At 31.2% G+C, this 72089-nt stretch overlaps 4 protein-coding genes across 4 annotated transcripts; 2 read left to right on the top strand and 2 right to left on the bottom strand.

Annotated features, from left to right (window-relative positions):
• Positions 1-41255: 41255 nt before the first annotated feature.
• On the top strand, positions 41256-42748 carry LOC137923199 (mitochondrial transcription rescue factor 1). Its single transcript, XM_068766380.1, has 4 exons — positions 41256-41525; positions 42017-42162; positions 42369-42441; positions 42524-42748. The coding sequence occupies exons 1-4, from the start codon at positions 41346-41348 to the stop codon at positions 42716-42718; spliced, it is 594 nt and encodes a 197-aa protein (XP_068622481.1). The 5' UTR covers positions 41256-41345; the 3' UTR covers positions 42719-42748.
• Positions 42749-42909: 161 nt separating this feature from the next.
• On the bottom strand, positions 42910-57959 carry Prp18 (pre-mRNA processing factor 18). The gene is given in 18 exon segments (XM_068766394.1): positions 42910-45054; positions 45444-45589; positions 45868-45997; positions 46117-46241; positions 46541-46687; positions 47220-47329; positions 48307-48463; positions 49984-50203; positions 50647-50753; positions 52000-52229; positions 52580-52882; positions 53573-53861; positions 54909-55121; positions 55994-56128; positions 56689-56769; positions 56920-57092; positions 57423-57549; positions 57790-57959. Coding segments are annotated over 18 exon segments (3867 nt in total). The 5' UTR covers positions 57853-57959; the 3' UTR covers positions 42910-43943.
• Positions 57960-59566: 1607 nt separating this feature from the next.
• Positions 59567-62912, top strand: LOC137924335 (chymotrypsin-1-like). Its single transcript, XM_068767732.1, has 5 exons — positions 59567-59702; positions 59773-59923; positions 60496-60739; positions 61521-61667; positions 62587-62912. The coding sequence occupies exons 1-5, from the start codon at positions 59588-59590 to the stop codon at positions 62785-62787; spliced, it is 858 nt and encodes a 285-aa protein (XP_068623833.1). The 5' UTR covers positions 59567-59587; the 3' UTR covers positions 62788-62912.
• LOC137926860 (DNA mismatch repair protein Mlh3-like) lies at positions 62837-70599 on the bottom strand. Its single transcript, XM_068770589.1, has 12 exons — positions 70510-70599; positions 70101-70448; positions 69374-69790; positions 68636-68969; positions 66328-67980; positions 66139-66215; positions 65168-65317; positions 64703-64832; positions 64431-64627; positions 64152-64271; positions 63266-63427; positions 62837-62884 (listed from the first exon to the last, which is right to left on the bottom strand). Exons 1-12 carry the CDS (start codon positions 70597-70599, stop codon positions 62837-62839), a joined length of 3726 nt encoding a protein of 1241 aa, XP_068626690.1.
• Positions 70600-72089: the final 1490 nt, after the last annotated feature.

Below are 72089 nucleotides of genomic sequence, written 5' to 3'. Positions count from 1 at the left end.
AATTGCCTCCCGTGAACAATACAATATCTCTTTTCGATTTTATAGTGCAAAATGTAAAACATGAGAAAAAAGGTTTCAAATTTTAATAAATTTAGTTTAAATGATATTGATATAATTGCACAAACTGATGCAAGATGATGAAAGGAAAAAAAGATTTTTTTGAAGAAACAGGAATTCAACTCGCATTTTTGTAACCGGAAAAATAATTTAATATAAAATACTCAAAATTGGTGCAAATATTTAAAACAGAAAATATTAAATTAATTAAAAATATTATAATTTAGAAATTAAATTTTTATCGAGCTTTTAAATTAAATTTAACCCGTAACATGAACATGGTAAATGTTTTAAATTATTTTTCTTACGTACTTAAATATTTATGTAAGTACCAGTAATGGTCTCAGTAACGACTTGGATCGCTAGTAACGTTATCGCTTGAACTGCTGATGCGTAAGGATCTTTCAAGACATTGTTACGCTAATAGTCTAATACAATAAGATTTTAAAAAACTGCACCGTATTGAAAGAGCGTATAATCACTATGATTATATTAGTGGTGTCGTCAAATCTGAAATGGCACACCTTTTAAACATAATGCTAAAGCTATTACTGTAATTATATAATCGTTTACTTAATTTTTGATTATATATTTAATTAAAGTGGAGTTATAGATGTTTTAGAAAGGTAAACGATCAGAAGATATCAGAATAATAAGAAATGAATCTTATTTAACAAATAGTTTTTTAAAGTTCTTATAAATTAGTTTAAACGTTGTTAATTTTTTTATTACTCAACTTAGTCAACAGCCAGCAATATAAATCATACAAATTGTATAGTTGAATGAAAAGTAAATGAGAATACATTAATATTCACAAAACAATTTTAACTTGAGCAACATCAGCAATTCATCAAAGTTTATAAATGTTGCCACCGTATATATATTCTCATAATATTTTAAACTTTTGAAGTATTTCACGATTCATTGCGAGCTGAAAAAAGTAAAAGATGCCCTATCATGTAATTTTCTCGAGGCTAACTTATAAACCGTGGTTCCCCCGCCCGGGGCTCGTGTAGAAGTTTAAATTGCTCGCTTCTTTTTTCACTATCTTCCTACTGCACTCACTTCGTCCCATTTAAAAGTTTTCCGTTTTATTTTTCAAAACCGTTATAACGGAGACCCGTAGGTAAGACTTTCTTGCACTAGTGAGATAAAAATGTTACTTAAACTGAATAAAATTATGTACGATTTTAATTCATTTTAGAAACGGTGATCATTTTTAGATTTTTAATTTCGAACCACAAAAATGTATGTAAAAAACAAAATAAATATATTAGCAATTTACAGTCACTAACAATAAAATCAGATGTAGATTTCAATAACTTATTATGCTTAACCAATTTTTTACAAAAAAATAGTAATTTTTTTTTTATTTTCATTTCTACAGCGGCTCGTTAAATGCTATAAATATGTTACCAACATACGGAAAGTCAGATTGTCAGATTTTTAAAAAACACACGTTAAATTGCTTAATATTTATTTCGTACATTTGTGTGTATTTTTCGTAATCTTATATGTAATTAACGAAATATAGTTGTCAAAAAGCTTATTCGGTTCTTGCGGACAAACTGCAGTTTTGTGGAGCAAGAAAATATATTGAACATATTTATTAATAAATAAATATTAATATTACAAACATAATGAAAATCCTCCTAGCTCAAATATAAATAGTGTTAAACTAACCATCGCAAAACATTTATATTCAAAATTTTACCGAAAACAAAGATAAGTTGCCGCAATTTGTTCGATGCGTTCGCTAAACGGACGCAAAGGGCCTTGGGCGAACACGGGGCATATTTTGAGGGAGAATATAAAATTTGAAATAAGAGCTATAAGTTAACCCTACACGCCCCATCGGAGTGACGTATTGCATGCGTCCGAGAGAGTTAAATATTACCCGCTCGTATACGACCTTTGTTATTTGTCAGTATTTTTAAATATTCACTGAATTTTTACTTATTGATAGTCCAAAACGTGCATTTAAAAATTCATTATTTTCGCTACAAATATAAATATTATTCATAAATTAATTAGATGTACTATTATAATTGGTAATTTTTTGCTTTTTTATCTATTTAGGAACGCATCAATCTGAGCATAAACCTAGAGTTTGTGCTTTTAATGGATGCAGTAAAATTGTTGATTCGAAAGTATACTTTCAACTGATCACTGTGATTTTTAATTGGTTACGATTTCATAAACTATTATAGTTAGACTGCAGACAATAACGACTCATTGAATTCTTAATTCAAATAATTTGTTTAATAAAATAGCAATAGAAAAAACATAACGAAGGAAAATGTTCATAATGTATTCAGTTATTTTAAATATTTCCATTTAATTCTTTTGTTTTTTTTTTAATTCTTTCTTTATGCTATGTTTAAATTAATTTCTAATAGATTCAGGCGTTATTTTGCGGAAGTCCTTACTAAGTAAGAAAAGGACCAATGTATAGCTACTCCCCGTCGTTTTCTCACTTAAATTAATTTCGGTTACTTTAGTTATTTTCATAAAACCATTCATCGATGGGAACACGAGATATAATGACAACAATCAAAATACATTTTACAATTTATACTGGGACACGATCTTTATTTTAGAAGACAGACAAGCTGATCAGATGTACATCTTTATTCATAAACATAGGATTCTCTCTTTTCTACCGCGGCTGTTACTTCCTTAAACTTTTATATTAGATTTACTTTATCTTTATTTATAGTATTATAGCCGCGCTCATTCATTAAATATTAAAATATTCAGACACTTTTATACAACGATATTTTATCCGAATTTGTTAAAAACTTTTCGTAATATTACGGCAGTACCGGACTTTAACCATGCTCTGAATTTTTGGCAAAGTTTTCGGGGTATTGTATCGAACAGGACCGCAATTTGCGCGCCCACCTTCGGCATCAAAATTCGTTTCCATAGCAACACCCTTTGTGGTATGGACCCGACACGGGAGTGTTTTGAAATTTCCCTAAAGCCTGGCCGTTTTTAATCCCTATTAAACAATAAAATAACTCAATACGGTTCATATTTCTGGGTAACCTACGCTACTTGCCAGAGATAAAATATATTTCATGTTTTCGAGCCTTGGGTGTGTAGGATAATTTAGTGTTTTTTTTTTGTTACCAATTAACCTGGATACCTATTTTTTCCATCTGACTGCATTTACATTTTAAATTGAAATGTGAATGTTCTCATTTCTGAAACCTTTTCGGTAAATTAAAAGGTGAATAAAGTTGTTATCTTAAGGAGAATGATTACCAAGACTTTTTTTTTCTATTTTGGAATTTTCATTTCCATCAAATCAGAGGTACAATAAAACTTACTGCTAAATTAAACACTAGACACAACCTTCTTGTAGAACGAATCACGCTAAAATAGCTTTTTGGTCAGATGTGCAGTGTTAAACAGTAGTAACAAAAGATTAAAATAGTAAAAGTCCACCAGTAGTGACATTGTAGTTACTTGATGCTTTAGATAAAATTTTTAATGTACAGGTGAGACCAATGTATCAGTACCCTTATGGTAGTATTTTTAGTTTCCCTACAGTAAGAGCTGTTCATTTTAAAATGTAATAAATTAGTTTTATTAATAGCTCTTAATAAAGAAGGCCTGTTATTTACGCTGGGAACACAGACATAGCAATTATAGCATATAAACATCTCTGTGACATTTTTGAAGTGCCATATGAATGACCAGCCTTTTATTACAAAGAACCAGAAATTCTTTACAATATGATATGCTTTTGATAATTATAAAAATCTAATATATAGAAAAAGAAAATTATAAATTATAAGACCTAGAATAAATTATATAAGTATCATAAGTCAATATAAGTACGTAAAATTATGTATGTAAATTACAATTTAGTCAGAGGTAAACTAAAAAGAGGTAAAAGATCTCTGCCACTTCGGTAGAGGTTTGAAAGGAGTAATAAAAAAATGGTACATAGACGCGGATTATATTTGCATCATAATTTAATTATCAATCAATTTCGAAGATAAATAAATTATAAACTGTAAATGCCAATTAATTTACAGACAAACCGCAAAGCTTTTAACCCCAAAACACGAGTTCCAGGCGACGGTATCACCAGGAGACCAGAAGCATTAAAGTGGTGGCGTACGGAACAAGGGTCGGTAATTGCTCGTTAAAGTTCATGGAGCGTGGAGCCGCGGTAACGGTGGAGAGCGGAAGGGAGGGACGATGTACTCGAAGTGTACGAGACCCCTATCGCGAAATTACGATAATATCCGCTTAATGCGTTACCATTAACAAATTAGGGCGACGGTCAGCGACATCATATAATTAGTAAAATAATGCATGGCATTTGAACATTTGAGTAGATTAACATTTCGTAACGCCTTCGACACAGTTGATCACAACAGCATTATACCCATATTTATCTTACCCAGAGTCTTTGAGTGGTAAAAATCGTAACTTTGCCGTCAATTTAAGTATTTCTTCACATTGTTAAACATCGGTGTTCTGCAAGGCGGCATACTTTGTCCCTTAACTTTTTTACTTTTTGTTAATTTCATTCTAATTCATCGTTCAACTGCTTTTTAATTTATATTCCGATAATTCATAGCGTTATTTTTACCTTTGCGATGAAATTACAAATAAGGTAACTATTGTTTTAAACCTCATATAACAATTCAACGCGTGAGTGGTTTAAGTAGTTTGACAATAACAATACATTGATTTAAAAGTACGTATCAATGCTTACTTAAATAAAGATATTTTGAATTTAAATTTTAAAAAATGTCTAACGTAGACTTGAAAATCACATCCAAAAAAATATATGGTGATACCTATACAGTCTTAAAAATATTCGTCCCTATCTAAATCATACATACTATCAACAAATAACCCTTCCGCAACATTGTAAAAAATGTTGTATGAACATTAAAACTTTTATATACACATATCAACAATCTTAAATCCCTTTGATAGTTTGTTGAGGAGTCAAAAAGTGTAACCTACACCAGGTAATACACTCTGGTCATTCCATTTCTGTGCTGGTTTTTGAAAATAAGATAAAAAAATTACTCAGTTGTTTACACCGGTCAAATAATGGCAATAGCTTCGATGCGCTTTGAAGATTTTTTCAACCACAAAATAACATATAACGTAGCAGAATTGGAGAGAAGTTATTTATTAGCGATAAATACAAAATTATGAAATACTGTACCAAGGATATGGCCAGAAGATACATCGAACCATCTTGTCTCGTGGGTATCATAAACGTCGGCGAAGAGGACAAGGGGTAACCGTACCCTTTTGTATTAACTTATACCCGCCCATTCGGCCAAATATTGCATCAACCGTTGGTTAATTTATATGGATACCTTTTGTAACCTCTGACTATTTTGATTTATATAAAAATAATAAGTTTTTAATTCAGTGTAATCAATAAATTAAATATGTTGGATATATTTCAATCAAGACTTCAATTAAAATAATTATTATTCATTAATTAACTTTCTTTGGAACGTTATTCGACATTTTTAGGTACGTGAAAATTGCAGTAATTAAAATTTAAATATTGAAAAACAAGACACACGTGCACATTACTTAAAATGTTTAATTTCACAAAACATTCGTAATAAATACACAGGGTGATTAGTTACAGGTGTAAAAGCTTTCAAAAAATTAATAAATCGGACAATTAATGTTTGGGACACCTTATCCAAAAATTAATATATCGGTCAATTAATGTTTGGGACACCTTATTCAAAAATCAAAGTGTTGGAAATAATAAATATTATAGTAAGAAAAATTATAATCAAAATTCGCATTACTTCATAATAAAATTAATTACTGTTCACGATCTGTTCCTGCAGCCTTTATACTGACAAAAGGTACTGGTCTGTCACATTTCAACAAAAAAAATAATGTAACATTTTTCAAAGCTACCATTTCATACGGGTTGATTGGAAATTGATGTAAAATCTTAAAAGCTTCTGATTACAAATGAGCTTAATATTACCTTTAAACCTTTACACCTATAACCAATCACCTTGTATAAAAAGTTTTCAATGTATTTTATAAATTACATATTAATGTCAATATTTCACAATACGGTTAAATAAAGTTTTTATTGATGCGGGTAACTGTCCGTATTAACAGAAATGCATATTAAATTGTAAATAATCTAAACGTTATTATTAAATATTTATAAACCATTATCGTTTGAATACAATTTACATAACTAAATTAAGTTTTATTAACATTTTTGAGGGGACATAAAATAAAACCAACTTTATTGGTATTAATAAAGGAAATTTATTTCCAGTAACATCAATCGACGGACTCTATTTAGTAAAAATGCAAACAGAAGATGCTAGTTAGGTTTATACAAGAAACCTTACTTTATCTTATTTGACGAACAAAGTTAGTACCAGAAAATACTCGGTTAGTATTTTAGTTTGTCGACCACTTTATTTCCGCGGATTCATTCCGACGAAGTTATAACAGCTCGCAAAGCTAACAGCGTCAACTTAAACAGAAAGAGAGAGACAAAACTAGTTACTACTAATGAACTACTAGTGCGTTTACATGGTAGCAAAATGTCAATTTAAATTTGCCATTTACATGATGTACCGTGTTTACGGGCTCTTATATATACTCGTATTTTCCTTTATTATACTACAACTATGTTAACTTGTTTCGAACTGATGTCTATGTAAGTTGTTATTAAAACATCTTTTAGAAATCAAACTTAAAAGTTACGACATTAACCCGCATGGATACAGTTTTTTATAAAGTAATTACCTATCGAGAATTAAATAAATAAAAAACTGTTGCTGATTCTCTTTTTAAAAAATTACCTTGGGTGTATCTTGCATCTTTAAATATTTACATTTGAAAGAGTTCTATATTAAATCAATATAAAATAGTGTAGAAATCGAATTAGCGGGAACTTAATAGCAATAACTAAAAAAAGTATTCATACCACAATATTAAAAAGTACTCCTAAAACCAATCAACGCGCGTACTAAACAGAAATGAAGCCGGGGATGAGCGGGAAATAATTTCGCTAGGGGGCTTATTCGTAATCGGCCATAGTCCTCTTGTTCTGCTCCACACAAGGGTAATACGTCATCTGAATTGGTATTGATACGTCAGCTCCATTACTACTCTCGACACGAGTGGATGAAATCCGGGGACGGAATTGATTTGATAGGATCTATTGTGTTAAGCTAGCATTTTGCGTAAAGGGTCTTTAATCTTTCTGCGTATTGAAATATCAAAATGTTGTTGGAACAATGAAAAACTGAAAGACGGTTTTAATTTATGGATGTGGTTACTTTTTTTGTTTACGTAACATTTATCAACAACTCTTAATTTCTTCCATGAGTCACTAATAGATCAAATAAAACGTTACTTACACCAAACATTCTGTCCATTACAGTACCAATGCTTGTGTGATGCTATTTTTTGTAATACAGTAAATGTTAGGCAAGTGTTTACACCTACCAAATAATGGCATAAACATTGCTTGCACCATACATATTACATGGTTTTTTTTAAAATCGGATAACTAGAAAAAGTTAATTAGTGATAAACACAAAAAGATCCCTTTGTCTAATCTAAATAAAAATTTCCACTTTTAGTTCACAATTAAAATAAAGAATCATAAAATGGATTTTTGTGAAATGAAAGTATTATTGATTTCAAGGACGATTTAACTGTGTCATTGTAGAACCAAAAATATGTTCGGCTAAATTAAAAATTATAAAAAGTTTTTAAACAAATATTTATTCAACGTAAGTATTAATGCTAACATTTTGGTTTGGTAGAAACAAAAAATTAAAGTCGTGTTTTAGTTAATTTTTATTTAATGAAGGTTTTATTGCTAATATATCACTAAATAATAAACTGTCTGATCGTATGAACAAAGTTTATTTTGTCAGAATCAAAAATTGAAATACTATAATTTAAATAGTTTTTTTTTATTGATTAATAAATTTGTGAAGAAAGTAAACACTTTTTTATTAACCAAAATACAACCTACATTTTGATAATTGAGCACTTAGATACCTTGCTGAGATTTGTAGGTGTTTTTTTAATGTGTGTTATATTGGCGATACCATGAAATATTGAATAAAAATAATTTAGTCCCACGTGTTATATGGTAAAACATAATAAAAAGTACAAACAGTAGACAACGCATTCAACTGTATTCTATAGTATTGAAATAAGAAGTGTTAACGCATTTGCAAATGACACAAATATTATCTTTTAGCTTGCACTCGTACTGTTTTCATTAAGACCTACTCACATCTCAACACGTGGTAAACACGCACATTAAATTGAAATAACATTTAATTAATGCCGGCACTTAGCATTGAGCTCTCGTTATTCATGTTCTATTAAATTGAACGTTATACTCGTGCTCAAATAGTTACTTTATGTATCATTAAGCAATTAATTTCTTATAACAAACAACTATTTAGTTTATTAAAAAATGTTTTATAATAACATGAAATATAAACCCGAGTGCTTAGTTTTTGGTCACGGTCAAATACCTGATGTCGATACTATATTATAAAATCATTGCAAGAGTGTCTTTCGCCACTTCTCCCAGCGTTAATGCTAATGTTAGCGAGGCAATAATAACTGACAAATCCTAGGTGCCTACAAGGACCCTTGCCTCATGTTACTTTGAGAAGCGTCAGCCCAAGCGATCTAAAAACTCGTGGACCTCTCAACAGTAGAGTACAGTAGCGGCACAAGCCGCGGCTTCGCTTCTTATAAAACGGTTCACACTAAGTGCCATCTTGGCCCTGCCTTCTCGAACTCACGAAAATTGCATTTGCCACTTGGGCACTAATCTAGTAATATATATATCACTAATCTAGTAATATATATGTATCTTCAGCGTACACCATCATGATGCCATCGTCCTTAGTAGACGTGGTTTATAATCATCACGGACCGCGGAGAGCGCCCAAAGTCCTTCCTTACTCTCCAAGCGGAAAACGCATTGTGCCGAATTGATGGTAAATGGTGAATGCCAAGGTGACGAGTTTGAGCAACAATCACCGGGGGCTCGACAGCAGCCCATAGTAGACGCTAGTGAGCGCCTTTTCTGGCTATAAAAACCAGCAATGAATTCGTGCCTCCCGGTCAGTAGAGAGAGTCGAAAGACCTAAGCCCGAGCTCATTAGAAAAGGGTTAGCCCACCGTTGTCGTATGCCCAACCCGAAGGCAACGGTTAGACTTGAGGGACACTCGTGCCCCCCCATTTGGGCTATCCGAGCATTTCAGCTCGGACCTGGCACGGGTCACGCTTCGCCGTGAGGCTAGGCGCTCGCGCATGCCGGACGAATCCAGCAGACCCGCTCACAAGCCTGACTAGCGCCGAAGGTAATAGACAAACAGCACTAGTGGAAAATGGGCTTTTGGTCCTCGCACTTAAGGAGATGCCAGCGAGGTGTAGTCCTGCAAACAGCCACCACCAGGACTACTAATTTAGGCCCTCCCCCCCTTCCGGATTAGTCGAAAGCAGCGGCGCCACGTGCAGGCCCCGGATAGGAGTTGAGAGACGAAACGTCCGCCTACCGGAGAAAAACGAACGCTCGAAACCCCTTGCTAGCCCCGATACGGGTCGCTATACTAGCGATCGAAGGCCGGCCGTCGAGCGTCGATCGCTACCGTCCCATGTATCGTGAGCTAGGAGCAAAAATGTCGTCTCCGCCCGTTAGGGCCCCGGCGGTGAAGGCGGCGGCCTTCGGTCACCGGTTAAGAGAGTCATAGTTACTCCCGCCTACACCAGACTCGAGACGGCGGAGCACTAAATGGGCTTAACCTAAACCACTTTACAGTAACATCTTGAGAAACCCCTCAGAAACCTCAGCACAGAGCATTGCTCAGAACTTTACATTAATTATTCCATCAGATTAGCAGTCTACAAAAGAGCAAAGACAAGAGCACTTCACTGGATTTTTTTTACATTACATAGTTTAATACATCTACATTATACATATGTATCAACAATATTGTTTACAACTTATAATTAATGACAAAACAATTACATTTAACACAAATATGTATTTTATTTATAATAAAAAGCAAGTTTGAAATTATAAAATATGTTAAAGTAATGTAAAAATCTAATATCATTTATAAAGATTATCGGTAAAATAACATAACAAAATGCAAAATCTCTACATTTATTAATATAAATTATTTTAAATGTTCGTTTAAATGCGAGTTAATATATGATAACAACCGCTATCGCAACTGCTGGAGGCAATAATAAATAGGTACAATTAATTACATTCTTTCCAGCACTTTATTACGGCCTTTCTCGCTCCCGCGTTTGTTAGTATTACCAAGTTTTTTTAAATTAATTTTTATTATTTTGGATCCAGCTACTTAAATAGTTTTTACACACTAAAAATGTAGTTTCTCTGCAGCCGATATTTTGTCCTATCTATTCCTGTACTTAATATATAATTAAGATATAAATAAATTAAAATTTTGATATTTACACCATTTATAATTCAAGAACATCTTGACCAAATAAAATTATTTTTTTGTGTCTACGTCTGTGTAAGCATTAGAAAATGATAGACAGGAGGCTAGCTATTCATTTAAATTTGTATTGTTGTATTGAATCCATAAAATCTTGTTTTATTTTCGCGGCCGCGCTTCACCGATCGGAAAAATGTACTTTATTTGTTTATGCGCATGGTAACAACTAATAAATGTCGTATGTCACAAGCTGTTTCACTAAAGAGTGCAACCCATGCACCAAAAATATAAGACCGATGGGACAAATTTCTTTCTGTGAAGTCATGAAATATTAGAATCTTAAAGTTTATATTTCATTTTAGTATTTACTATCCTAATAAAAACATTTAAAGCAATAATATTTTTTCATTGACTTTTATGTCACACGAATACGAATACGCTGAGTCTACCAGATCAAAACATTGCTATGAATTTACAGAAAACATTATTTTGAGAATAAAAATTTAAATTATTATTATTTTAGATTTCTGCATTAATAAAATTTTTAATTATGGTGTGTTTGACGCTTGTGCCTTTATTTTTTTAAAATAAAATGCACAATTATTAATAAATTAAATTTAATAACAGAACTTCGCACGTAGAGTGGTAATTAAAGGGACTATGGGCCTATTACGCGGGCCAAACTGAAAGGTTTTAGAACTGGCTACTTAAAAGCATTATATTAAAAAAATAAGTTTAAATTTTGAAAATAGAACTCTTTACCAATAATATTGAGTATACATTTCATTCATTTGTCATTTGTTTTACGATTTGGCGGCAAATTGAAAATTGTCTGTGCACGTCAGAATGAATTTAAGCCGAGAAAATTTTCGTGCAATGATTTTTTATGACTTTCGATGTCATATAAGTCAACAAGAAAGTTATGATAGACTTCGATTGGCTTTTCACGATGAAGCCCCATCTCGTGCCACAGTTTACAACTGGTTTAATGAATTCAAACGTGGTCGAACTAATCTCATCGATGATTTGCGTGAGGGATGGCCTTCTACAGCGACGACTGAAGACAATATCAGTGTTGTGCGGCGTATGATAGAGACTGACAAAAGAGTGACCTATCAGCAGATTCGGACAAGTCTAGGCATAGGTATGAGTCAAGTGCACAAAATCCTCCATGAACATTTAGCGGTCAGGAAGCTTTGTGCCCGCTGGATACCGCATAATTTGACCGAGGCTCAAAAACTCCGCCGTGTTGATTGGTGCCGAGAAATGATCCAAAAATTTAACGGAGGTGACTCAAATGCTGTGTTCGACATACTAACGGGTGACGAAAGCTGGATTTACTGTTATGATCCGGAAACCAAAAGACAGTCTGCTCAGTGGGTGTTTCCTTCCGAAGAGTTGCCAACTAAAGTGAAGAGAGGTCGAAGTGTTGGAAAAAAGATGGTGGCCTCGTTCTTCGGAAAGACAGGTCATTACCCGACAGTTGTCTTAGAGGATCAGAAAACGGTTAATGCAGAGTGGTACACTAACAACTGTTTGCCACTTGTCTTGGAAAAAGTTCGAGAGAAACGACCTCGCAGCAGGATCCTCCTTCATCACGACAATGCCTCGTCGCACACCGCCAGGCAAACGATCGACTATTTGGCGACCTCAGACGTGGAATTACTGGGTCACCCGCCGTATAGCCCCGACCTCGCACCCTGCGATTTTTATTTATTCCCGAAAATAAAAGAAAAACTTCGAGGAAAACATTTTATGGACGCCGAAGAAGCAGTGGCTGCGTTTCAAAACGCCGTCGAAGAGACCCCTAAGGCCGAGTGGGCAAGGTGCTTTTCTCAATGGTTCCATCGAATGCAGCGATGTATTGATGTAAATGGACGCTATTTTGAAAAGTTATAATAAAACTAATAACTTGCTAGAATGCTTAGTTTTTGATTTTCTAAGAACTTTCAGTTTGACCCTCGTAATAAGAATTCACACTTATGTAATTTAAAAATACTGTGTGCGCTTCCATATCAAAAATCTCCATTAACCTTATTTATTTATAAATATTTTCTTCGAAGTTTAAAACCAAAAATTTATTCAATCATCTAGAGATCTCTATCTTTATATGAGATTCGATAACACAAGTGAAAAACTAGCGTTCTAAAACGTATTATAACTTCGTACCAACGCTTGCTGATAAGAACTGTGGATTTATAAATCTATTAACATTAATCTCAAGTGTAAATTTAACTGCATGCGGACTCTAAAAAGATTTTCGTGTATTTTTCTGTGTTTAATCTTTATTTATCATCGTTATACTAGAAAATTATCATCTACACGATACGGGGTTATCTGAAAATATTTTTATTTACTGTTATTTAAATTTATGCATACAGAAAATACCAGTTTCAAACTCATATCGGACATTAGAGATATAACCCATTAAGCTATGACAGATATCGATTCAAATTTAAAACATTTATTCCAGTAAAATTTTACGTTACCAAATATGTGGTGACATTTATTTTGCGCCATAATCGTAGAAAACTACATGCGTGTGACATTGACACAGCGTGCAACGGTTTTGTCAAAAACTATAACAAACACGCGCGACAATATTGCAAACTCCTGATGACCTCACAATTGGCGACCCCAACGTGATCGCGAAATGATACTTAACGCCGGAAAGTTTTTACAAGGTCTAGCAGACATGTGAAGCTAAATAGGTTTTGTATAGGTTATTAATTAGGTTAAGTTTTTATTTTTCTTCCACTAAGTACGTTTTGCCTCTTCGTAGTGGGGAGGTGTGGTAGCATTACTTTGACATAGAACATAGAAAAGGAAGTAAATCTGACATTAAGAGAACTTCCGAAGAAATTGTCAAGCACTGAACACCTCTGACGATAATATTCCGATCTTCTCCAGGTAACCAGAAACGCTTTACTGAAATATTTGTTTATAAAACTTACCAATATACTTACTAACATACAATACCAATAATAATTACAAGCTGTGATACCAACTTGGAAATAACACGTTTAAGTAAGTAAAGGTGAGTTTTTTATTTTATCATGTTATCTGTTATTTATTCCACCCACCTTTTTTATTTATGCACCTCCCGAAAAGGTTAATAGTTACAGGACTTTTAAAAAAGCAAAATCTTATATTTTTTTAATTGAGGGAAAATTTTTTATATAAATAGTTCTTAACCACTAGACTACTCATAATCGTTTTATAGATATATGACATTTTTAGTCTGCTCACAACCTATCACCTTTTTAATATACATAATATGCGGAATATTACGGATATCAATTTTTATTTATTTTTTGGGAAAAAGTGCTGTTTTACTATATATTGCGCAATCTTTTCATTTATTGCCTGAAAAACCTCCCCCATGCCTTAATCTAAAGGAATAAAAAAAAATTCAGGTGACCGAAATATGTGGGTCTTATTGTATTGATTTATTTTTCATTTACATGGTTTGTATTATTTTGTACATTACTAAAATTGTTAAAATTCATCAAAAAAGAGCAAACGTCGAATTTTTGGACAGTTCTTTTCAGTAAATCAGCATTTCGATCCGGTGGTTGCTTACTACTTATAATGTTAAAATAATCGATGATTCAAAAGTGCATTATATTTACATTCTACTTGAATTAGGACATTCTAAATTTTAATGAAAATATGAAAGAAAATATTAGTCGAATCGGTCAATCCGTTCTCGAGTTTTGTGCTCAGCAATACAATTGACGATTTAATTTTATTTATATATTCATGAACAACGATGTCGTAAAATATTATAGTCTTTACAATATATAACAGAACAATATGAGGCTTCTCCAATTATTATCCATTCACATAAACACCACGCACACTAAACCTGCATAAAGCTGTCTATGGAGATCATATTGTGGGACGGATCGTTAAATCTGACTTGCTTCATAGAGCCTAAGTCTAGGTAACACACGACGCTATCTGAATTGTACTCATGCGACATATGGCTTAAGATTTGATGTACTTTACGCTGAAACCTTTGCTTATTTACTATTATTACAAAATATGTTCTGTAAAAATAATCTTTAGTCGAAAGATCTATTTATTCTTCGAATAGGAACAATATGAAAAACTTGAAGAGAAGGTAGCCGGCATATGATTTGCACATCGGCAATATCTTTCTTTGTTGGAAAAGGAGCTTTTTAATATACACACAAACAGTTTTAACAATTCGATTTCAACATATCATCAAAAAAAGGTATTATACTATGTAACAAACCAACCTAATGCCGAATAAATGAGCATATTACACAAATGTGGACAAGTTAACACAGGCAATGTCTGACTGTGGCAAGACCTGTAGATTTAATTATAAGAGATAACACAAGTAAAAGAACTCATATTTTTCAGTAATAAAATCTTAATTATTATAAGCATTAGGAAATCTTGCGTGGCACTCTTTAATATTATTCACATCGACGCGTAATATGCAACGTCTTTTTCGCTAAGAAATTTACCTCAATTTTACATGAATAATGTGAGCTCACATTTTACTTTTTACTTCCATATATAAAACTGATATCGGTAAATATGTCCTTCAAAGGTGCGGTTTATAGCAAAAAATTGATTAAATAATATATTTTTTTTGAACATCCAAATTATTGCTTTAGCATTTTCTTACGAAGGAATAGTTAAAGTTATAAACAAATCCTCTTGCTTGTCTTTGCTAAATATTTTCAATCTTTCCACGGATACAATAAATGAATCTTATCTTATAACATAAACCTAATACAATATTTTGTCGTCGTTTCAGCCCATAGACGCTGATTGCAAGGCACAGGCCAGAGATACCAGTCGCGATTGGCAGTCAGGTTGGTGATCGCAGTATATGGTACGCACTACACTACTACTTACAACTAATGCACAAAGTGTGAATTATATAAGATAGTATACCGGAAAACGTACGCGCGATTTACGGTCGCAAAAAGCACTCCCCTACCGCGGAACTACCACTACTCACCCAATAATATTTATTAAAAACTGTCTGCATTTCATTTCTAAGGTAAATTTAAAATATTTTTGAAACTTACTAGACTGTACGAAATATGTTGTGAGAGTCGCAAAGTCATAAGTGGCCTGCAAACCAGCATCTGTTGACCCCTGACTTAGCGTATACCTACCTAGTCGTTCTTTCTCTTTTAAAAGAGGCGATCAATACGTTGCAACGGAAATAGTGTTTTACGATTTAAAGAACAAAAAATATTAACAGAGGCGTCAAAGGCGCGGGTTTAGAAAGGCTTTTACAAAAGGCATTTTCACACAATCTCTACTCGAAAACAATTTTATTTGTCATAGCACTAAATGCTGAGAAACTTGAAGTTTGCGTAAGCATCGCGGCTTCAATAACGCCGGTGCTTGACGGACTCGAGAGCGTCGAGAGTCCTTGCCGAGCAGCTGCTACAGACGCGACAGAATGCAGGATTGGTGTTGCCAACTAATTTTTGTTTCCCATAATTATATCTCTCTGTACATAATTTCTATCTTCTACTTATTCACCTTAACGTCCAACTTAATTAACTTTGATGTAATTTACTTTAAGAGTCTGTAATCAGGTACATATTTTTAACTTTTGATCTCGATACTAGTTGAACATCAAATGTATGTTTTGGAATCCTTGTACATCCCATCGATTCATCCTAAAGAGAGAATGAAATAAGCACTTATATATATATTCAAATTAATATAGTAATTAGTACACGGTAATTAATAAAGAGAGTTACTACAGAAAATTATCCAATCCAGATGTGACCAAAACGAGAACCAAAATCTGACAGTCTTTTCAGAGCTGATTATACAATGCAATAGTTGCGTTCAGAAAAGTCCTCAAATTTATTAATAAATGAAATTACTTGAAATACAAATAGTGATAAACTATCATGTTAATTATAGTAAAAATAATGATATTTATAAAAAAATGTCCCCTACTATTCTACAGAAAAATCCACTTAAGAAAAGAAAAACATTATGTAGCAATTATTTTACTTAGATTATTATCATCATTTTAATCCTTTACGAAAGACTAAAGATATTTTTCTAACATATAATAACCGGACTAGGTTCCTTGTAGACGTCCCTCTGAATATATGTCATCTCCACAAACGTGAACCTTTCAATAGCGAGACAGCATCTTTCTCTTAACAATATTGTGTAAGCTAGTGTTTGACGGTATAACGATGACCATTGCAATGATTAAATAAAGGAAATTGTCTCAAAAGATATACCTTACCGTATTTTTTTAATTCCTTATAAAGATACATGTTCACTAAAATTATGTTATGTCACTAAATTTACTTTATCTAATAAATTTAATCTAGTTACATATTTCCCCAAAATTATGGAACTGCATTACGTTTGATGGGTTACAACACTGACTTTGACAGCCAGCTGCTCTCCGTCACAGATTAAAAGAGAAGAAATATACAAAATATACACGATCATTGTGCAAACAAATGTTACGACGGGCGATGTTTGAACGGACCCAAACAGAAAGAAGACTATAGTTTGTTTTGTTCTTATATAAACATTTTGTTAGGCGGTTTGTTAAATTACATCTCGTGGTTAGGAATACTTTTATATCTCTGTGACACCGCTAATTGTTAAATTTTCTTTGTTGCTAGATTTTATCGCTAACACAAACTTTCTATGACAAAAATTTACGCATGACGATTTTTTTTAATTTCTATCCGTAATCAGATATCGTTTTTGAACCTATAAAAATTTAAACTGTTAGTGTTCATTTTTTTTTAAATCAGAAGAAAATGTTTTTTGCATTATAATTTACAATTCAGATTAGACTAATCTAAGTTTCAACGTCTTATTCACCTCGTTAATGATAAAATATATCAGTAGTAATACCATTTTTAATATTGTAGATAACTTTAAAAAATAAATAATTACACTTTATTTTTTACTGTTATATTGATTAGAATGTGCAACCATTGTAACACACATGTAAAACAAATGAATTCAAATGTAAAATGTGTCGAATTATGTATTCTGAATAATTTACAAAACGATGTGAAGGTGGTAAGTCCATTCTCTGTCCGTTAGACGGAAAGATGGTTCGGTGCACGATGCCACTGTAATTTTCAGTACAACTATGCCATAAAAATACCAAAGCGCGTTCGCAGACAAACACAAGCGCTTAACACAAAACGAGTAGGATATAAATATGTATACAAGTGAGTTGATAAAACAAAAACAAATACTAATTACATGACTGGAGGTAAATAAATGTCACGAGCGACTGAATGCTAATGTCAACCGAACTGCATATTGTTCTATGAGTATAACGTGCCCGCATGGGCGCACTGTTTGTTTTAAGTGCTTGCTTATAATACGTTAGGAATGGTGAAACTTTGTTTGCACTGCTGACGGTTAACACCTGTCGACTGTAGGTCTACGTAGTAATAATAATCGATTCTTTAAATATCTTGCTGGCAATACCAGGATTAACGACGGCTATTATTAACATATATTAACACAGCGCTCAAAATAATCTATTGATTTGATTATAAATATCTTTAATCTTTCTTTTATTTACGATCTTACAGAATTTAGACTTAACATACTTGATTAATGATATTACTGTAAGTTTGCATAGGAAAATATATTCGAGATCTTTTGTCGTCATCGTGATCACTTATGTCGTAGGAGTTCCATTACTAGCTTTCGACGCTTTAGACTATAGACGCCCACCACAAAAGGCCACAGGCCTTCCCCCGGTATCTATGGGAAAATATACCATATTAATCAAGCTTGCAGGCGGGTTGGCGATCGCAGTGTAGTATTATGGTACGCAGAGGACACTGCTGCCCATCCTCTGAAAATTGTTTATAAACAGTGGGAATCTATGTAATTAATGCTGATAGGGTTGGTTAAATAAGTTTTGTATCCCAAGAATCAAATCCGCGACTTACGATCTCAAGTCTCCGTTCATTTTCGCTGGGCTACCACCGCTTGAATATTTTGTGATAGTTACTAGACTAAAATATAATATAATGTGATACACATGCAAAACACTAGTAAAACACAATGTATAATTTTTTTATAAATTTATAACATATATTTTGTTAACATGTTAAATGTTTTCTTGCATAGTAATCTTTACCAATGCATTAGCTTATTATTAAATATGGTGATGGATACTGAATACAGCAATGACAGATAATATTAATAAACAAATATATAATCTGCGACATTATGTGTACTAAAAAAGATATATATAAACTAGAATCTATGCTAGCAGAATGCACAAACGCAATGTAATATATCAATTATAAATAAACTGTGTATTAGTCAACTAAAATGCTACAATTAATATAGATAACGTATTCCCACAGATGTGCCAGGATTATTTCTAAGTGCAAATGATATTTTTAACTTCCCTGATTCAACTGCAATCTAAAAGCGTCAATGAATATGTTGGGATTAAGTCGAAAGTTACAACGTAGTTCTGCGGTAGGTCGCGCAACGTTCCCTGAAGTGCTAATCCGAAACATGTGCGACAAAAAATCTTAAGATAAGGGTCAGTTTCAAGAACACGCCTTGCAGCGCATAAATTTAGAGACGCCAAAAGAATTCACCCGTAATACTGATTTTAGTTAAGTTTAAAAAAATGTAATGTTATTTTCGATGATGTTGGTTACATAAAATATTTCTTTATATCTTTTGATTCATTATGTAATGGCAGACTGGATACGTTATGACCAACTAGAGGAATGCAGAGATGACAAGTAGGCATATATGTAAATATTATCGATAACATTACTGTACAAATAACCGTTACGTAAAATAAACACGTACTGCGTAAAATAATATAAACTAGATCACGGCCATATCGGATACCTACATCGATTCATGTGAACTAGATTCTGATATAATCACTAATTCTGTATATCGTTTTCATTGTAATGTTCCGAATTGTCTACCAGACTTAATTTAGTTCTAATCAATAACATCCCAATGGAATAATTTCCGTAACATGCTTCTGCTACGCATTTTAAAAGTGTAACATTAACCTTATTTTTATTTGTTTGTGTGCAACTCATATATGCATTTACACAAGTGTGTAAGCTTTACAAACTATTTTAATTAAAAAAATAAACAGCCATTTATAAAATATAAACATTTAAAAACCAATCGCCAACTGGTTGAAATTCTGTTATAGATATTTGTGGGACCAAATTAAATTGCGATATTCAATTATTTCTTGTAGATTAACATATACTTATCATAAACGCCGCCAAAGCTGCTGCGACTTCTCTGGAATTCGGAATATTCTTGGAAGGCTATAATTATCTGTGGTTAGTAGCCATTGATCAGAACCTCGGCCGAACTCACTCATTTAAAACCTGTAAAACATGTAGACATAACATTTGGTACGGTGACTCTTGTTAAGCACTTTGGTATAGAAACAGGTACGGGTACGGGGGAAACGATAACGTTGCACATCACTACGCACGTCGGACTATAAAAAGAACGGATCAACGCACAGATTGACAATGACAAGCGTTTAAAAGCGGAGTTTATTTATTTATACATGTATTTCCTTTTAGCGATGCGACGGTGTGAGACAAAACAACGAACTTTTAGATAAGTGCTGCATGTATGAGACAAGAAGTGCTATATTATGGTAATAACTACAATTCTTACCAGATAAAGTATGTACCCTTCTTTTATAAAATATTACATATTCATTTCAGACCCTCCAGAACGTTATCAACGTGATACATGTTGTAATTGTAATTCTTGCCTCACTGTTATCTATAATAAAATAGAATGAAAAAAGAAATATCATCCTTTTGTTGTTTACAAAGCTTTTTTTCAGTGTTTATGTAGTTTCACTTGATTTGTGAAGCACTGAAGGCGTCTTTTCCGCGGCGATAGACGTTTGAGCTTACAATGATTGTGATGTTGAAATTTGCGAACATAGCTTGAAGTGGAAAACACACGGACTAGCTTATACTGTTCTGATATATCGGACACTAAGGTCTTATTCGTTAGGAAATATAATTCATAACTACTACAAAATTTAAAACTTATAGTACGAGTATACATTAAATAGATTCGCATGTTATTTTTGCTTAGCTCTTTTTATACAGTTTGCATTTTTTCTTTTAATAATTATTAAAAGCACTCGTTATAAGTTCAACATTTTGGAAATTATTGATTTTAAACCATAAACGTCATGTAAGTATTATAAATATACTAGCTGATCCCGCAAACGTTGTTTCCCAAAAAAAATTAAAGTTTTTAATTAACAAATAAAAAAATAAGGGTTGATCGTAGAGGGGTAAATATTTGAGGTTATATGTATTTTTGTATGCTGTATCATAAAAAAAATTAAAACCAAAAAATTCTGTTAAAAAATAAAAAAATTAAGGGTGGACCACCCTTAACATTTAGGGGATGAAAAATAGAGGTCCGATTCTCTACCCTGACCGATATGCACGCTAAGATTCACGAAAATCAGTCGAGCCGTTTCGGAGTTCAATCACGCACCAGTGTGCGTGAATAATATTAAATTCCCGTGTCACAGTTTACACGGAAATTTTATATATTAGAAGTATAATCAGTATCATAAAATCCAAAATTCAATAAAAAATAACTGAAACACAAATCAACACGAAAAATTAGTGTTTATCTGTAGATTCTCACTGCTGGACATTGGCAATTCCTTCAGATTTTCAATAGGACTAGTAGGAAGCAGCCGGTTTCCAGCATGGTTGCTATTATCATAATATAGAATATAATACATTTTCTGGTACTATAGACGACAGTTCAACGCCCTCTTAACGTCTAATAGTTTTCGAATCGACACGGAGCAACACAAAAACTATCGAATGTGTAATTGAGTCGTCGTGAGTCACCCGCGCGCACATCTGCTGCGTAACGCACATGAACGAGCCATGGTATGTAGCATGAATGTATTTTATAATTATTATAAAATGTTTTTAATGACTTGCTCTCTGAAAGACTTACTGTAAAAAGTAGTTGACCGAAAAATAAATAAATAAAGCTTATTTCAGAGTGATCACTTCATTTATTATGTCATATGTACAAAAAATAACTTTTGTCTTTTGTATACTGCCAAACTTTAGTAGTAATAAGATTAAATTTTCTCTGAACGCTTTATACACAATATCTCTTGCTTTACATTCTAATGCCGCCCCTGTTTTGGTTGCGGTTTATGTCAAATGTTTGACAGATAGAGATGGGTAAATACCTAAATTAAAATTAATTTTATGTATAATTATTTCCATGTTTTCTCCTCAGAAGAGTTGGTTTGCTGTAATTGGTTTAACCGTACTGGAAGTTTCTGCCATATTATGAACAATTTATTGCATTTTTCGTAAGTGGTTTTGTCTGCCACGTTGTTATTGATTTGTTTTATTGATTGTTTTATTGAAAGAGTAGTCATTTGGAATAAAATCTGACTAAATTTTTTTGTGTGTGGCCGAGAGTGAATATACAATATTTCTTTGTAAAATACTATGGCAGAGCAATGTATGTCGGAGCTGACACACTATAAAAGTTTTTTTTAAAGGCATGTTTATAAGCTAATGTTAGATTTTAGTTTACCATTACATTATCAAAAATAGTCTTGTACAGTATTCTATTAAGATTAATAATTTTTTCCAACAATAATATTAAGAATGATGTTTAAACCTATAATGTTAGTACTATCTGTAACGTGTAAGTGTCCGTTACATATTTAAATAGATAAAAAGACGTAGTAAATACACAAGCAAATGCAACATATACAACAGCTACATACCTCAACGCACACACACCTAGTCCCCGAGGCACACTACCACGCGCTCAGTTCCGGTACTCGCAGGGTTTTTATTCAGCCCCTCCGTTACATTATTGGTGTATTATTTAGCGAAAACCAAAGGGACTTATTTAATGGGTCTCAAAAACCAAAAAACAGGGGGGACGAAAGTATTTGATTTCTTATCGAACAAAAAGGCTCCTTACTGTTTAAAGGATTTCAGTTGATAATAGAATTTCGTAATTCTAGTGTTATAAATGCTCGCCTTATTTATATACCTTTTATTCTATGGTTTATTAGGTTCTATATGACTAATAATGTAATAGTCCCACCGGACAGCCTTACTTCCTGTTACGTAGATTTTATTTAATACAGATTTCCAATAAAAAACTTTACATATATGTCATTACGTAATAATAACAAACAACTTTTTGATATTACATAATAAATATACTTGCTTTTAGAGGTTTACAAGGATGAATGTATGGCTCACTAGCCAGCAAAAACCTTTGAACGTTTTACACTTATTTCCAATCACTCTGTATAAACCGATCACTCTGAATATTGTTATTTTTTTTTTCTACGTGACAGGCGAATAACTTTGGTCAGTAGATAGTATACTATAATTAATTTTAATATGTAGCAATTCAAATTTAGAAAACAGTTTTTATATGTGTAATCATTACAATATTTATCATTTGATACCATAGATTTTCGGATTGGATGTTCCAAAAATTAATTTATAACAAATGAGCTATAAATTGATCCCTTTTAAATCTTTTACACATATAACCAATTACTAATCATATTTATTTTTAAGTAAAGTGAATGCATACGTCGATAAATAAACAACCGTCGACCACTTTCGATTTTGTGCAAAAGCACATAATTTTTATTTTACTTTTTTAATTAAAAATAGCGAATGTAAAAAAAAACCTTTGGTTGCACCCTCATCAGTAAACAATAAATCGTAAAATTCACCGCGGATCGCACCAACGGGCGTTTCATAATTCTTGCCATTGAATACACGTTTTCGTGTATGCGGGCAAGCGCAGACACCATAATTATATTAATTATTCTCCCACCTCACTATTGTTCTTTCAGTGTAGTCGCTATTAACTCGGCACGTGATGAACTAATCGTATCGCATATATTCATGACATGCTAATTATCTTTGCTTTTAATTTATGTTCACAATTACTTTATTTACCATTTTTGACATATTCAGTCCAATAAACTTCACTTACTGTAATTAAATGTAGTTAAGATTAAATCTTTTAGGAATCGTTGACCATTTTTTTTCTTTTAATCTTTCAGATGGGGGCTTGTTAAAATTAAAGGTCATTACGAATACGATTTGACTTTATGCTTTCTTTTTTAACCGAATTAAAACGTAAACTGGTTTATATTTTAATATGTTAATTGGTTGATTTATCTGACGATTTATTCGTTTTGTATTATTCAATGACAATTAATTTTTTCAAAAAAAAACTATTATTTTTTGAATATTTATTTATCAACGCCTCGATATTTCAAAACAGACTATTCTGGAATACGTATCTATTGTATTTGAAAAAAAAAACACGGCTTACGTTTTATTCCAGCTTTTGTGTGGAAATGTGTAGGTTTCTATAGAGAAAAAAAATGAACTGTGCATTTTTAAACAAAAATAATAATGTTTAAAAAAGGCTGATCTAATATTACTATATTACTTTTATTAAAAGAATAAACACTGAAAATTATTTGAGGCTCTGTTTTTCTTAAAAAGAGTAAAGTAAATTTCAAAATAATACAGATAACAAATAACCATTACATATGAACATAAATCGTTATTTATCGATGGCATATGAGGTGAAAACAGAAAAAAAAAGCCCAAAAGTTCGAACAGACGTGGATGTCAACGGAATAAATTATTGTAGATGATAATCTACAGTAAACCCGCAGATCTCATGTCCCCTAAATATGGTCACAAAACGGATGACTGGCTTATCAATAGCGAAAATTAAATAACCACGTGTCATAGGCAACCAAAAAAATCTTACAGTAATTTAAAGATCTCTCTTTCTCTCTTTTGATTCTATTGGAGCGAACTTAGTGTAAGTTACTTTAATATTCATTAACGAATAACGGTTGCGGTTAAAATTAAAGCAAAATAAATTAACACTTACAAAATTTTACTTTCTCTTTTGTTATTTTATCAAGCAAATATTATAACAACGTGTTGATGGAAGTAAATTGGTTTCTGTTCTTCTTGTTCTTCTGAAGATGGCCAACGAGCCATGTAGCAATCAATCGTATCGTGTCTGAGCAGGAAGCCAATAGCCAGGAGTGGTCTTACTGCTGAAAAGGTGATGATTTCTGGTACTTTTAGCACGATAAATTAATACCATAAATATAGTATATACAAATTAGTAATTACAATTTTTAATTTTGTTAAGAATAATAAATAACAATGCGATAGGCAAATTAAAACTAAATATTCTCTATTTAACTTTAAATAAAGAATATTTAGTGTTTCTAATCAACAATATATACACAACCTTTTGCCATCAAGTATACAAATTTTCAATGCCAGAGCGATAAAATCAATCGATTTTTCTGTAAAATATGTATGTCGACAGAATCGGCACCGCTTTACGGTCCTCTTAATAGTTTTTCTATGACTTTTAGTGTTGGAAGTTTTTTCAACCTTTTTTCTCCTCACATACTGCGATCTGTTGCCTCTAAGGGATATTGGTTGTAAGTATGACTTTCAGATATTTTAGGAAGACTACTGTATTGTTCCAATTATATTCTTATGTAATTTCATAACCATAGCATATGTTGAGCAATTTTTTGTATTAGTAGGCGTCCCTACCCCGGATTTTCGGCCAGTTCCTGCGCAGTCATGCTGGTATGATCCATCCAAAATTCTACCAACGTTTGATTTTTCCAATATTATACAACCGATTTTAATGAAAATTACTCCAGCGGATTTTTTCGCGATTTTAAGCCGATAAATACAAAAAACAATAATACATATCAGCTGCCATATTAATAACTTCTTTCTGAAATTCCATTTTATTTCTAAACCTAAGAGAGACGTTTAAATTAATTTAAACGTTTGACATAATATTCCTTCGTATTTAAACATCTGTACAAATGTTTATTACATATATTTTTAAATATAAAATGAAGTGAATTATCTAGTTCTCGTTTTTGTAATATCTATTATTTGCGACTCGTTTATAATCAAAAACCTTATCATAAAACGAATAAATTTTATTATAATTATTATTACATTGATGCTGAATACGTAGGTTTCTAGTCGTAAAAGTAATCACAATTTATAAAGTTCACGCATAATACTCAGAAGGTTCTACAATCGTATGTATTCCCATAACCGTCACTTAATAAAACTGAGGCGTTAAGACAGTTTGTCGGAATGGCCTATAAAGGCGCGAGTTTGAGAAGTCCAACAATGACGTCGGACGTCCCAGGACATTCGGGCCGAGTTTATTTTAGTGCCGCCACTAAAATGTGCAGTAAAAACCCGCCCACACCATACCGTCCTCATGATATTCTGTCCGACCTTTGCCCCCGAATAATGGAGCATGTACACTTACGAAGACACCTATGTTTCCAGCTTTAGCGGCAATAATTTTGCCTTTTGTACACTATACGAAATGTATAGTTAACAGAACTATGAGGGGATATTTCTTTTCAATTATTCATTCGATCTTTACCATAATAATTATCTAAAATAAAAAAGCATCTCTGATAAAAAAACATCTAATAACCGATTTATTGTATCAAAAATTTTATTTATCACATAGCATATACTTAATTTTTAATTTTGATCATAGACTAATGTCATAGGTGACAGAGTACTAAAGGCGCATAGACTATACATCATTTAATTTTAAAAAAATCATCAAGGAATTCTTAATTTAAAAACTCGTTATTAAATATTATGCTTCTTTGTTAATCTTATTGTAAAAGTTTTACAGAAATGGCTATAAAATATAACAAAATGTATTTTTAAATCTCAAATCTTTTTTAACTATAAACGCAACGTTGTTTATTATGATAAATTAAATATCGAACAATACCGCATACTACGCAATGCAGCTTATATGTTGGCCCTTCTCCAGCTTTAAGATTGTCTAGAAAATTATGCTGTCGGTTCCATGAAACTTTAGTCTTAGCGAGATAACATGGCCGTTGTCGCAAGAAACACATGCGCATGGTCGCTGTTTTATCTGTCCCGCCAGTAATACGATACGCAATTCAAAATTAGAACAGCGATAAAAATTTTACGATTTTCATATTAAATATACAATGAAAATATAAAACTGGCCGTATAGTCTGTGCGCATTGCCATCAGATACGAGTAAAACATGTCACGAGTCAATGCGACGACGTAAAATGCTATCATGCAGCAATAACGAATAGCTTACACGCGCTTGTCAATTACTTAAAATTACGGATATGTCTCGCGGATGGACATTACTCATTGGCGTAATGTGCCCACTATGTCCCATGACAATAAGAAGTAGGAAACTCGGGTAACATGCCCGGTCTCCATGGGGCGGGAGATTTATTACTCTTATGTCATTTAACTTGTTTAGCTTTATTGGGCCTTAGCCGTTTATCGTATTAAGACAGTGCCTGTTCATTATATTATCGCTCTTCGGTGTTATGATAATAATTTTAAGCGGGTAAAATTTTAGCTGTCTCTCTGCTGCAAATTTGCTCTCGTTTATTTAATTACATTTTTATTATACATGTTAAAATACTTAATTAACTATGCTAGCGATTTACAAAATATTCCCATTAGAACAAATATTTTCCTTCTTATATTTACTACTTTAGAAAAAAAATATAATGCTATTAATAATAACTATTAATAAACGTAAACTTAATCTATATTTTGGCAATATCAACAGATTCATTAGGTGTTAGACAACTACTTAGTTCGTACAGGAAATTGCAGTTTCCATTTTGTATTCAAAGTGCCAAATTTTTTTAAAAATAATATTGGAATTCAGATTCCTTACAATATATTTTAAGTTGTATGTATTATATGTATATTCTAATATTAAAGACGGCTCAGATGTTTCAAGTTGTTTTTAAAATAAGATAATATTTACTTTAAAAAGAAACACTGCGAACCGATCATAGCAGTTTTTTAAAAAAAAAAAACAAGAATAATAATTTATTCATAAGCTGCTTTGTCTTTGTTCCAAGGACACCGGTGTCATGCTGCTCAGGCGTTCGCGGCTAATTGATAATGGACGGACGGCTGCGCCAAATGCATGTGACACAAAATCAATAAACCAGTGATGGATGGCGCTGAATTTTAATTAAGCTCACATCACCCTGTTAGCCAACGAAATGAGCTTATAATGGCGAACATCGCATGCGCGGTATAAGAACGGGCACACTGCAGACGATTTATTACGCGAGCTATAAACATTGCACAAGAACCTCGCTTTCACAACAAACAATATGAATATATTAGTAAACACTAGCACGTCTTTTTTATTAGAAATATGCGGACAATATACGGTCTCATACCTACCTGAAAAACTTGATTGTATAGTACTTTTGAATTATGAATTAAATAATGAAATAAGTAAATTACACACAATAATTAAAGGAATATAAATTATGAAAGTAGACAACAATAAAAAAGGTAATACTAATAATAGTCTCACACATACTTATTCTAGCCATAAATATTATTATGATCAAAATTAAAAAATATATATTACTTTCGAATTTGGAATCTGTCACTTTTATAAGAAACGTTCATTGTATTTTATTATTTTCGCGCCAATATTATGAATAAATTAATGATATTAAAATGCCTCTTTTAAATACCTCTCTCTAAGTTCAATAAAATAAATGAATGAAGAATACATACATAGGAGAGCCCAATTTTATTCTAATTTCTTTTAAATGGAACTTTTATGATATTCTTCTCATAAGTGCTAGTAATTACCACAAGTGATTCAAAGTGAATAAATAACGCGGAAAAATTAATAAATACATTTGTGTGTCCGTATATGTTTTAATTTACTAATTCCTGAACATTCTATAATAACAAATTCATTTTTTTCCTTTTCATACTATATAAGCAATACGTGCCTTATATAACGTCATTCGTATATACCCAATAACCATTAATGGAAGAAAAAATTACGCCTAATTAACGCACTTCCCGTCAATAGCACGGACAACAAATCCCCCTCGAATATGCTTCTTTCGCTACAGCGCTAATAATCATGAAATGACATTGTTGTATAAAAAAATCCTTATTACAAGGTTACTAAGAATCATGATCGTAACAAGATGGCGTAGGACGAAAGCCCCTTAGCACCCTCAAAGCGCCCCCTGCCGCGACGAAATGAATAACCATGAAATTAGTCGTAAAAGTTGCATTAGTGAGGCAGTTAATAAAGCACCATGGTCCATGTGGTCCACTCATAAACCCGCCAACCCGTAACAACTCGCATGAAAAAATATTAAAACGGCCATATCCAGTCTCTAAGCTGTTAAATTATTCTAAATTTGTATCAATTATAACCGTATTAGTTTCTTATAGGCAAATAAATTAAAGTCGTATTCACGTTTGTCCATAGACATTTTGGCAGGAACATATTTAATTAGATTGGCAAATTATTTCGATATCTTAACAGTCAAATTTTTGACAACTTTAGTAGTGTTAACATGATTATAGTTCATGTATGCATGTATTATGTCATTAGATTAATTGGTTATAGGTGTAAAAATTGGATAAATGTATCATTTGTTTAGAAAAAAGCTTTAAAGCTTTTATACCTATTTCCAATCACCCTGTATAAATTAATTGCTCTGTTATATGTCACATTATTTTATTTCTTTCAGAATGTAAGATAGCTTCCGACAGTACAGAGTGTGCAGAGACAGATAGTAAACAATAACCATGTCTTAAAAAGTAGTAATATCAATTTTTATAACGCTTTTCTTACGTACGAGAGGGATATACCGTAATCACCACGTTTGACAGGCAGCTTAGCGATCGCATTGCGGTATCCCATTCTCTGCAAAATTGTTATTGATCAGCGGCAATCCTATATATTTAATGCACAAAGAGTGAATTTTGTAAGATTGCACCCTGGGAATCGAACTCGTCACCAACGATCGCAAGTTTCAGTCCACTACCACTGAGCTACAACATGATATATTATCATTATGTTAATTATTATTTCTAAAACCATTGATTCTCGGATACAATGTACCCTATATTAATTTACAGCAAATGATCTATATATACACACTTTCAAAGCTTAAACACCTATAATCGTGATTATTATCCTGTATACGTATTAACAATAAAGAAATAAGTATGTAATGTTTACTCATTTTTATAACACGCATTTTGAAGTAAGAAATTTACATAGTAACTGGTAATAATTGACAAAGTTAACATTATCTTATAGTTTACTTTTTAATAATTCATGCATGACAGGTACACGGACGGTAATAAAAAAATTGTAATAAGACAATATTAATTATTCGACTGCTTGATATTACTCGGCTTTGAACCTTTGAATATTCGATTTTTATATAGACAAGTAATCACCGGATGTTGTAAAATTTTATAATTTAATTCAAAATCGAAAACAGAATGACACATAATTTATTTTTTTCATCGATTACTTGTATTTTAAACAGACACATAAATTATCTATATGAATTAATATTATAATATTAATTGGGTTCACTGGTAGAGAATGTCTAAAGTATTAGGTACGCCATTACACAAATTATATAAAGAAATATAAATAAATAGGTTAATAAATAATTGAATTTAGAATTAATACATCTTTCTGTAACTTTATATAATTATCGATTCAAAATGGCGGCTCTCGTCGCATTTAACAATAATCATAATCACAAATTTATTCATATAATAACATGACAATAAAAGGCAGAAAAGTTTAAAAAGGTGTGTAAAGTAATTTCTTTCATACGAAGTACCAATGACTAAAGTGTTTTTTCTTGATTGTAATTCTATATAACTACGTACCAACAACAATCGTTCATCTGATCTTTGTAGAAAGAAAAAAATTTCTCTGACGGAAAAATAAAATTCGCATTTATACAAATCTAGAGGATCTTATTCAAAAGAAACTTTTAACAAGTATTAATTAGTAGTCTGTAAATTCTTAATGTAAAAAATTGAGACAACTATTTGAATTATGAAAAAAAAACAATTTTATTTATTTAATTGCAAAAATTACTTTACAGATCCAGGCTTATAAAGCTGCAGATGATAGGTGTAAAAGGTTTAAAGGGTAAAGCCTATTTATTTGTTACCAAAAATCTTTATAACTTTTACACCTATTTCCAATCATCCTTTATAAAGTGATCACTCTGGAATATGTTACAACATTTCTATGGGACATTTTTCTGTTGGAATGCGTCAACCCAATAATTTCTGGCAGTACAGTCTGAAAACAGATAATAAACAATAATTAATTGATACATGTATTAAGCTGAATTTTGGAAATGCTTTGTCTTATTTTGTTTTATTTTATCATTACGTTATTTATTATAGCTTAAATTGTTGATTTTTGGATATATCAATCGACAGCAAATGAGCTAACTATACCCATTTAAACCCTTTGCGTCTATAAATCATCCTGTTTATTTATTTAAACAACATTTACAATCACCTTTAGGAAGTGATCACTCTAGAAAATAATACATGAATTTATTTTTTTCTATTGGAATGCGACTGAGTAAAGACTTCTGGCTGTACGAATTCTGAAAACGTCTAAATGTCGCTCTTTTGACAGGGCTTTTACTTTTATTATAACGTCATTTATTGTTTCGTAAATCATTGATTTTCGGAAAGGGCGTACAATACATTAATTGGCAGCAAATGAGCTACAAATTAATTTATTTAAAGCTTCACTTTCACTATTCATACTATATTTCAAATGTTGTTACCAAATCTAACAGATGATAATTATACGTAACTAGGTACCATCTATAAAAATATTTGACTATTGCACAATAATTTAAACATTTGTTATTTCCACCACTAAAACATATTTTGATTAAAAACTTTGTTATTACCTTTTTTTACCAAAACGACACACTTTAATTATCTCTACATATCGCAAGATGGATTATAAAAACGATGCGATTAAAAGTTTACACTTCAGTGAATGTGCGAGGTGACACAACGCATTAAAATTTTAATAAGATTCAATAATGATTAATATTTTTAAATTACCTTACCTTCGTACGTTTATTTTTTACATTGCTAAAAGATCAGATATAAAAACAAAATTCGCACTTAAACAAGCTGTTCCAAATGATTACATCGCGATAAAGGTGCAGAGGACAACGCCCTGATATTTAATCACTCGAAAGTATTTAAAAAAAACCCCGTGGAAAATTGAGACATTTTCATTTAATCATTTTCACTGGACAAAGCGGTTTTTAAATAGTCTCAAAACTTTTGAAATTTAAATCTTCCTATTTTTCGAATAGCTTGACTGATGACTAACCCTTCGAGTAAGACGCACATAATTGGACCGCCATTTTTCAATAGTCCAATAACACGTTTCGGCTTCTCGTTGGCTGTCAGCCGTTTCACAGTCCAATAGCTCCACAAAGGAACCTGGACACCGTGACATGATGAAGTGTCACCTCCGGATGATAAACGACACGCTATCTCGGGCGTCAAATGAGAAATCTAATTTCCCGCTACCGTTAGCTACTGGAAAGATAAGTTGGTGGACTAACTTTTAACATTACTATTCATTTTACAGACACTCATGTTTCCAAAGTACTAAGTTTGAAATATATATATATATATATGACCTTGCTTTGACGACTTACTTATTTTATCGTGATTATTTCAATGAATAAAACTAATCAAAAAACACAAATTTAAATCATTGTTTATCGACACAGTTATTTAAGCTATGTCGCTACTTTTGACTTACCTTTGTGGTTTTATTCTTGCCCTCTTTTACGATCATCAAACAAAAACTATTACTAGGGTAAATCAAAATTTTACGACGGTATCGGTATTATATCGGTATAAATTTATATTGAAAGAAACATAAAATAATGCTAAATAAAAATTAAAAAAATAAATGTTTATAATAAATTAAATCAATCATATCGTTTACGCAATATGAACATTATTTATATATTTTACTTATGAGGTGCTTAGATTGTTAGAGAAAATTTTGTCTATTCTTTTATGTTACGTATTTAAGTCTATAAAGTCCGTAAGAGTTGGTATTTTATTTACATAATTTATTAATGATGCAATCGAAATTTTTATTGTTAATAATACACAACTTAGAGTAAAATCAGACATATCGGACAGAGTCATAAAAAAATAGACCAACTAAAATATGTGTTTTTCATTGGAGATATTACAGTAGAGAAAAATCTCTACTTAGGCTTTTGCCTCAAAACTAAGTACACAAAGTAAATTTAACACACAATTAATTTTCTCTGTAGATGTTTCACATAAATTTAATTTTTAGCATTTTCATTATTTAACTCTTAAAAGCTTAATTACACTATAACCTACTATTTAATATTAGTAAGAATCTGTAGATAATATCGGTCTTTGCTTCATTTCAGACCCGTAACCCATATATAAAATTTATATTGAAAATCATTTAATTTAAAAAATCTATAACAGTCGAATGTCCCTCTCTACTAATTGTCAATACATAGTCGTTATCATAAACCTGGCAGCCATACACATAACAATGGAGATTTTACATGTGGAAATTCTTCACGAAAAGGAAGCGCAGAAGGCCCTTACTTCAGCTTCCATTAACATTTCAAACGCGCTACAAATACGTTTAGATCCATAATAAAAATGTTTTTCTAGGAAAGGTCTTTTCCTAGTATTTTTTAAAATAAACACTTTACTTAAAATAGACTTTTTTTTTTAAATAAACAGCATTTGTCATTGACATAAATCCTGTTGATAAAAACAGCTTAACTTAGTTTTAAATGTTACAACGCTGAAAGAGTTTAGATTATACAAATTTGCAAGGGCAGCATCGGGAGTAGAAGCATCGGCTTTGACCGTCGAAGCAAACAAAAGTATAGGTTGTCCGCGGACAATCCAAAGTGTAAAATAAAAACCACCGAGATCGTAGTTTAACAAAAGTCGTCACTCGATATGCATTAAGAATTCCGATTTAAAAGCAGAATAACTTGAACTTGGACTGTCCTCGACTCCACTAATTATAACCACACCCGCCAAGTTCAAGCAACTGTGAACGCTCCTTAAAGTTTCTCAACAGTAGAACACTTTTCAAATATACTTACAAGCTACTGAATTTTGAGCCAGATAGTCCCCTTAAACCAATGTCAAGCGAAGTGCATCGCATTCTTAAAAATTCACTCTTTATTACACTATAAATGTAAAACTAACAAGAAAACATCACGTTTCGCTTTTATACGTAATAAGAACACGAACTGAATGTGCAAAGAAGATACGTCCTGGAGGACCACATAAAAGCTACAACTCGAAACTACTTCCTATCACCTCTATCATTGTAAAACTGTCTTATTGCAATGGTTATAAGGTCAAATATCCCATAAAAGTTAATGCAGGTGATATAGTTAAAGTGTCGCTGTCCAGGAACACATAATATTTTTAATACTCGTGGTGTGTTTGATTTATTTCATACCGCGGACGTCGTGTTTGTTTGTATTCTAACATAATAACCACGTAATACGAGCAGCGATGTTCATAACTTCCGTCCATGGACGTAAGACGTCGTAAAGCTGCATTGTTCAACGCGATTATAATACTGAAACTAAAGCATGTAAGATTGGAATACGATCTAATACGTAGCAATGCAAGGCACAATAGCTATTAACAAAGTTAAAGTGTAAATCAAAATAGAGACCAACACGCAACAGGTTTTGCTAAAACTGTTTCCATCGCTCTCTATAATTTTTTTATTACTTGATTTCAACAAAATTTATTATGACATATTCTTTAATCATATGAATTGAAATGCAATAGATCGCATTTCAATTCATTAATGGTGTATGACATATTTAATTATATCAATATATACTGTCTCTCGGCCGCTACACGTGGCGTGCGCTGCCTTTTATTATACGTTCATTTCATTTCCATAAAATCCATTCTTGGTAATTTTTAGCATGCAGATAAAAATATCCTGGTCAAATTTTTGTACTTATAAGAGTTACAGTTTAAAAATAGACATCTCTTTTGAACGGTGTCTCATCCTTTTCTGGGTAGAATTTCATAAAATCCATGTTTCATATATGTTTTGATATTTGGTTCGCCTTTAAGACTCAAAAACTACTACTAGTTTAGTTCAGAAGCTTAAAATTTAATTTTGACTTACAATAATATTTGATGCTTGAGAATTTTACATTTAAGACGGCCAGTCTACTATTAGTTCTTTACGGAATCCTACAAAGACGTTAAAACGCTTAAACGTACTAAAAATAGTAATTTATACTCTATCTGTGCAAGTAATCTCTAGCATAGACCTGTCATCCGATTCAATCATTTTGGTTTATTGCATATGAAATATAACGGCAGGGATGGCCTGCTAAATATTATAGATCTTCCCCTATTAAAGCCCGAGCGTTGCTGTAGTTTTCTCCACTAATTCTTTAAGAGTGAACGCTTTCCGAAGAAGTTGAGATCGCTGCAGAAAGATTTTTCCGGTAATCCGCTTGCTAACTCCGATCAAACTAAAGTACGACTGTCTGCCTCACCCACTATAGGGGGCCCTTACGCCCAGTCGTATCATGAAGCGTCCGCCTAAGCGATCTAAGTACTTGGGAGATTCCCAATCCAGTGAAATAAATAATGTAATGGTATAACTTGAGCCGAGACCCACCGTGGTTTCTTTCAAACTTAATTACTGCAAGGAGGTCTTGATTCATTGCGCACATAAAACCTGATGAAGCAGTCAAAGATAAGGCTTTGTAAAAGGCAAAAAAAGTAAAATATCGAAACACAGCTCCCACATTATTGGCTTTTATGACTTTTCCAAAAATGTTATTAATAACCAAGTAACGAAGATCGTAAAAGTAAATTCGTTAACAAATTATTTACTGTATCAAAGTGTGAATTACATAAAGCTCCTAATGAAAGTTGAATATCAAGTTAACATAATCGATTAAGAGAGGGTTTCTAAAGATATCGATGTAAATTGAAAATGCCAGAGGACAAGAAACTTTATTTGGGTTGTCGGTTAAAGAGCGGAATGAATATAAAGCAATAAGATATTTTGTTAATGCTTGAAAATCGACATTTATTTTTTATTATCACAACCTCATTCGTTAATATTTAGATGAGAAATTTTGATTTCTCTCACTGTCAAAAATTGGTCGAGCATTTAATTTTGTTTAATATTATGTTTTTACAACCAATACTGACGACTGCAATTTATTTTAATACCGCATCCTTTTTAAAGTTATTTAGTTTTAGCCTGTAGTGTTATTTCTTTTTATAATGATATTACAAAATACTAAAGTACAAATTATTTTACAGTTAACATAAGAGAATTTGTAAAGAAAACCATTAAGTTGCGTATATATACACTCCGATATCGCTTAATAACGTAAACGCTTGTAAATAATACTGTATTCACCGAACAGAATTAATACCAAATATTGAACACGTTTTCTGATATCGATGTAAGAATAAGCTAAGAATAAGCTAAGCTAATGCGTTTACGTGAATCTGGTGCTCTTATGCATAAGCATCAGAGCACCAGATTCATGTAAACATTCAGCTGAAATATAAATTTCAGCTTACAAATTCGGATGTTTTTGCATTAATCCCGGCTTAATCCCTGACAAACTTGTTGTATTAAACCCAGCAACATATACATTATGACTGCATTTTTTGTCAACAGGCAACATTTTTTGACAAAAGACTATAACATGTAAAATTTAAAAAAAAAACTATATTCGTTATGACAGTTCCAAAAATGGCCATAAGTTAATGTATTACAATTTTTCCTAACAACGAGTGAAACCTTCTTCTACTTGCTAATAAAAATGTGTTATGTTTACTAGCAAATATACTATAGTAAGAAATGACATAGTCGAATTAATATATATAGTTATAGTATTTCATTGTTGCTCAATAATACGTACAATCCACTAGCACCGCATCTATTCTGTCCACCGCCTTCAAACGCCGAGACAAAGCCATAAACTGCGTCAAATTAAAAACCCTTTGAACTCGCCGAGGACATAATCGTATACAAAAATAAAAAGATCGTTTCGGATTCGGGACATGTGTCCACATGTTCCTAAGAGACAAACCGTGTATAATGTGATAAAGTGCATTCACGCATGCCGGTCGCCTGACGACCGTTTTAATTATATTACCTATAGATGTGTGTGACTAACTAAAGTTAGATACTTTTTACTCTACTATATTTTCAATTAATTTATTCTATAATGTGTATTATTTATACACAATAATGAAAAAAAAAAATTTTAACGAACTCCAAATTATGTTTTACGTAACAATATTACACAATATTACTAAAATAAAACAATAAAGCATTTTCCTTTTTTTATTCATTTCCACTATTTCGTACACCATAGATAATAAATAAAAATATAGAGGTACAATAAGTGGTCTTATCACTCAAGACGATCTCTACCTGACAACCTTTAGAAGGAGATGAGAGACATGAAGGTAAGTTCAATTTAGGATGTACATATACACAAATACATTAATTACTATACACACATACACATGTGTATATATAGCATCTTCATTGTATCGACGCACTCAATTTTTTTAACACATAGTCTAATTAAAATAACGTTCAGGATGTTATAAGGCTGCGTTCATGATATCGCAAATATTCGTAATTTAAGCGTATAGTTTATTCGCTTTTTATCGTGCTAAGAAATTGATAAAAATATAAGTAATATTTTCTTTTTCGATATTTACTTACACTTCTAACAGAAAAATTGGGATTATTATAATTGTAGTCGTATAAAGTGATAGCTTTTATTTTATTTGAGTGCCAGTTTTTATAAATGGGTGTATGTAATCCGCCTGTGTTGGTAAAATATGGCAACAACTAACAAATAAAAAGTAAACTGTTATCAAATTTATTATCCCATCATCTTTAATTTTACAATAAATGAATTCATTATGTTACTATAATAAAAATAATAATAATCGTTCTTATCTGTTCATTTATATTTTACATTATTACTACTAAGTAAGACGTAAAGTAAAAAAGGTTAACAGCCCAATAATTACCGCTGGCTTATAATGCCCGCACTGTGATAAAATCGGTCTGATATGCATAATCTCAACCTTTTGAATTTTATGGTAATTTTTTCAATTAAGTGATCAACTATTTCTTAAAGTATTCTAAAAGATAATTAAATTTCATTAATCATCGTCAAAAATATTAATCCTCACTATGCAGTCTTTCAATATATAGCTTTTTACAATGTGGAACTAACCAGAATACAAAATATTGTACTTTACTTCTCATGTTTTCGCTACGTTATCGTTATGACTTGAGACAACACATTAACGCTTGTCTAGTAGTTTTGCCACAGTGCGCGCGCAAGCACTGCTGACGTAAAATGATAGTGTGCTCAAAAATATCTTGTGCCTCGCGTGTCATTTAGTCTCCAAGTCATACCAGACAAGATTACGCGCAGGCATAACGAAGATCCACGAGTGGACTTGGAACTGCCACTACACACATATTCATTGACTACAAAGTGCTGCCAACTCAAAAACAATCGCAACAGACACATTTAGACGTCGCACCGCCCTGAAACCGACTTATGCTTGAGTCTCAATCAAAAAAAAATCAGCTTCGCTTCGCCAGGAGCGGCCAACTCCCGATCATTCTAGATAGAAGCATTGCTGGAGTTTCCTACTATTTCTCCCTGCGTTCCAAGAGTTCCAAGAGCTCCGAAGCCTTCTTATCCGGTGAAACTATAGTGTATAGCGGCCCGAGCCAAAGCTCCCCAGGACCCTGAGTTCGCTAGTTTAGTTACCGTAGAGGAGGTTTTAGGATAATCGCCCTGCCTTGGATAATAGTGTAAGCCAGGTCAATAAAGATCATGTACGACTTGACAAGCCTCACTCGGGTCCCTTTGGCATTTAATAAATCGGAATATAGTTGTAAACTTGAAAAAAATGTAAAACAAATAACGATTTTTGTATAAAATAAAATATGTTATTGTATTTAAAAATCACAAAATTATTTTTCTATATATTATAGAGCATCTATAAATTATTCATGAATGATAACAAACTAATAATACAAAACTACGATTCGAGCTACTCAAAAACAATATTCTTTGATTAAAATAATTTCGAGTTTTGCATATTGGAATTAATAAAATCAGATTACGTTGTTAATAATTGTACGTATTATTTTTATCATTATTTGAAAGTACAATAAAAATCATCAAACCATTAAGTAAAACTTTCTTATTCATATTTTTTTTATTTAATTAAGTCTTGGTAATCCAAACCAGAAATCAACTTGGGAGGAGCCTCATTTGTTCCAAATCTAAAATAAATATGTACATCAGCGCAAACAATATCATCATAATTTATGTTTAAATTTAACATCTAATCCATCTAATTTTAATTATTATAAATAATTACTTTATTTCATGTCAATGTTAATTGGTAAAAGTGGTTACTCGATAACATAACATTAAGAATCGTATAATCAATCGGTTCAGTATTAGGATTTATCAATCAATAGTTGGTGTTAAATAGATGGCGAGGGTTGAAATATCCCAATCAAGTTAAAAACGCTAATTAAAAACGCGATTAAAGATCGCGTTATTAGGTAGTTAAATAAGAAATAGCAAAATGATTATTTAAATGAAAGCCAAGTATAAATTAAAAATGTTTCTTTTTGCTGCACAATCATTTAAAAGCACTTGCCTACAGAAATAAGTATTGAAACAAATTTATTATTTTGTTCCTCTTTTAATTTTTAAAATGTTGTACTGATATATTTGATTAACACCGTTGTGAGAGTTGAATAAATATGATGTCACGATATATAGTGACGTCATCATTTTTAAACAGCATTATTAACACTTGCCTGCAGAACTTTGGTCTTATTTTTATTCTGGGTGATGGATCTTTGGTATTGTAATCGTTTCTAAACATATAGGCGCCGAGATTTATGACTGCATAAAAAAACTTTATATAACTATTTTTCTCTATAGTTTTGATCGATGACATTAAATATAAGAAAAAAAAATTCGACTTAGGACATTTCCTGCACTTATTTGTATGTGACTTGATTATTTTCTATTGTCTCAATTGACTCTGGCAGGTGTGTAGGTTTTTAACGGGCGAGTAGGTGCACGCACAGAGCAATCAAGTTTTCTTTATAATTTTCAAACAAAAAATTCGAAAGTTCGTAATTAAAATCTATTTTTATTACCTACACTGTAATTTAATTTCTATCAAAAATAGATAAATATTTTACTATAAGAAGTTAAATGCTCCTAACTGTCAGCTTTCAAGTATCTTCTGATTGGTACAAAAACCGCTAAACTTTAAGTATCTATGGGCATCATAATCTATTAACTTTACCCTCTTGGTTTTTGCAACAGTTAATCAACGCAAGAATGTTACATTATACCCGTCATAATTTCTTTATGACTCCGAGGCGCTGTTTATAGGAACGTGCTTACATTTATATATTAACAAATGAATCATACTCCTCTTTTACCAACTTTCTTAACTTACTCGCGTTGATATTTATAACTAATTTAAAAATAATAATGCTGACAGTTATTGACTTAAAAATTGGTTAATTTAACTAAAAAACATGGTCAAGAAAATGAAAAATACATCACGTATAAAAGTAAACAACAATTATTACAATATTAAATACCGTCGCCAATTACACTGGAGGAAATGTGTTCTCTTATCGACAGTTGTTTACGTTGCGTCTTAACATGGACCCAACACTTAGATAATGTCGATGTATATGCTGACACTCGAGAGTAATGCGTTCCCACGGCCTTAGACTGCGATGCCCTTTAAACACCGTCGATACTCTAAATGTAAAGATTATTTTTGTGGTTAATACGCAAATATGCACAAAAACAATATTTCTATTAGTATTTCAATGATTGATTGTAATGTAATTCGCTAAATATATGTTTAATTCGTCATAGTGAAAATAATAAGCAAAATATTTCTGATTTAGTTAGTAATAACTAGTTAAGAATACGTTTACACAGGGGAAAAATATTAGTCTTCGTTTGTTATTTGCTCGTTGCAAATTTAGACTTTTGGATAATTTTTCTATGACCTGTGACTTAAAGATGTCGTGGAGGATCCAAAACCAAAAATTAATGCTGTCATTCATAATATGGAACAATAAACAAACCCAGAAACTCACAATTAAAAAATTGATTATTTTTGGATGGCAGAGTAAAAAAATAATTATTGTTTACACCTTCTGAAAAAATAGCCCCGTGCATCATAAATTTTCTTTACAATTATTTATGCCCATTACTCATCTGTTTCACTTTCATAAAACGTGCGCCAGCTCTACAATAACTTTATCCCGTCAAATAATTAGCAAGTATTGCCATCTCTTATAAACCATGAAAAATGGGATAAAAGTACTATCTATTTAAGACTGACACATTTTACACCAATGAGTTTTTAAGTTATTATTTACTTTTTGTCGATCAAGTTCGTCTAATATTTTTATGAAATTAAATTGAAACCCATTAATGTGCCAACATCAATATGTAATAAAGATCAATATATCGGCATACATTATTGTTACCTGATCTGGCAACAGAAACGTTAAACTGTCACCCGCACAACTAACATTTGTTTTACATTATTTTCGAAATAGTTAATATTTCTCACACAAAGTTAATAATTTAGTTAATACGATAAATAATACTCAAAATGACAATGTTATGGCGGCGAACGGCAATAACCATTATAAGGAATTCTATAAAACAAGAAATTAGATTTAAATATGGACACTGTGCTGTAAATAACCTAGTCGATCATAATTGTTTAAAACCAGTGGATTATAGGCCTACAAATATTTTAAATATCACTATTCGACACAAATCTAATAAGGTATAAGATTCATTCTAATTCTTTACTTATAACTATATTCTAAAAATGGTGTAAAGACATTCTTTATTTTATAATTATGTTTTTTATAATTTACGGTTATAATACTGTTGCCTATCAATCTACAACATAAGACTCATTTTTTAATAGATTACTTATAGCCAGAACAATTATAATAAAAATTTTTTATAAATCTTTTTACCAACATTACTATTTCGAATAGAAAAATACCATACATATCTTACATAACTTTATTATATCTAAAGCCGTCTGTTTATTGAAAGCTGTTAATAAAAATTAAATCATACATGTTAAAAAGTTTAGTTTAAATGTTATTATCAGGCATTGTTGAATTTTTGAAAATCTAGATATTACGAATAGTCAAATGTTATCTAGGCATTATCACCAATGCAAATCAACTAATTACTTTGAAACACAGGTTTGCTATTATAAGTGTAGTAAATTTTTCTCCTTATTTCCAATTACAAGAATAGCAGAAGGACTTAGATTCTGATGATGAACAAGAAGTATTTGATGAAGATGATTCTACACTAACAAAGGATTCAAAAATTGTGAAATTCAAAACAACAACATTGAGAACAGATGCAATACTCAAATCAGCTCTTGGTGTCTCCAGGAAGTAAGTACATGAAATTAATAATAACATTATTTTAGGTCATATTCCCATTACTTGTTTTGCATTTTAGTATGATTTATTATTTTTACTTTTTGTTTTAATTTACCAAGTCTAGTGTATTATTCATATTACAGTAAATTGTTAAATGATGTATAAATTTGACCCAAGAAATATAAATTTTGTTACAATAATAATTTTGTTTATTTTAGTAAAATTGAACAAGTTTTCTATGAAAGCAAAATAAGAGTGGATGGGAAAAAAATTATGAAAAAAAGCCATGGTGTATGTATATTTAATACTATACATTACTTTTACATTATTTCTTTTGATAACAAATTAAATAATAATGACCTTAAACTTGCAGGTGAAACTGGGTAATGAAATAGATGTTATAAAAAGTGTCAGCCCCCACAATCCTGATCACTTGTATGTATCTCGTGTAGAGGTACTTAATCTAGTCCCAAAAGAAGAAAATATATCAGTAACTGTTAGAAGATTCAAAAATTTACTCATAGAGAATTATGAAGATGATCCTTATAAAGGTTCAATCGAGCAATGAGTAATTAATAATACCAGTAGTAATAAGTAATAAAAAAACAAAGGAATAAAATATTTATTCACATGATTCTTTTTTAATACAATTTTGTTTACCATATTGCAACAATTTTATACTTAGTTACTTATTTACCTTAAGTCATTATTATGCTATGAAACTATGGATGTGGCTAAATTATGTGCTGATTACTATAGTAATGTATTGTTAAAAGGTAATTATTGAATATGAAAGGATGTTTTGTAAGTCTAGATTGTGAGTATAAATAACAAGGTACCATAAGCACAAAGAGAGATTTGTGGTAAATCAGATATCACTCAAGACATTTTTACACTGTTCATAGTATGTATACAAAAAAAATTATCATAAATGTTTTTTGTACATTGTAATCACCAAAGGTATGCTAACAACATCTCTTATAAAAATTCTTATGCTCAACATACTAAATAAATTAATAACATACTAAAGTAATAAATTTCTCTAATTTTAATCTCATTTTAGAGGATTGAAAACAGAAGTCGCCTAGTTACCAGGTTTCAGTTCTGTATAGACAAGTGGAAATTTAATAACATATTGCATGATAATTATTGTGTTTCATTAATTGTAATTACATAGACTGTATTATCCGATACATTAATTTTAAACAAAATTACTTCAGCATCTTGTGCTACCTTAATGAGCAGTGAAGTGTGCATATCCATTTAAAGCATATGGGTGAATAGAAGTTAAAAATTAAAAGGTAAAACATGAACAAGATTATCGTGGTTACTTAATGGTTGCAATTGTTTGGTAAAGAAATATTTCCCAGACTCCACAAGTAGGTGTAATTTGTTGTCTCACAAAAGCACTTAACCACATCAGTACAAGTGTCGACCATAGTTGACAGCCACTGGTGAATATGCACAGCCGGCTCTGACCTGCCGCGACATTGAGCCCTTCTTGTTCTTTGACACACTCGTAATGAGTGTATTACATTACAAGCTGTAATAGCAGATATAGGTTAAGATTTCTTAAAAATTTCTTGGTTGATGACTAAAGTCGACGCTCCGTCGTGCGCGTTCATAATAGGGTCATAATACGCTCGGCTATGTGTATAGTTTTGTAACCGGCAAGCGCTACACCGAACTAGTTAATAAATATTAATTTCAATCACACAGATCTTTTAAAAAGTATTTTCTATAACAAGAATATATTTTTACTTTAGGTAAATATCCAACAAAGTGTGAAATTCTTATATATCTAAATCTATATCACAATCTTCACTTTGGAAAATAGATGTTTGTGAGTTAGATACAGACAATGGCTTAACTGCACATTTAGTATTGTTCAATTCTTCTTTAATAATTATATTTTTAGTAACACTCTCATTAACTTTTAAATCTTTACAATGGTCATGCTTTTTTACGTACGGGAACTGTTTCAAAAAGTTTAGACCATCTCTTACTGGTTGTCTATCTTTACTTCCTCCTTCTAGACATGGGTTCGGTTTAGAATGTTGGGATTCATTCATGTTATGGCTAGGACTGCTTTCTTTTTTAAAATTTTGTTCCACAGCTTTTAAATCAATTTGGCTTTTATCTTGTTCTACATCTGATGTTTCGTCCTCCAGATCTATATCTATATCATAGAAAATATCATTGACACTTGGAACGGCATTTAATATAGTAGCAGTATCTGCTAAATTTTCTTCACTGCCAGAAGAATTAATGTTTTTAATCCGTTTCCTTTTCTTTGACTTTATCTTTTTTGCAACTGAGTTAATGTTTACAGTTATTTCTTTTTGCTTTCTTTTACGAGTATATTTTTTTGGTACACTTACTGGTTTTTTAAGATGTTTATTTAAATCGGAATGTTTTTTAAGTGTAGCAGCTAATCTATCACTAACAGGAGTTTGCTGATCAGTATCATTGTCTTTGTTTTCTTTATCCTTTGATTTTAATTCAAAATTGTTTGATTTGGATTTGTTATTGAAATAAGAACTAGTTATTAGTGAAGCTGTTAGGGGGATATTGTCATCCAAAACTGTGTCGAACTTTGAAAACAGTTTGGTATTTTCATTTTCTATATCACTTTCTAAAGTTTTATAATCAACTTTTAATAATTTTGCATAATAAAGCAACTCTTCTTTCCATATTTCGGGGAGATTTAGGCGAGACAAGATATTTTTCGCCTTACACAAGTAATCAAAATCTGGATATGCACTAAAAGTTGAATGCAGAGCATCCATTGTGTCATTCAAAGTGCAGTCTTGCATGGATAAGTCTACTAATGATACGGCCATTATTGCATCCACAGGTAATATAATCTTGCGATACATAAGACGACAATGTGCTTGTGATAATCTGTAATACAGGCAATTAAATTCACTAATTGTATTTAATCAAAGAGAACATAAATACATGATAAAGATGAATATAAAAATCAACCTTAACGGCTTTATTTAAAATTAATACTTCTAATAAGTTAACTTGTTCTAACAAAACAATTATCTGTCCTTATCACATTTTTGCCTACAAAAAACAGCACTTTGTTGACTATGTTCGCCATATATAGCATAGTATCCAAATAAAAATATGCCCCACTACTCAGATCTATCTTTATTAATTAACATTAAATTTAGTTGTAACCAAAGAGATCACAACACAAAGAGTAAACATTTCATGTGCATATAATACCACTGCTATTTTTAATAATGTTCATTATACATTTAAAAATAATGGATTATACAAACCGAACTAAACTGTCCAACATTCTAACTGTAGTTCTAGAAGGATCTCTATTCTGGGATTTCCTTTGCAGCATATAATATGATTGGAGTATGGTGTTAGCAGATTTTGTCATTGTTGTAAGCTTTGGTCCTACTAAACCTATGTATAACTGAAAAATTACAAAAATACTACTATTTTGAAATTTTAAATATTTGATTAGTCAATGATCAATATATATATATATATATATATGTATGTATATATATATATATATATATATATATTTCTCATAGGTCTCTTCCAGAGATCGTCATGATAACTCGTTTTGCGCTGCCCACTCCCACATCAGACAAGCAATTGTTCGTCGTCTGCATTGATGTATTATTGTCTTATATTAATAAATTATATCAAATAAATAAATTTGCAGAGTTTATTTGACAAGTTTACCTGTAACTTTTCTATACTCCATTTACTTTTTAACTCTTTCTGGTTAGCCTCTCCAAATAATATGTACGACGAAACTAGTTTATCCCATGATTTGTTTTTTGAATCAAGTAAAATAAATATCAAGTCAAATCTGAAACAATATATGCATAGGTTTAAAGTATCAGAGTGGAATGCTTGAAATTTTCAACAGGACTCTTTTTGATTGCCAATTATTTTTGTTGTTAATCAAAAGACATGATGTTTATTTACCTGCTTAATAAAGGCGTACCCAGCGACACATTGACACTGAGAGGTTCGTCTGTTTGATAATGTCCTTTAGGATTACATGCGGCTATCACAGCACAACGTGTATTCAATTTGCAAACAATACCAGCCTGAATAAAAAATTATACAGTGTCCTTATTTACAGGTATAAGAGGTTTTTGTGAATATACCTAATTTTGTCTATCAAAATTCAGATTACTTAAAAATATTTTTTACATAACATACATTAAATTAATTTTACATAACATAGAGTGATTACTTTACGTAAGGTAGTTGAAAATAAGTGTAACAAGCTTTAAAGCTTTTTGATAAATGAGCTATAAATACCACTTTAAAGCTTTTACAACTCTAACCAATCATACCATATAGTACAAGAAATGATTGAAGATTTGAAAATGATTATAATAACCTTAGCAACAGAAATAGTTTGTTGTTCCATTGCTTCGTGTATAGCAGTCCGGTCGTGTTCCCTCAGATGTGAGATCTCATCTATACAGCAGACACCTCCATCCGACAGAACTAAAGCACCTGCTTCTAATTGCCATTCACCATCTTCCTGGACAAGAAAGAGAAATTACATTGTAAAATTTATCTATTTACAAACTTCTGTTGTGAAAATTATACTAGCAGGACAACAAGACGCAAATCATAATTATATATATATATATATATATATATATATATATATATATATATATATATATATATATATACATATAAATAATTTTATTTTAGTTTTTACTTTTATGAGCAAAGTTGTGTGGTCATTAGAAAGTAAATTTTTTTTTTCAATTACACGACATACTATTTAAATGCAAGACATTTTTTTTAATATTGAACTAAATTTTTGTTATTTCCTTATTTTTTCATTTGCTTTACAGCATACTACAAACGTGGAACGTTGACCAAAAGAAATACACACTTATAAAAAGTAAACATAACATTATATATTAAATTTTTTGATTCTAGCATAGGCCAGACAATATACCAAATTTAAATCTTATAGCGTAGTAATAATAGAACAGCAAATAAAAAAGATCAACTAGAATTGATAAGTGTAATAAAACTATTGTAAGCTATTTTCTTACTTTAAGAGCTGTACAAGTTAAGCCGGCTCTGGTACTTCCAGCACCAGATGTGAAAACAGACCTCGGCGTCAACTCGGCCCCGGCTCGAAGCAGTTGTGACTTGCCAGTTCCTATAAATATCAATATTTTATATTTAAATAAACTATAAATTAGGCTTGTTAAAAATATGTGTGTGTGAGTGTCTGTGTATTTAATATAGGTTTAATGTTATAATTGAAACTATGTATATGTATGATTATAAATATATATACATGTGAAGATAGAATGTGGTACCCTAGAATTCAAAAGGGTTTAAGAATAGGGAAAGACTCTATCCTAACTAGAACAAAGCTCTACTATGTGATGGATGGATTTAACTAATGTTCTATAATGTAACTAATTATAGAACTTTCATTAATTTATTTATTCTGAGGTAGTAGATTTAAAAATAAAAAACGAAACAGAGGAAAGGGTATTACGAGACGGTTCATAGAGTGTGTATGGTGAGAATGAATAGAGTATATGTTTGAGTAATAATTTTAGTACAGTTATGTATAAAGTATATATCATAGTATTATAGTAGTATGTATCATAGTACATAGTATATTAGGGGAGGCTAAACTGCGGTTCTTTGAACGATTAATTTTGGCTGTGATTGATTGTCGAATTATTTCAATATGTACATTTATATTACCTATGTCAGCTCCTGGGAAATCGAAACAAATTACTGGTGTAAATAATTATTATTATTATTCCACTATAAAATTATCGCAATCCAAATACCGATCATAATTAAAGGACATCTTAAGTATTATTAAGAGTGCTGTCATATATGTGTGCCATTATATCTAACTTCAATGTACATATTTTATACTTTTGTTTATATAATTTCAATAAATATGGATTTTGTAAAATAACATTATTTTGCGTGTTTTGAATGCGTATTCAATTGCGGTCCGCAAAAAATTTCATATATCGAAAAATGGTTGCACTATTGGAGCTTGGCAACCCCTGGCATTTATGATACTTGATATGCAAGTTAAAACTTAACTTTTATAGTTTAGTGTAGTTTTTTTACTTTAAAAGTATATTAAAACATTATGTTTACCTGGATCACCAACTAATAGCAAATGACACTGGCCTCTGACATGCATTGCATATGTATCATCATTCGCTAATTTATTAGATTCATCCTCTAAAACATGATTAGACCCAGTTATTATTGTAAGCATCACAGCAAGTTTGACTAGATGTAAACCATATACCTAGAAAAACAAACAATAGGTTGATTAGTTATAGGTATACAAGCTATAGAGCGGTGAATGTATAGCTATCAATTATTGTATGGAACTTCCTACCCAAAAATCAGTGGTTACAGAAATATTGAAAATGCAATGACAACATAGAGGGAAAGCTTTTTAAAAATTTGTATTACTAAACTTTAAAATTAATTATTCTTTGCTATCTGTCCTTGCAGACTTAGTGCTGACAGAAGAACCTGTATTTAAAGAAAATATAAATTAATGTAACATATTTCAGTGATCACTTTATACAAATAGGAAATAGGTTTGAAGTTTTAAAGCTTTTCGTTGCCAAAAAAAAAAAAACTTTTGCAGATGTGCTAGTGAAATTAAATGACACGATCTACAGCATTGTATTGTTATTTACCTTAGATTTTGAAATACAAAATCTTGAACAGTAGTTTGCAGTTACTTTTTTAAGACAATGGTATGTCTAATTAGCAACACATTTTGTTATTTTTTAATTCACTCAACTCTAATATCATAAATATAAACCTAAGTGCTTTTCTTATGTACTGTTCAAAACAGGTACTATGTAAATATCATAAATTTTATTAGTTTCTTACAGAAGTATTTATTTCTTCATTGTTATCCAAATATTTAGAGTGCCTACTTGTGTATGCTTTGAGAAGAATTCTAAGAAAATCTCAATTTGATAGAAACTTGAATCAGATTGAACTCTTCTGTAATGGCATCTTCAAACTGTTGTAACCTCGAGAGTTGCAATCGCGCTCAGATCTAAAAGAGTCCACAACAAACGGATTTTTTTGGTAGTTTTCAGGATATTTAATGAATTCTTCACACTAAAATAGGATTTTTTTTACAAAGTTTTGTTTAAAAAAATTATTACATTTATTAAACTATAATTCCGAGATATTAAATAGGAGTGTATTGTAATACTGTTCACTGTTGCCTACAAAAAAGTAATTTAACCTATGCCTAGAGAAAAGTATATCCAGCTTATCTTTATATATAATGCTAATCTTAAGTACATCTTTATTATTTCGTATACACATAGGTTTAAAAATGAATAAATAGAAAATTTCGATCCGAACTTCTGGTCCAAAATACCACATTGCCTAAAAACGAGTCTTTGACCAGTATGTTTTACCGGTGGTGACAAACGGATCTGAGACATGGTCGTTTAAGATGAAGCTCATAAGAAGACTCAAGGCCACGCAGAGAACAATAGAAAGCCTATGCCAGAGTTTCGCTGCAAAATCGAATGAGAAATGAGATCTGCAAAAGAATCAAAGTCACCGACTTAGCTCAGAGAAACTCAAAGGTTCTCGTGTGGCGACCACGAGCTAGTAGGCCCTCACTAGGTGGACCGACGAGACAATTAAGGACGCGGAAAGTCGCTGGACGCGAACAGCGCAAGGCCAGTCATCGTGGCGATCTTTGTGAGAGGCCTTTGTATTGCGGAGGGCGTCTATCGGCTAAAGAATCATTATATGCAAGCTAGAGGATTTTTCGTTCATTACCTGTGGACATACAGAGGCCAGAATTTGGTCTCTGCCTTTTAATGGACATGATTCAAATTTGCCCCAAAACTCATTGAAGCAATCTTTGATATCAGGAGCCGTCGCTATCACCTCAGATCTCTGTGCGTTAGACACTTCTATGTAGTTAGCGTGCAGTACTAACTCAACTTCTGATTTTTTATTTTGCACTGATGGTCGCCACCGCCGTCGAACCGTTCCACTGTAACATAGATAAGATTTTGTTTTACCAACAACTACCTTGTATTTTTTCTTTACTGTCACGATTAACTCAATTGCCTTATTGGCTTTTATAGATTCAAAATGCTTGAGGAGCAGGGTACTGAGATGTAAGCCCAAACATCTAACTTAGCTTAAGGGTTCAGGTTGTACCGTCAATTCACATGTAATGTTGGGCGTAATGAGGTTGCCTGACACGGGCTCGGCTTCGTTGGTTGCAATTACTACCACTACAGAAAGTATTAGTGCTGGGCAAAGAAGTAGTAAGTATACAAGGCTATTCTAATACATCATTTTATAACATGACGAGATAGTCGACACTGAGTAGGAGAATTTTTAGTTGCAAAACAATGTAATATAAGATGTATGTGTAATCTTGAGATTTATTATGAAAAATACATTTATAATATTGCATAAAATACTCACCATATATTAACATCATCACCAGGTTTGCTACAGTCTACTAGATCATCTTCAAGTACTACCCACATTGATCCAGGAATAGTACCTATGCTGAGTTTATTTACTTGTTCCTAAAATTAATAATATTGTAAATTGTAATCAAAATACTATCTTACAGTAGTAATAGGCCTACAAAATATAGACCTACTGGAATATATTTGTCTAAAAGGTTGAGAAACAAGTTTTATAGATATACCTTTATAAGAAAAATATTCCGACATTCTTTACGCCATTGTGTTAAGTAAAAAAAAAATAAGTTGTACAAGAAAGCAATAAAATTAAATTACAGTCAAAGCATTGTCCTTTCTTGGAAGCAGTTCCTGATGTTCTAACATATGAGAAACAGTAAAGAATCACTGGGGACATAGCAGTGATGTCTTCTAGACTAGACTTATTCTTATTTTCTAGAACATTGAAACATGTAGTAGTAATAAAACTTACCCCTTATTCCCTTGGAAACAAATTTACCTAACAAACACACAACTTTGATGAACAAGTACTACAAACTAGTTGACAAAATAACAAGGATAAAATTTTTGAACAATTTCTATGTGATGAAAGTAAGCCAGTGGTGTAAAAACAGTATTTCCATATAACCCACTGCAGTATTTAAGCCCGTCGACAATGAACATCAGCTCATTTCCTGAAGGTGTTTCCAAATGGGCAGAAAGAGGTTGTAAAAGTAGTAGTAGTAGTAAGTAAAAGTGTACACCAATGCATTGCAAGGTCTCCTAAAGCCAGCTATAAAGGTTGTAATTATCAAGCATTGTACCCAGCCCCTCTTCTTACAATGTAATTAATTAATTCACCTGAAAGAACGCTAAGAAGTTACAACTCTTACATGGTTAAAAAAAATGTTTTTTCATCAAAATAGACCAATTTCATAATGCCACCCATTTGTACCCCCAACCATACACATGATTTTGCACCCATTAAGGAGCAGTACCACTCCCAGTGAGAACAATTAAAATAAAAAAGAATTAGTTTCTCTTATGATGTCAGGAACACAAATCTTGTATGAGATAAGCGTTAGCAATGCAAGCGGTTTATGTTAAACTTCTACTGGTAAAAACCTTTTAAGATATTTTGTCAAACTATTTTAAAAAACAACCACAGGTCTTCATATATGATGTACAAATGCTGCAAGGCTTAACATACAATATATAGATGTTGTCTGATGTCTTAACATGCAATACATAGACAAAAAGCTTCTTTAGTTAATTCTCTACCAATCCTCTGAACAACATTGGAATTCATTCATTCCTTTATCAATTAATCAAAGCTTACAATAATGATAATATTGCAATCAATAATTACTTGTATTTTTAATTCCTGATAGTCTCTGCAATGTTCTCTTGATACTAGATTCACTTGTGTAAACATAGTACATCTGCATCTCATCTCAGTATTGCCACATTTAGAAGGAGTCTTTAATATGTAACGATTCTCAAAGTCAGCCTCTACCATATTTTCATATTTACACTTCATGCATACATATTTCCTTTGGTATTCTAACATTTTTGTTTGTGTAACTCTTACAACCGTCCCTTTAACCAAAATTTGATATTGTTTAGTCTATTAAAGCTATAGTGCGACTGAAACTGCTGTACTATGCCTTGGTAGACCACAGCTTTGTGGGAGCCAAGAATAAAACAGCACGACTTGATGGTAGACTGATGGAACTGTCTAGCCGGCACTTCCACATGGCTTACCATGCGCATACTCAAGATGAGGTACAACAATTTTATGTAAAAATATCTTAATACATCTGTCTTTTACATATAAATCTGAGATAAACTTTAATCATAATATAAGGAGATTTATAAATATGAAATCAATCAATTTTATGTTCAAAGCTTAATCACTATTTTTACATTAAAATATTGCGATATCATACCTGATACTTTAATAAAACATCCCAAATCCACATTTTTAGGAAATATTGTGCGATGTAACTCTGGACAAACTGGCAAACCATAAAATCTTACTTTTACATTTCTTTTTAAAATGGAATATTTAAGATTACGTACTAATGGCTTGTATTCATCATTTTCAAGTATTGTTTGTTGTGCTTTTATAACATCTCCATTACAAATAGGTAAGCTTTGTATGGAATTACAAAGAACTTTGTCGCCTACATCTGGATATATTTCAAATAATTTCATAAAACTGTAAGAAATTTAAAGGTTATTTGAAATTACTTAGATCATATTAAAAAACATTTTTGAGAATTTATAGTTACTCGATTTTGATGCAATAATATCCTAAATTGTCTAATTGTGATATAATATTGATACAATCTTGTAAGTGAAACTTTATTAAATAATCAAGAATCATTGTATAAAACTTAACATGAAAATTAACTTTATAAGAAAGTAAATAAAGTCATTATAATTAAATAGGGCATTTTAGCGAGTTTTAAACTAGAAATATATTTTGAAAGTGACATTGATGTTTAGTGTTACCAAGTCAATTTCAGCCGGCGTATTTTACAATCGTAGTTTTACTTGTTTATTATAGTGTTTTATTGATTTCAATTTGAAGTGATTACAAATAATCAGTAATTATTACAATTTAATTTGCTTTTTTAAAAATAAATGTCAATAATAAAATTGTCCAATAATTTTCATATAATTTTTTTTAAAATTATTAATACTAATGACTGATGGTAATAGTACGTTAAAAATAAATACATCACCATTTTCATGCTTAAATTAATTTAACCCGCTAATTAGGGAGGCTAAAAATTTACAATGTAAAATATCGACCATACGAAATAAGTTGAAAACTAAACGTCTTGAAAGGCAATAAAATAAGATCAAAAAATAATCGACTGGTATCTAATAATTTCAGTACATAAAGAATTTCGATAAACATAAAAAAAAACAACTATCGATTATTGTTAATTGTATATTTATACTGTACACATATTTTTATTATTATTTGATAGTATTATATTCAACACATCGTGATGGATCCGTTGGGAAATATTCTTGGCATTTTGTCATGAGTCTTTTTAAAGCTTGTATATATTTACGTTGTGTTTCGTCATTCATTACATGAGCCACATTTTTTGAGAAAATCTTTTCACGACCTGTACGTGCGTGAATACCAACCATAGTTACCCCTATTGGCCAAGGAGCGTTCCCTATTGCCATTTGCAAATAAGCGTCACTCGCCTGCAACAAATATAAAAACTATTAACATTGTAGGACATACCTATAATTTTTTTTTGGTTAAATTCACAATGAATCATCAACTACAATTCAAAATGTCCTAAATTTTTTCTGAGTACCATAATATAAATTAACATATATAATGAATGATTTTCTGAGAATCACAAAAATTTCAGATTCTGTGTAGAATGATAGGAGAAAAATAGCAGCATAAGACTTTCACCTACAAGGCAGGTAAATATCTCACTCGCGGAGAACGCTAGCTCCAGGTTTCTTCCAACCGCTCTTATTGGAGGAATCTCCTATGGAGGTGACCAATATCCAATGGTGGAATATATGTTATCAAAAAATAAAAATACCTTTCAGTACAACTGATCATAGGTTATGATTGTGTAAATATTTAATTATATCACGTGTGTAAAGGAAGGGTAATCTATTAGAACATTTACACAATAAGAATAGAAATGAAATTGTTTAGCCTATAGGATGCTTCAACAAAACGTTCTAGAAATTTTATTGATAATTAGGATCAGTAATCCTAATTAAAAGAACAGTAAAAATTATTTACTATTTTTTGGAATTATTTTTATAAAATATCAGGTGTATTTCCTAAAAACCAAACATGGTTTGATTTAGCCTATCAAAAATATCTCTCGTGAGAAATATTTTTTTAAAGAAAAAAACAGACAGATTTAACTATCTAACATGAATCTGTCGGAACACTTACCATCTTTGGCTCAAGACAATGCTCTACAAAAGTGAAATCAGACCATCTATGCCAAAGTGTTACTTTTCTGCTCAATGTGCTTGTTGTTGTTTCAACCGAGTGACGCCCATCGCATGGCTTATCCAGAGAATATCTATGGTAGGATTTACCTTAATCGCCACATTTGGCAGGCAAGTTGGAAGCCGTAGTGTGTTTTTATAACAATAGAGGATACTGCTGCATAACCTCTGGAAACTTGTTTGTGAGTGGCAATCTTATATACTTAATCACTTAGTGTTAATCTCAATTGCTCAACCACCATGGTTATGTATGTAAAATATTACCATTATATAATTTCTTTCCAGGAGATGTTTTGTGATTTCCATAAGACTATCACAAATGTCCTCTGGTAGACTCTTTTTTTTAAGTTTCCTTGTCAGAGGTTTCAAGTAAACTTGAGTTTGTGTGTAAGTTGCTCTTGCCATTTTGTGTTTTACAGAAGTTTTCTCTGCAGCTGTTGCCGAATTAAGTTGCTGACCCCACATTTTTAGGAGAAACTGTAAAATAAACATGTTTGAAATTTTGTAATGTTTCTGGGAAAATCTAAAATATTTACATAATTTTCATCTCATTACAAATTGACAATTTTAAAACCTATCTGTGGACATTTTTTAATGTTATTCACTATAATAACTAGAGTAAGATAAAAATTATATTTTTACTATATCAGGTACTTATAATATACATTTGACTAAAGATATATTCTGAGTCTGCAACTACACACCACCTATTTTTAGTCAACATATACACACTAAACTAGTTATCTGTCGCGACCTGAACCATATTTGGTGAAAAGGTCTTAACAGCACAGTCCTATGTGCAGAGAAAGGATACAGGGTTAAGGAATCTACAGGGCCACCTACTTTCTTTCTCTGCGAAGCCTTTCATTTGAGAAGTTGGGTTGCCTAGATTAAACCTAACCTTGAAGCAATTTTGCTTATTTGCCGAAATCAGCCTAAAGTACTAACAACAATGAAAAATTTACAGTTATCTGTTTCTCATACAAGAATTTGTTTATTTCAAAAGTGCTATCAATAAGAAAACATGTCTTCTTTTTCCTCCTTTCAGCTGATAGACGCCCACAGGAAGCACAGAATTTCCCCAATGATTGGCTTGTTTGTGCTTACTGCAACCTTAACTATAGTGTCTATCCACCTAGTGGGGGTCTGTATTGTCATTCAAGAACCTTACAGCTCACTGCCACTTCCGACAAGAAATTCTTCGAAATGTGTTTAGGAGTTTGGTTCTTATGAAAATCTCCTCATTTGATCTTGCAATAAAACTCCAAACATAGATTTCTGGGTGACTTTGACAATGTTTCAACATTGGCTAAATATTTAATTTCAGATCAAATATTTAAAAAACAAACCTGTAACAGAGTCATGATAACAGTCATATCATGATTCCTATCACCCTGGCCCATTGTTTTAGCCATTTCTTGAATAAACTCATAGGTGATCGAGTCATCTAAATCATCATCCTTATTAGCTTTTTCACTGTTATTCTGAAATAAAGATATATTGATATTTTATGTTGTAAATTAAAAGAATACTAAATAAAAAGACTTGAATACAAGATTAATTTGTGAGAATATTCAAAAACAATATAAACATGTACAAGACATTTGGTATAAGATGTTATCCTATAAATTCAATACTGTATATAACTTCTGATTAATGTTCTTATTAAAACACAAATTGTTGAAAAAGTAATTTTCTGTTTTTAATTTTTACTGATTCATTTCCCAAGAAGACAGAACATTGGCTTGATATTTATCTATTATCAGACTTAGTTTGCTCTTCTTTTTTCTTCAGCTACACCCAATGCAAGTCTCTCCCAAAGATCACTATGATAACAGATCTTGCTCCAGGTTCATTCATCCATGGGCTTAGCCACGGCACATGGTTACGGCACGGCACATACCAGGTCATGGTTGCTACTCGAGAGCTTTCAGCTTGTATAGCCATTGGTTATCAGCTTATCTTACATTTACAAAATAAACTTGTAGCATATGACTATTTTTTTAATTAAATTATTGAATTTTCTATTAAAATAGGTACTTACTTGTGTTCCTAGAGCTAATATTTCATCTAAGTAGGCTTGATCCACTTTTTCCATAGCTTCTTGAAAGTCATTTCTTAACCCCTATAAATATGAAACAAATGAATACTTTTTACACATGTATTATTTGATCTTATTTAATAAAAATCTTTACTTTCTGACATATTAAAAGGAAGAAACAATTCTCCACATATTTCTTTTATAATCCAATAAAGATTTTTATAGTAAACATACCCTGTTTGCTTCTGGTTCCTGGATTTCTATTCTTCTAAGTCGTCTAAAGGATTGTACTTCATTTTCACCAAATAAAACAATTGGATGACCTCGTTCTCTTAGCCTTTTTATAACTTCAGTTCTAGGTAATGTTGCACTGTCTGTTTGTTCAGATTCATTTTCTATTTTGTTTGCTGTAAGATTTAAAAAATCTAAATAGTTTATCTTCGGAATAAGTATACACTTCAACAAAAATGTAGCTATAATCAGAAGCTTTTCATTAATAAAAAAAAATAAAACTTTTAATAATGTAATAAAAATAAGCTTTTATTAATAATAAATATAAAAAATATCTACATGTGTGTTAAAAACTCATATTTTAAAAAAGAAGTTTAATGATGTAAATTGAATGATGAGAGTACAGTGATAAACTAAACTTATAATAACACAATGACTATGTTTAATCATATGGAATAAAGTCCCAAACAAACAGATATTAAACAAATAAAGAATAAAGCAGTTACCTTTTTGCTGAGTTTCTACAGAATCATCTTTATTATATTCCTCGACTTTTACTCCATATTTTTTAAAATAAGCCTCTTGCTCTTTTGCTATAAGTTCACCCCTCTTGAAGTACTTTTTGGATGGGTTCTGTATATAAAAATAAAAGATAAGTTTGTTTTAATAAACATAGTTGATAAGAGACCAAAAATTTAGAAGGAATATTATTTTTAATGGACCCCATCATTGGACGAGAAATAAAATGCAAAATAATAATACACAACATATTTCTATTATTCACTGTAATTTTAAATCGCTTTTACAAATTCAATAAGAATTAAATTCATTTCGGATTCCCATTAACAAGTATTTTTACGCAAAGTTACAAACCAAAATATTCTTTTCTTCAAGAAGTTTTCGTTTTCTTTCTATCTCTGCTTTCAAAATATCCATTGCAACTAAATCGTTGATAAATACACTCTTATAACAATGAAAGTATAATTTATTATTATTTCCAATTTAACTAATTGGTTGATTTTTACTTAATATCTCTGCTTTCTTTGAATAATAAACTAATTTTTAATATCAACATGTCATGTCAGTGACAGTTACAGACTATAAATATTCGTACAAAAATTAAGTAAACGAAAAATTTAACACAGGTTTATCATATAAGAACAATTTGTCATTCTAATTTGTATAAATATTTAGAACTGTAATTTTTGGAGGAAATTATATTCCAAAGCTGTAATGCTCATTTAAGGTTAATTTTTTCTAACAGAAAATCATATAAATAAAAGCTTAAGTAAAAATTATAAATGATTTTTTATATAAAGTTTCTTATAAAAATCTACTTCAATTACATTACGGTGGTGTTGACAAAAAGATTTATAAATCTTGATAAACACCATGTTTTAATACAAAGCTGTTTACTTTATTTTAAGGTTTAACACGTCCTAAAAGAATAATGTTCTTTATAATTGAGCAATGACCTGTCGCACTCTTTTCAAAATAAAGGGTTTGGATTACATTTAAATACCTACATAATTATTGTAGAACAGTTTTTAAGATTTCTGCTATAAACAGTAAATTCAAAAGTACACTCTATTACACATTAATCCTTTTTTCCGGGGAGAAAAACTTAATTACGTACCTAATTTATAACATTTTGGTATGCGTTAATACGAATTTCGTAATGGTTGCTTAACCGGCGATTTTTAGTGTACCTCATACAACGACATTTATTGACTATCAAGAGAGAAGACAATGTGTTGACCGTTAATTGATACTTAGCTAAGTGGTCCATAATAGTGCGGCAGTTTGATTTCCTTACGAAGCTACGTTTTCTTATGGATTTCGCGAGAGTGCACATAAGTATTAGCAGTAGAAATATAGATTTTGTTGATTGCTTTTGTTAACATTTGCAATAATTCCAGAGTTTCACAAAGCTCCGAGCAATCATCGCACCTGTTTTTGCCGCATAATAATTTTTACGAATTGAATTTTGCGAATAACGGTATTGGTGATACAAACTATACAGGACCAATTAGCATTTTTAAAACCACGGTCTTAAGATCCTGAGGAAAGTCACTAAAGATCTGTGTATATAAACGAATTTATTTAGTCAAAATTAACTCTACCAAGACAATTCACTCTTAACGTCTAATGCCCAAGCATTTTATGTCTTGGCAATTGTCAAAGTATCAGCTTCATAGGAATCGATTTGTATAGTGAGGCGTAGTTCTGAAATTAAGGTAGGCTAAAAAGTTCGATATTGCTGAATGGTTAAACGGTTATTCACTCTCCCAAAAAAAGAAAGGACATAGATTTTTAAATCACAAGTCAAGTTCCGCAACTTTGGTTCACAAAACCTAGATTCTAGTTTAAACCCTATGCGTTAATTTAATACTTTTTATCACAGGAAGTCGTTTTACCCCATAATTTGAATCTCACGATAAGATAGGGGTTAACAAAATCTCAAAGAGCAATTATGGTCTATCATTCTAAAGCATTTCTGAAGCGTTCATTTAATCACCTTTGAGGATAAGCCTTGTTTTCACGGCTTTCTTTGAAATTGTTTTAATCATTGAAATTGAGATAACAACTTGTTAATCACATTTATTGTATGATTAGATAAAAGAGTTGTGATTGAATCGGAAAATGTCATTAGAACAACTTGTACGTAGTTATGTTAATATTAAATTTACATGTTTACGTACAAATAATGTTTTACAAAGAGGCGATACGGTTTAAGATTTTGATTTATGGTTTGGTTTGGGTTTGTTATTTAACAGAATCAGAAGGTTAAATCATTTCATTTTCTTTATACTTTGATACTCGTTGTACATTGCTGAAATTGAATATAAATTTTAGGTGCTTTATCAAGAATAGTAGGAGGTTATAGAGCACCAAAAGAATTTGGTAGATTTCATGCCTCACTTCAAAATTTGACTGGGCACCATGTATGTGGCAGTGCAGTTATTTCGCGAAATCATTTGTTAACTGCTGCGCATTGTGTTAACAGGTGAGAAATATTTAATTTATAATTTAAAAGCATTTTTGTAACCTTAGTTTGCTTTTTTTTAATACGAGTAAATCAATATGCTATAGATATCCCTTTGCAATAAGCGTAAACGTTGATACCTTTTCTCAGCAATACATTTCAACATTACATTAATGTAAGAAGCGATGGGCCCGTATAAAATTTTTTATTCTTACTTTAGGGTCTACTTTACCATTTTGTGCATTTTCTTAATTGTTACTATACTATATTTGTCGGAGAGACAAACCCCAAAAACTTTCGAAATTTTTGAAAAAACCTTGTAATTTTTTTACATATCTATACAATTTTTGAAATGTGGTTTCTCAATGCTTGCTTCATTGGCAAGCTCAATTTGATGTCCACCTGTGGACGTCCTTTGACTACCATGATGATGTTGACGCGTACTAAGCGCAGTCTGTTTTATTTCATAAGCATTATGTTTAGTTTGGTTTTAACAAAAGGGAAATTAAAAAAACTCGTATTATCTGTCCGACGCATATATTATAAGCTGTTTACTTAGTGATCATTGTGACTAACTTTTTTAAACGTTGTAGAGTTAAGCCACGGTTTATTAAAGTGATAGTGGGAACAACTGATTTAGACAAAGGAGGCAAACAATATAGAGTTAAAAGCATTCATATCCATCGCAGATATAACTCTACTCGACGAACAAATGACATAGCTATAATGAAGATTAGAGGATCGTTTGATTTGAACTATGTTAGCATTTTGAGACTTCCAAAATGCCGCCTAAAGGAAAACGATCCCATTATACTTTCTGGTTTTGGAGCAAATGAGGTAGATTATTATTTTGTTTAAATATTTAAATCCTTTTTTTTATATCAGCCTTCTATACCTACCTGTATACCTCATACCTCCAGTTTTGGGTAGTTACGGTTGACGCCTATGTAACGGATGATGTCATCCTATGTCGTACATATCCTTCCTTCATAGCGAACGCTTCACGCTATACTCTTTTATCTTTTTCCACTATTAGAGAGGTGCGTTGTAAGAAGTTTCTTACTTCGCAATACATATACTATTCTATGTCAACGTTTCCTTTTTGACTTTCCTCCTTTTTAAACACATCACACTCAAACTATGTACTAAACGATATACTAAAGTCAAGTACCACACAATTCACAAACCGCTTCGCTTTCGGGGACAGCCAATTCTGCCCCTACCTCTGCCCACAGCGAGGGCGTTCCGAAACAGGACCCGTTTCTCACCGTCGATCACCTAGTGTTCTTCGCTTTCGTTTCACAACGTATACTCATTCTCATTAGACTATACACACACACGCGTATTGTGCCAACTTGTTCGTTTATCTAGCAATATCGGGCTAGTTTTATTTTATTAACTTCGTGGACCTTTCAGTTTCGATAAAGCTGCAAAAGCCTCCGGGATAGCAGTAGGCAATATACTATATCGCCTTTTCTGGTCCCAGGGTATTTGTGAGGTAGGGAGCAAGAACTTTGTCTTCCGGCAACGTATCCAACCCATCCTAAATTAAGCCTTACGTGCTTTTAAATTATTACTATTGACCAAAAATATAACTAACAAAAATTAATATTTTCAGGCATTTGGGGTTTCTAGTCGTGAAATGTACGCATTGAACTTAACAGTATTTTCGCAGAAAACTTGTCGTTATGCAATGCGCTATTCTAAAAAAGTGGTGGACAGCATGTTTTGCACTTTTACAAAGATCGGAGAAGGAACGTGTCATGTATGTCGTTTATGTATACACTTAATAATTTATGTCTCTATAATCTTAAGTATTGTAAAATTATTATATCTATAAACACGTTGAGTGACCTAATATTAGACAATCATGATGACGAAGATACATGATTACATTATCTTAACATGAAGCATCTTAGCTTGTATTGAAAAAATCTTGGACTGTAAATAAGAAAATACATCTACTTGGTAGAGTCTTTAGTGGAGAGACAACTTTAGAAGATGCCAAATGCAGGCCGCATCCGTTGAGTCCTAAAGTCGTCAAAAGTGGTTGGATGAAGGTAGCTTCCTTTCAGTCCTATTGGTAATCTACTTAGGAGTCCAACAGCACAAATTACGATAATACTCCTTATTTCTGCCCAATTGCTTTTATCTTAAAGAAATTAATTGTAGATACTTCCATAATTTCTTATCCAATACATATTTTTATTTCACTTATTTGATAAAAAAAAGTAAGTATACAATTGCGATTGTATACTCACTTTTTTGGCGAACAGACTTTAATGAAAGAAAAAAACTATTGAATATTCGATCTCTGAAGATAATAACATCATCATAGCTTTTGTCTCAACCTTTTATCGTAATCATTCCAAGTCATGGTTTGTCTACACAAAAGCGGTTTAATGTCGCAAACTTGAATTTAACATAATATTAACTTTATTTTAAATTCATTAAAAATTGTCGACAATTACAGCATCCAAAGGTTTCTCACCGCTATTTGAATTTCGTTAATAAATGTAAAGATGCGCCATAATAAAGAAATAAAACTTAAAACTTCAAAAGAAGTTCCGTAAAATAATTTTACAATTCATTTAGATATAAATTAACATTGATCTTGCCCGCTATATCTTAATACCCTTATCATGAAAAAGATGAAATCGACTTATCAAAAAAATTGTTGTCAGGGCGACTCCGGCGGCCCTTTGGTTAAGGACAATGCCATCGTTGGTTTAGTATCCTGGGGTATCCCCTGTGCTGTTGGCTTCCCTGATGTGCACACAAGAATTCATTCCTACATCAGTTGGATTCGTTCAAGAATTAGAAAGAACAAGAACTTCAGTAAAATGCAAGTAGAAACTGAAGTCAAGGTATCTTTAAGAAAATAAAATAGTTTATAACTAACCTATTATTGTAAATAAAAACAATAGCGTAATTTTATTTCATACATTTATTTCTGAACGTTAATACTTTAGACTTATCCACCTGCAAGAAAAATTACAACCAATTTGTAATCGATTAAATAAACTTGTAATTAAAATAAACTTTCGATTAATCAGAAAAATATTTTTAAATAAAAATCGTTATGTTTAAAGTGCATTTTGGAGTTTTATACAATGGCTATCACTATGAAAAAAATGGACACTAGTCGATTTAAACAAAATAGTAATAAAAAATAATACAAGAGCAATTTTGTAAGTAAGCGCAGTACCGATAACAGTAGTAGGCGCTCACAGTTGTAAATAAACATTTTTTTTTATTTTTATTATGATAACAATAGGTCTTCAGACGTGTTACAAACATTCTACACTCAATCTACTAATTAATAAATGATATTACTTGTAAAAGAACTAATGAGAAAAGTACCTTGTAATGATTGGAAATCTCTTTTAAATCCAACAAAACTGCCATCACGGGCCTACCATGAGCGCATTGAAAAGGTGTTTTGCACTGAGAGAGCGTATTTATAAGCGTCGCACATTCTGACTTGGATAATTTTTGGCCAAATTTAATAGCGTATCGGCATGCCTAAAATGTTTTCATTAATTAGGTTATATACAATGTTGTAACATGATTTATTTCTAAGCAGTTGTTTATTTAATGTCACTTCTCTATTCTATTTGATGAGGGCTTGTCAATACGTGTCCCACAGCTGCGTAACAACAAGAATTATACCTACCCACGAATATTTTAATCCGGGACACGCGCCAAAAGATGATATTGGTCTCTTTGGTTAAATACTAATCAATCTCACGTGACTTATGAATACGATGTTAGTGAATAATTATAAAATCAATTTCAATCCAAAACCACACATATTAATTAATTTAGGAAAAGTAGTTTTAATTTTTTTTGTTAATGTTTTTAGAAATTCTAAATCTAAGACACAATGCTCCCCAAAAGAGTATATATTATTATAGTGTTTGTGTAACGATTATAAAGAAATAATTGAAAAAAAAATTCCTATTAGTGTGAAGTATTTTTATGAGATAATAATGCTTTAGGAATCAATTGCTCGGTTAATGTATTTAGGATATTATATATACCACAAAAATAACCACGTCTGAGTTTGTTGTGTCCTCTTCATATTTAGTGCTCTGGTAGCTATATTTTAATGCTTTTATAGGAAGAATTTTTTTATAGGAGATCTATTTGATTCTAGTTTTTACCAAATTGATCTCTTTTGGCATTCTTCTCATGAAGTTCACAAGTGGTCACTGCAAATGATCACTGACATATAATAAATGATTACCTCACTAAAAACGAGATCCATTATTGATTTCGGATATAACAAGGTATTGCCACGGAGATATTTAATTGCTCTTATTTCTTCTAAAATTAAATCTTTTATAGATTTCAATATGACATCAGCCTGTAAAAATTTTTTAATACATGTAGCATTAATAACAAACATCAATTAAATTTTCAAAATTACACCCTATTTCAAATGTAGGAATATAAAGTTACAAAGTGAAGTTTTTCATATTGCTTAAAAATAAATATTACATATAAATATTTAGTAAAATCTTACCTCTCTACAATGTTTACCAATTAAAGCTTTTGGTATAGAAGTAATGGTTACGTCGCAGTCATTTTCGATTGCCCACTGCAATCCAAATTGTGAAAATTTATCTTTAAAATTATTCAAATAAAGAATGTTATCCTTGGATAATTTTAAGATTAATTTATCACAATTTACACTGGTCCAATGGTCGCCAACTACATAATCTGGATAAAACAAAATACAAATTGACCAATTTTTTTTCTTTAAAAAACATTACATATTATACTTAATTATAAAACCTGATAAATTTCGTTCAACTCGTATTCTTTCGTGAACGGCATGCTGATCAAACAACACCAAATGTTTCATATTATGGGAGTCGCTATATATTTCAGCTAATATAAACTTTTTGTCAACTTGACCGAAAACCTGAATCAACAAATCCAAATGTTCAATGTATATAATAAAAATAACATTCCTAAACAATAACAGTAATCTCCCTACAACATAGTAGTTTTATGTCTCTCGCGTAACAAATATTTCCTAATTATGACGCGGATATTTTCCAAGTTATATTGGTGTGATATGAGATTTATTATAACCCACATTCACACACCGTATTGAGTATGTACCATTGGAACTCATCGCATTATATAATGTATATATACGATAATAGTCTATATAAGCACAACGCGTTTTAACATAATATAGAACTAATCTACCATGTTGTAGGGTTCTACTGTATAAGTTTATGGGAGACTAACTTTAGCATTTAGAAGAGACTGCACATTGAATCTAAGAAAAGAATTGTCTTTGCTTATCTTTTCGGAACCTAAGTCATGCAAATTCGTCACTCCATTTTCATATATTTTCAAATTGTCTAATACGTTATTTGCAAAGTTGTGATATAAGTCCTAAAATAATATAAGAGAAGTTAGTATAAGGCGCTTAGATTGAACTTCATTAACGTATCTAACTTCGAGTGCTCGCTCGGGAACCTTGACGCAAACCGTTACATCACATGTATTATTACCAGATTGGAAAGCCGCCGAAATCTTACTTAGGCGGGCGCTTCATGGGGTTGATGTAATGGCCCCTAGACAATTCGGTTTTGGCTGCCAACGAGTACTAAGTATTAACGCTTTTAACATTCCAATTCAGTGGCTGAACCTAAACCTGTTCAATTGATACTGCTTAACTTAGCGGGTTACTTTGAAAGCTGTCTTACTGACGTTGCCTCGTCCGGATAATAGAGAGCTAGTATCGCAATTTTTTAAAGTTCAAGGAACGATTTTATTGTCGGTGTCGGCGACTAAAATTATCGATTTTGGATGGATAGTGAGACAAACTTAAAAAAAATGCACTTTTTTCAATTAGCATGTTCTTTTAGAATATTATGGCATTTGTGGACTTTATATTGCGCATTCGTATTGTGACAGGCCAAGGCGAGGTCGGAGAGTAGAGTAGAGTAGTAATTTAAGCCACACATCTGCAACAGCAACCTACAAACTTATATTTCTCCCGACTCGATGAGATTTATAACGTAAAAGGCTCGAGCCGAGGTTCCTGAGGTACCCTCTTAGTAAATAATCTAGATAGATTAGCTACTAAGAGGTTAAGGTTAGGTTATAAAAGCCAATAGGGTAATCAGTGGCATTCCGATACGAATATAATTCTTCAATTGAGTTAACCATTTATGCAAAATTAGACGATTGTAGTATAATAGATATCTCACATCTTCAAAATAATCGATTTCCATGTTGTAAGAACAAATATTTTTTGTCTGACAGTTTTCGAATATTGGTGACATGCCTAAAATATAAAACATTCGCTTATTACAATGAAAATATTACTTAAGTTGTCAATTTTAAGTAAACAATAATATGTTTATTTTTCCAGTAAACAGCAAAAAATTTTTAAGCACCTTTAGGCAAGAAATAGTGTCTTTTCTTTAATTTAAAATCGGTAACATTTTGATCCTTATACATCCCATTTGGAGTAATTTCCAAAACTCTTGATTGTAAAACATTTTCATCCTCATTTAAATCTTTTGATTCAATATTGTTTTTATCGCTTTTCCAATTATAATTTATATTATCTGTATTCGACTTCATGTTTTTAAACCGAAATTGATGTGATATTTCACCGGATTCATTAATTATGGAAGACAAATTTTCATGAATACCATTCTGCGATTTATCGTTTTGAAGCAAGTTAATAGTATTATCGTTAAAGCTTTTATCTTGTTCAATGTCCATATTGACCTCACATAGATTTATAGGTTGAATACTGGTAATTGTTCCCGAGTTTTTAGAATTGGAAATGAATATTACTTTTAAGTTTTCATCACTTATGTTGTTGACAGGTAGTATTTCATTATTATCGAACTCATTTATTACATTTGAAGAATTTAGACTTTCTTCAACGCTTGTGATTTTTATTCGTTTATATTCACCATTAGTAACATTTTTACTACCTTGATTTCCCGTATAATTCGAAATATTTAACGACTGGTTTGAGTTTACAATTGTATAGGTATTTTGTAATTTATTGGGTACTTTGTAACTACTTTCATTGTTTGTATTAGAATGTATCAAAGAGCAATTTACATTATTCAATGTTTGAAGATAATCGATATTATTAAAAGTGCTTGTAAACTCGATTGTATGTGAAAACTGATGAACAGAATATTGTACGTTCGATTCCAAATTTTCACGAAAATCATGTCTCTTATCATCGGTGTTGGATATTAAAAAGTAATTTGATTTATATTTATTAACAATTCCGTTTTTTAAAGTTTTCGTGTAAGTAGATTCCGCAATGTTACCTCGATTGAAATTATGTTTCGTATTTTTTGTCGTAAATTTGTCAGAATTTAGATAATTGCTTTTAGAAGCAATATTTTCTTTATTATAATTATGACTTTCAAATGTCACTCTAGGAAAAGATACATTACATGCTGAAATGTTCAACTGTTCATTATCTACATATGTAATTTTTTTATTACATTGGTAATTTGGAGTTATATATTTGCGTTGACAATATGAAGATTCTTTACTTAAACAGTTATCTATTTGACTGTTTAGAATTGTTTTGACTAAATCACGCGATCTAAGAATTCCGTTAATTTTATCTAAAACCCTAGGATCTCTCACAAATCGTTTGTCTCTGTTACACACAAGTTTATTTTTTTCTCTTTTTAATGTTGGTTTGTTGACCTTTTTTAGCTTTCTGTCGCTTTTCCTTTCATTATTGATTTGTCTTCTATTTTCTAATGACTTCAAACGGTGCTTAATTATAGGACTACCATAGCACTTTAATTGTATTGTTTGAATTTCTTTTGAATTTTTCGCCATCTTCTTTTCCACATCAGCATTGTTCTTTAATTTTGGAGTATTTTTAAGACTTTTTCTTTCTTTTATCATTAATTCTTCATCTGAAAGTGTTTGCTTTGGTATTGCGCACAAGTTGTTTTCAAGGGTTAGATCTTTAAATTGTCTCTTTTGCCTCGTTATTTTTTGAGAATCCTTCAATTTGCTACTTAATTTATTTTTGGATTTCTTTTTTATAATTTTGCCTTAAAAGGAAATGATGTACATGTATTATAAATCATTAAGTCCAATTTTGATTGATTTTCATTGAGTCCTTGATACGGTTATGCTCAGAATCTCTCGCCGAGATCTAATCAGGAATAAAAGTAAGCGACATAGCTCAGCGAATTAGCAAGTTTAAACAGCAGTAGGCAGGCCAAAAAGCATGCAACTTTAAAATTTAGAAGTCCACAGACAGGAAAGTGCAGCGTAAGACGTCCACCCCTGAGATCAACAAATGCCCATTTTAAGGTTGTTGATTAAAGTGTAGTACAAGCCTTACACAGTTATCGACGCATTTAAAGTGCCAGTGGGCAGGGCACATGGCTCGAGAAAGCGACGGTCATTGGGGCTGAAAGGTTCTTAAGTGACGACCATGAGCCGATAGACGTGGTGTGAGTTGGCCTACTACCAGGTGGATTGACGACATAGTCAATGTCAACAGAAGTCGCCGGTTGCGGCTAGAGTAAGACCATTCATTGTGGCAATAATTGGTGGAGGCCTATGCCTTGCAGTGAGTGTATAGCAGCTGATATTAAAGAATAAATAAAAATGACTATCAATCAGTGGAAGTCCCACAGCTGAAATGATGATAACAATTTTTGTAAAGTTTAATACTTGTTGGAAAAATGTTTTCATCACCTTTGATTCCTTTGCATGCTTGTAACTTAATTTTATTTTTAGACTCATTACCCAACACTTTTTCCATTATTTTCCTGACTTCTTCTCGCATATGTGAATTCTTTATACTTAGTGGTTTTACATCTATTTCTTTGATTGCAATATCACCTTTGTAAAATTTTACCAATTTTTCTAACAGTAAATAGATTTGGGTCCAATCCTTAAACTCTATAATAGTTTTTATTGATATAAAATTAATGTCATAATCAAAATTTGGACATGATATAAATATGAAGTATGGTGGAGTCACAACTACATTACTCTGCATTTTCTTTTCAATATCATAAATAAAATTCTGAAAATAATAAACCAAGAATTTATACTTTAAACTTACAGAATTTTTGTTATGGGTATCACAGAATAAGAAAGTAAACAAATATTGATGAAGAAACCTAAAACTAAACATGCCAAACCTGATTGTTATATGTTTGTATGTTAGTTAACTTTATATATTTTTTTAACTTATACTACAATTACCACAGATTAATTTAAAGGAACTTTTGTTATCTAAAACAAATTGTTTAACCAATGTATGAAATATAAGTTTAATTTAAATGCTTAGATTGTTGTACATTATATTCATTTAATGGATTTATTTAAAGTAATATTAAGTCTAATGTTTGATTATTAACAACTTATAATATAGCAAGTAAAAATGTAAAATAAGACAAAAAACTTGTATGAAATCTTAAATATTACCTTGACTCTGATATTGTCATACAATTTATTGTTTGTCATAAAATTATAATTTATAACATCATGAAGTAAACTTTTGTAAACAAACCGTCCATTCAAATAAATCCATCTGTATGTACTTATTTCTCCATTTAGCTTTCCAATATACCCTTTTGCTTTATATTCATTCTTTTCTATTTGCAGCTCTTGCAGTTCTTCTTTATTAATTTCAAACAATGATGATAGAGTTTGATACATATCCCTGTTTTTATTTATTTTAAAAATTATGTCATTCCTACAATTATCACGGAAACTTATTGAAACATTGGTATTAGCTAGAGACAGTTGTTTTAAAAATGATTTAATATTTTCCAATTCATTCAACATTTTTGTAGCTTTCTTTTTAATGGGCTGGTTATAAAGAAATCCTTTTATTTCTACCTGTAATGAAAATATGGCTGCAAATAAACTATAAGAAACCTTTGTGTTAATAGTTACTTCATTTTAAGTTTTGGAATAATCATGACAACGACAATGACATTATTTTCATGAAATCACTCTATTGAAGTATGTATACCACTTATTAATTCTTTTACACCCCTAATTTAATGTTAAAACATCATCTTTAATCAAATTATTATGAAAGAATGTTTTTCTTTACATAAATTTACATGACATATGAATTATGAATATAAATTATAAAACCTATACATTGCATCAAAAAAATCTGCTAAGATTTTTGAATACTCACAGTAGTTCCTTTTGAAGGTCTAGTAGATGTTATGTGACTATCTTGGTGATGACCTTTATAAAAGCATTTAATCCATGTTTCTTTTACTTCTTTATACCTGGTTGTTATTTTAACACTTTTGGACGACTCAATAATATTCGACAATGATTCACCGCGAAAACCGTAATAATTAGTGGTCCTTTTAAGTTCAGATGCTTCAGTAATTTTACTACTTGTGTATCTTTGTCCAAGTAGAGGTATGTCACATTCTGAGATTCCAAATCCATTGTCTACAACTTGTATGAAACTTTCTTGAATATCTATTCTAATCGCAATAGAAGTTGCACTAGCATCCAATGAATTGTACACCTGAAATTAAGATTATTACTAGAATGGTAACATTACAAATTTTATGTCGTAATTCTATTACCAGTTCTTCCACAGCTTTAGTATAACTTCTAATTTTTGCAGAAGCATTTAAAAGTAATTGAATTTTAGTTGATAGTTTTTTCAAAGTCATTGTAAACTTTTCTAGTTTTCCCGTACGATATATATGACAGGAATCTTCATTTGTTTAAACACAATAAGAACGTACCCATAATGGTTAAATATAATGTTATTGTAATAGAAGTATTTTCAAAGATTTTCACGGAATTCAAGAGTAATTATTTCTCATCCTGTTTGTATTAACTAACAATAAATATTTTACACATCTACACAAAAACGACAAAATAACAAATTCAAACACAAAGTTTACCGCCTTTTCATTACATGACCATAGAGAAACAACGTCAAATGTTAGCAGAGTTTAATTGGTACATTTTACATGTTAATATTATTTTGTGGATATATTAACCATAATAAAACGTGATAATTTTAACTTTTTTTAATGAATAATTGAAACAATAATTTATTATTTACCTTTCTGTAACCAAAGTTCCACAAACTAAAAATGTAGAAGCATAACCAAGAACTGCGTTGACACTTTTTTAAATTTACGAATGATATGCAATTTCTAATATTTGTATTTTTATGACAATGGAATTAAAAAAAAAACATGTTGAATTTGGTAACATTCTATTAGACTTTGAAAAGTCATCATATCATTAGTGAATTTAGAACAAAAATCAAATGAAATATTAAAAATTATGAACTATAATACAAATAGTTTCAAAGAAGTTAATATTACTATTACATTTTATCATGCTTTAAATTCTTAAAGATTCATATTTCAAACGTAGAAAACACGGTAGTTGGCGAATACGACATCGCGATGTCATAAAATGACGTCACGTTTTAACGCTGTTTGCTCGTTGGCATTTTTAGGCGCTTGGCCTCGACCTTTTTAATGTGACCAAGCTCAAAGGACTCTTGGCTCAAGCCCTTACATATTTCAACATCTATTCAAAGATCCGAAAGGCTGCCAAGCTTTTTCTTCGGTGCAAGCTTTATGCCATGCTCTTGATTGAGCGCAAGAGATCGTAATAGGGAGCTCAACCTGGGATGTCGTTTAAGATGTATTTAATAGTCACATTCAATAGTTCCTCAGTGGGTCTTACCGCGATTGACTGGAGCGTTTATTATAGTTGAATTATCGAAGAGAATTTCAGCAGTCAAAATTTTTACTCCCTCTCCGGAAAGTGAAAGTGTTTGGAGATGAAGCTACGAAAAAAACTCTACCGATGCTAGCATCGGTAGAGTTAGTAATAGTTGAAATCCTGCCTGAAAGTTAGTATCCATGAGAATTCGGACATTTAATGTAGAAGTAATATTACATTTTATATTTACTCAAAGTTTTGTATGAAATGGTTATAAGTCCACGTGTATATATATATATATATATAATATAGTAATCTAAATTAATAATTATTAAAATATTATATTTTTAATGATGTTGGTTAACGCTTTTATATCACTTCTTAGACGTACATAATTTTTGGGAATCATAAGATTACTACAGCTCATAAACGATAAGGAAAAATTTAGTTGAAGTTGGTGTGTCGAAGATGC

The sequence above is a fragment of the Battus philenor genome, unplaced genomic scaffold (assembly GCF_028537555.1).
Source record: "Battus philenor isolate CCGP_79_NKW_IND1 unplaced genomic scaffold, ilBatPhil1.0.hap1 SCAF_10, whole genome shotgun sequence".
Classification (NCBI taxonomy): Eukaryota; Metazoa; Arthropoda; class Insecta; order Lepidoptera; family Papilionidae; genus Battus; species Battus philenor.
The sequence above is the reverse complement of the archived record's forward strand: the minus strand, read 5'-3'. Positions and strand labels throughout refer to the sequence as shown.

Excerpts from the sequence above, each read along its gene's own strand:
- LOC137926860 (XM_068770589.1), bottom strand. The coding sequence starts at position 70,599 with ATGACTTTGAAAAAACTATCAACTAAAATTCAATTACTTTTAAATGCT. Across the intron at positions 65,318-66,138 it reads AAATCGATTATTTTGAAGAT|GACTTATATCACAACTTTGC; the intron begins GTGAGATATCTA and ends ATATTATTTTAG. Across the intron at positions 64,272-64,430 it reads TTGGTAAACATTGTAGAGAG|GCTGATGTCATATTGAAATC; the intron begins GTAAGATTTTAC and ends AAATTTTTACAG.
- LOC137924335 (XM_068767732.1), top strand. The coding sequence starts at position 59,588 with ATGTTAATATTAAATTTACATGTTTACGTACAAATAATGTTTTACAAA. Across the intron at positions 59,703-59,772 it reads TTATTTAACAGAATCAGAAG|GTGCTTTATCAAGAATAGTA; the intron begins GTTAAATCATTT and ends TATAAATTTTAG. Across the intron at positions 61,668-62,586 it reads TCGGAGAAGGAACGTGTCAT|GGCGACTCCGGCGGCCCTTT; the intron begins GTATGTCGTTTA and ends AATTGTTGTCAG.
- LOC137923199 (XM_068766380.1), top strand. The coding sequence starts at position 41,346 with ATGACAATGTTATGGCGGCGAACGGCAATAACCATTATAAGGAATTCT. Across the intron at positions 42,163-42,368 it reads GCTCTTGGTGTCTCCAGGAA|TAAAATTGAACAAGTTTTCT; the intron begins GTAAGTACATGA and ends TGTTTATTTTAG. Across the intron at positions 42,442-42,523 it reads TTATGAAAAAAAGCCATGGT|GTGAAACTGGGTAATGAAAT; the intron begins GTATGTATATTT and ends TTAAACTTGCAG.